Source organism: Vulpes vulpes, chromosome 10, assembly GCF_048418805.1.
Source record: "Vulpes vulpes isolate BD-2025 chromosome 10, VulVul3, whole genome shotgun sequence".
NCBI classification, from domain to species: domain Eukaryota; kingdom Metazoa; phylum Chordata; class Mammalia; order Carnivora; family Canidae; genus Vulpes; species Vulpes vulpes.
The window spans coordinates 75484716-75547580 of NC_132789.1; the positions used below are offsets into that span (position 1 = coordinate 75484716).

At 40.7% G+C, this 62865-nt stretch overlaps 1 pseudogene; it reads left to right on the forward strand.

The window, feature by feature from the left end:
• The first annotated feature begins 35337 nt into the window (after positions 1-35337).
• Positions 35338-57090, forward strand: LOC140594108 (small ribosomal subunit protein eS21-like; annotated as a pseudogene).
• The last annotated feature ends 5775 nt before the right edge of the window (positions 57091-62865 follow it).

Below are 62865 nucleotides of genomic sequence, written 5' to 3' on the forward strand. Positions count from 1 at the left end.
AAGGAACTAAATAGAAATGATTAACACTTTTCTGTTTAAAATATTTTAAATAGCTTTTAGTGGATGTGGCTCAACTGAGGGATCTGTTGTAGCCACCCTGCAGAAGCAGGAGGAACCCCCACTCAAAATTTGGTTTGGATGTCCAGACTGAAGATGCCATACATACCAAAAGACTGTGGAAAGGTTTATTATTTCCACAATTGAGGAAAGTTTTATTATTTACATAATTGAGGCTTTTCTGGGGAGAACAGGACAGGCAGGATTCCCAACCAGGTCCAAAACAGTTTGAGAACACAAGGAAGGGAGCTCGCTGGGTCACATGTCATGTGGGAATTCCCACTCACTGCCAAGGGCTGGCATGCTTTGAATCTCCCGCCAGCACCAAGGGAAAGGGCACCCCGGCTCTCTGGTCAACTTGCCCAGATGCAGGGCAGAGAAGGGGAAAATGAAGCTGTCAACACCTGAGCATCAGCAAATGGAGTCAGGCCTCTCCCCCCTACGGCTCCGGGGAACAAGGGTACAGACAGAGGAGGGTGAAGGGGGGCCAGAGGAGACATCTTCTCCCCCCGCCACGCCAGGGTCCTGGCCCCCCAGATGGGGGTAGTGACATGAGGCCTCCCTTATCTCTATGCCTCCATGGACTCTTCATAAGCTCTCTGCCCAAGACATCTAAAAGCAAGATAGCAGAGCCAGACTGAACCACAACTGGAGAAACCCAGGGAGAGAGAGAGAGAGAGAGAGAGAGAGAGAGAGAGAGTTCTACAGAGAATGTCTGGGGCTTGGGAAAGAGATGTCCCACCCATACACAGTGAGCTCATTCACACAATCTCCTTAGGCAAAGGACACAGGGAGTTAAGAAGCAGAAAAGAAAATCTCACCCTATTTCGACGAAGTCCTTGGCCACACACAAGATGTGACTTGACCTTCACAAAAGGTGTCCCCTTGCCCAGAACATCTCTGTCTCGTGGAGACCCCAGAGTCAGACATACCCAGTCAGCCCTCCTTTAAGTTCAGGGGCTCTAAGATTCCTGGAACATTGAGGATAGCACTGAAAAAAGAGCCTATTTTGTGGACCTGGATTCAAGGCTCCTCCTTTTGCCACTTTTGTGACCTTGAGAAATATGCTCATTCCTAAGCCAGCCCCAGATTCTGCTTCTGTGCAATGGGGATAAATAATATCTACTCGATTTCATCAATTCCAAAATGGAATTTTCCCTTGCATTTTAACATCTCTGAAAACTGGATACAATTAGGGGCTCTTACAAATTTTAACTGGCAGCTTCCTTTCTCAGTGGCCCATGAAATAATGGTGGTCTTATGGCCAAGAGTATCTTTTTTTTAAAAAACTTGGTTTTATGTTTTTTCCAACTTCATAGTTTTGGTTTTTTTTTTTAAGATTTTGCTTATTTATTCATGACATACACAGAGAGAGAGGCAGAGACACAGGCAGAGGGAGAAGCAGGCTCCCTGCAGGGAGCCTAATGCAGGGACTCGATCCTAGATCCCAGAATCACACCCTGAGCTGAAGGCAGAGGCTCAACCACTGAGCCCCCCGGGTGTCCCATATGGTCGATAGTATCTTAAATCAATGAAACAAGGTACTTCACAGGGCTTAGAAAATGCTAATATGAAAACTTAGCTCTACTTAAATGTTTTATAGACCTCTTTGAGCCTCAGTTTTCTTATCTGTAAAATGGGTATGATAATGGTATCAACCATATGGAGTTCTTATAAGCGTCAAGTATGTGAATACATCCTGCGTTTAAAACTATGCATTGGCTCAGGGTAGGAGACCTTAGTATTATTATAATTCCAAGACCTCTGATTCATTTGAAGACAAGATAGTTCTTGATTTATTCTCCAAATATTGTATGTTCTGTGGGTGCCAACAGGGTTTTAGAGTCAGACCCACTGGTTCTGAATCCTGGCCTTGCCACTTACTAAACTCTGGGCAATTTCCATAGTTTCATTTAGTCCTCTCTGTGGTATTCGTGAAATGAGAATTACAGACATATGGGTGGGCTTTCAATGGGTCAGTCCATGGAGAGAGCCCAGCACGGTGTCTGGAAGTCCTTCATAAATGCTCGTCATCATCTTGAAGTAAGCAACTCTGCTTTGAAGAAGCATCTGGTCTATCTATAGAGAGATGGCCCAGAAACAGAATTACCATACAACAAGTAAAGGGTGCCCCTGTTCACACACTGTCCTTGTATAAGTCCTGTCAATGCCCTCCAGTCCAAGACCACCCAGGAACACACCTGAGGTCAAATCAACTTGGGGTTGCCCCCTACTATGGGGACATCTCAGAGCATCTCATATCATGGGGAAAAGAGTCTCAGAGAGAGGGTATTAGGAAGGGCTTGTTCTAGGAGTGGGGACTGTGTTCTCTGATTTGGGGGGTGTTCAAGGAGGTGAATGGGGAGCTATCAGAGAGTAGGGAGATTTCATTATTATCTTAATTTTTATCTAGTGGACAAGAAGAAAGAAGTGAGGCTAGGCCAGTTATTGAAGAAGAAACAGTAGTCACTCCAGTTAGCCAGGAGAGGGGGTTGTTCGGTCATTTTTGCAGCTGCATGGCATCTGCTTCTACCTGTGTTCAGGCATAATCACAGACCCGTCTTATCTTTGTCTTATTCCATCACATCCGGGAAAGTCCTCATCTGATGTTGATGTTCTCCGAAACTACTTATGTGCACCCAGGGAATGGTGTGACACACGCAGTATCAAGGCAGCCAGCTACCAGCCAGGTCTCAGCTGGGGGGGTGACCAACTGTGCCATTTTGTCAGGGCCTGGGGCCGCAGGACTGTCAGCGCCAAGCCAGAGACATTCCCCAGCGAACTGGTCACCCTAGCTGTCGGAGCTGTTGGCCCTCACCCCCTTTTACTAAGTGTCTTGTGAGTGACTTAATTTGTACTTTGGGATTCACTCCTTTGCATATGAGGCTGTGCTTTGGAGGCAAAGTCCAGCTCGATGGTTTCCTGGCACTCGACGCCTCAGGGTCTCCGTGTGGTCTGACCTAAAATGAGGTGGGTGCGTGCTTCTTCGTGGGAAGGCTTAATGAGCTAATGACACCTTCACCTGCACCTTGCACTCCAGGGGCCCCCACTGATGTTACATCCAGGTTGTCCCAGTTCATGCAGCCGCTTGTATTACCAACTACATCCTGGTAACGTTATCTGTATAGCACTTAGCATGGTTCCAGGTGCCTATAAACCCTTGAAAATCATTCTAATGGTATTTGCACTGTTCCTTTTTCATCCCTTTAGTACCCCCACTTATTTCCTAGGTTTCTCGATTTCCTTTTCCTGCAGGAAACTTAGGCTGGTAAGTAATGAAAATAAAAACAAACTGCATTTCCGGAACACTTTATAGTTTACAAAATGCTTTTCATGAAAACAAACACATACCACAAAAAAAAAAAAGAGAGAGAGAGAGAGAGGCAAGTATTATCACTCTCTTGTTTACAGATTAACTGAAGCTCACAGAATCCATATGCCTGATTCAATATCACACAGGTAGTAAGGAAACAGAACCAACCTTCTGAGTCTCCACTCTGCCCTAAAACAACTTTCCCCAGGCTCAAAACTGGACACCAACGCATCCCCATCCCTCATATAACAGAGACCCCAGATGGGGCCTTTTGACCAGATGTGGCTACAGAGATGAGCAGCTGTCATCTGTCATTTCCTGTGCTGTCCCCCCAGAGTCCACAGCTTAATTTCACTTTAAATCCAGCATGGCTCCTGCTAGACCCATGAGAAAATCCCATTCGAGGTAGAACCACTGAAATCTGATTCAGAGCTCTCTGCTGAGCCTTGCCCTGACTATCATTTCGGCTTAGCCTTGGCAGCTGGGCTTAGCTGGGACTAGATAATTCTAACTACCTATTGCCCCAAGAAGGGATGCCAGACGGACTCACGGTTGTCGCACTTTGGAATCCCTAGGCCAAAGCCTAAGCAGAAACTGCAAATAGGGCTTGGTATTTTAACTCACACGAGTTCCAAAATATTTCCTCATCTGGAGTGATTCCATGGAAAAAGCATTTGCAGAATGCAGATGGAGGGTGTGGGGCTGGAGGAGACCCAGGAATGCAAGGTCAAGAGCCTTGATCTACCAGCTAAAGGTGTGTGAACACCAGATACCTTTTCAGGGAAACTGAAGCCAGTGAGATCTGTAGAGGGGCCCAGAGAAGCTAAGCTTTGGGGTCAGCTGATCCAGATTCAAAGACCAGTTCCCGCCCTCCCGGGGTGGGCTGCTGCATGCTCTGCACAGGGTCTCCCCAAAATCGTGCTCTTCTTTGTGACAAGAAAATAATAATGCCTGCCTGGCCCTTCTCTTTAGGGTGGTCCTGAGCTAATGGACATAAAAGCAGTTTAGAAACAAAATCGCTAGACAAGCATAGGCTGTTAATATTACAGTGCAGCTGTCCAAAGTTTGCAATGTCTTTTCCAGACAGAGGTTCGCAATGCATTCCAATTCTCTTTGGTCTTTGTTTTCCCTTCGGGTCCTTTTGATCTCCCTGCACGAGCCCAAAGAAGCCAAAGAACAGGTTGGCGTTTGTTTCAAAATTCACACAGTGATTCAAGCCAGTATGTGGTATTCCAACCCAAAAAGATAGTCCCAGAAAGCCTAAGTGACTCAAAGGAGGGGAAAACACTTCTCGCTCAAAATATGCTTTGAAAATATGGTTTTGGTTTCTCTGATCTATAAGGAAAATTTATATTTTGATTCAGAGGAGGAAAAAGAAAAAAAAAGCAGGAAAATAAGAGAACTTGAGAATTGGAAGGGAAAGTGACATCTCACACACTTACGGATGCTTGAAAAGAGATTATATTTATAAAGCTAATTGGTAATGTAAAGTAGGAGTTGTGAACACACAGCCATTGAGAAATGAAATCATCAAAGCAGAGTTCCAAGTATTTGCAAATCTTTGCTAAGCAAAGCTAAATTTGCTTATCCCAGCTCAAGTCAGAATTCTAGTAGATGCTTATCTTCTAGGGAAAGATTTCTAGAAAATACGACTTACCTATTCTTTACATCTTAATAATACTTCTCTTTCACCCACACAGGGGTTAATAGGTTTTCTAGGAACTGACTATATTGTTTACAAAAAGAAAAAAGAAAGAAAAAGAAAAAAGAAATCCACAAAGGATTGAAACTAGGCAAGTCCAGAAATAGGTTTCTCCCTGAGTATGCCATCCTTCCAATCTGGCCCTGCTTCTGTTCAGTTGCCCCCCTGTTATATGTTTCCAGGAGAATCCTTCTATTTCAAGTCTTTCCCATTTCAACACAATGATTGATAGATGAGGCTATCTGTGAACAGGTGACAGGCAGGACATGTGCAAATGTACCGACCACATAGCATGAAATCCTTCTACGACGCTAACCAGTCCACAGACAATGGAATTTGGATTTGGCGGTTGAATCTTGGCCTCATTCCAGAAGCTTCAGTTCGGGAAATACCAAAGGTCCTCACCACTGTGCAGCAGCTTCACTTTCCAGGCTGGGCGTCAGCATGAGGAGATGCAGTGTAGGCGTGCTTACATGGCCAGGTGTCCGAACCCGGAAACTTTTTGGCCACAAGGTGGCCTCACTGTTCAGATCCCCGTGGGTATGTTTAGGTCGCCCTTCTACTAAAATCAGGCAGGCACAGAGGCGGTTATTTTTAAAGATTGCCATCAAAATCGTTGGGAGGAAGTGGCAGCTTTTCTGTGGTGGTCTGGATTCCTCCTCTAGCCTACCAATAACAGCATAGGTGTAGAGTTTCTGGCAGAAAAAAATAGAATATTATGCATTTATTAACCCTGATGCTACAGCCAAAATGTTTTCTGTTCAGCATTATATGCTTTTGTTGAATTTCCCTGGTCTCTTGATGCATGGTGATGAATACACTACCTAAGTATATTCCCATATTTTTTTTAAAAAAATTGATATACTAAAGGCCAAACACATCAGAAATTGCTTCTGCAAAAGGTCATAACTACATTTAGGCTAACAGACAAGATGAGGTCCATCATCTCCACCTCATCGCTGAGTTTATCTTTTTTTTTTTTTTTTTTAATAATTCTTTTGTGAGGGCAGTCCCGGTGGCTCAGCAGTTTAGCGCCACCTTCGGCCCAGGGCCTGATCCTGGAGACCCAGGAACGAGTCCCACGTTGGGCTCCCTGCATGGAGCCTGCTTTTCCCTCTGCCTGTGTCCCTGCTTCTCTCTCTCTCCCTCTCTCTCCCTTTCTCTCTCCATGTGTTTCTCATGAATCAATAAATAAAATATTTTTAAAAAATAATAATTCTTTTGTGGAAGATGTTCCCTTACAAGTCTCCCCATGTAATGCACCAGGGTTTGGGTGAAATTTCACATCACGTGGCATGGGCTGAGGAAGATGCTTAATTGGACAAAGAAAAAAAAGTTCAAGGCCAGGTTTAGCAATGACAAGGGCCTACAGTTGCTCCCTCGGCCCACAAGAGGCATGCCAGGGTCTGCTGGACCCATGGCCTATTCCTTCTTCTCTACCAAGTATGAAAGGGCAGCCTTGTCAGCAACATGCCAAGCAATCTGGTTTGGGGGTGCCAGCTACTTACAGGCGTTGTCTGAGAATGTCAGCTGCCCAGCCCCCATGGATTCTGCTGCCTCAAGGATAGCTCAGTTCAGTCTCTCCCTGGGCAGGGGGAGGAAGCTCAAGGTCCACGAGAAGCTGAGCTTGGGCACTGTCCCCTCCAACTGAGAGAAGAGCAAGGCCCGGAAGCCTGGATAGCCTCTGGCCCAGAAAGCCCATGTATAGCAACCTGCCATAACAAAATTCTACAGCCTGAGAGGCTCTGACAAGAGAAACATGTTTCTCACAGCTCTGGGAGTCCATCAGGGTGTGGGCAAGTTCTGCTTCTCTGAGGCCTCTCTCCTTATCCTGCAAATGGTTGTCTTATCACTAGGTCCTCCACTGTGTGTCTTCCTCTTTTTATAAGGACACTGGTCCTATTTAATTAGGGCTCCATTAAATGACTTCATTTAACTTTGATTATCTCATTAAAGGCTTATTTCCAAATACAGTCACCTTAGGAAATAGGGCTTCAACCTATAACTCTCAGTGGAGGTTAGAATTTAGCCCATAATGCCAAGTAAACACCCAGGGTTATTTGGGACAATCCTGCTCCTTGTATAATACTGAATCAATTGATGAAGAAAAATGTGGTAGGACAAAATAGTTTTAATTTTCATATCTTTTGATTACTAATGAAATTATATGCCTTTTCACATACTTATTGGCCAGTTACATCATTCAATGATTTCTGCACTTTGCCCATTCTTCTTTGGGGAGGTTAGTAACTCTTTTAATTTATCAAATATTTTTTTAAGATTTTATTTATTTATTCATGAGAGACACACACAGAGAGAGAGAGAGAGAAGCAGAGACACAGGCAGAGGGAGAAGCAGGCTCCACGCAGGGAGCCCGATGCAGGACACGATCCCAGGACTCCAGGACCATGCCCTAGCCCAAAGGCAGGTGCCAAACCACTGAGCCACCCAGAAATCCCCTATCAAATATTTTTATATAGAATGTCTTTTACTCCATTATGATTATCAGGTGATTTTTTTAATTGGATATGTTGCTGATATATTTTGCATTAAATAAAGGATATATATATTCTATCCATATGGCCCCTGGGTAGCACAGTCAGTTGGGCCTCCAACTTGGTTTCAGCTCAGGTTGTGATCCTGGGGTCATGGGATCAAGCCTCAAGTTCCATGTCAGCAGGAAGTCTGCTTGAGATTCTCTCTCCTTCTGCCCTCCCACTTGTGCTCTTTCTCTAAAATAAATAAATCTTTAAAAAACTATATATATAGTTTTATATGTATATATATATATAATTTTTTTGAGCACCATCTTCCAACTTGTAAAAAGTTGCTGTGTGGGAATAGCATCGAGGAACTGGGAAATAGAGGAAACTGCTTTCTAGAAATTGCCCTTTAAAATGAACACGGAGAAAAAAATAAAATAAAATAAATAAAATAAAATAAATAAAATAAAATAAAATAAAATAAAATAAAATAAAATAAAATAAAATAAAAAAAATAAAAATAATAAAAAAAATTAAGAAAATAAAAAAAATTAAAAAAAATAATAAAATAAAATAAAAAATAAAAAAATAAAATAAAATAAAATAAAATAAAATAAAATAAAATAAAATAAAATAAAATGAACACAGAGGGCAGCCTGGGTGGCTCAGCAGTTTAGCGCCACCTTCAGCCCAGGGCCTGATCCTGGAGACCTGGGATCGAGTCCCGCGTCAGGCTCCCTGCATGGAGCTTGCTTTTCCCTCTGCTTGTGTCTCTGCCTCTCTCTCTCTCTCTCTCTCTCTCTGTGTGTCTCTCATGAATAAACAAATAAAATCTTTAAAAAATAAAATGAACACAGAGGAGCACCTGGATGGCTCAGTTGGTTAGGCTTTCTATTCAGGTCATGATCTCAGGGCTGTGGGATCAAACCCCATGGTGGGCTCCATGCTGGGTATGGAGCCTGCTTAAGATTCTCTCTCCCTCTCTAAAGCTAAAATAATAAAAAATAAATAAAACAAATAGAGTCCCTATTTCAATGTCTTGCATATATATATTTTGCTATGTATCTATATTCTCTCTATTTATATATACACACACACACATACACATATGGGGGCGGTATTTGTTGATTATCTCTCTAATATCTACACTCATCTCTTCCCTGTAGCCTCTTAATATTTGTCAGAGGATCCAAAGGGCTCCAGAAAAGCTACCCCCAGCTCCAGGTCAAGTATAGACCTTGACCAAGCCAATCAGCCTAAGCCCTGCCCCATGACTGGTACAGGGCAGGGATGTGACCCAAATCGGTCTAATCAAAATGAATCTCAGAGGTCTTGTCTAAATGCCCTTATAAATATATCCCCTATTTCTCGCTAAATAAGAACATTGAAATATACAAATTCAGGAGCTACTGTCAACCATCTTGGGGAATTGGTTTAGGATAAAACTCAGCCAAAGAAAGCAGACCAGTATAGAGATCAACTGAGTATATTTGGCATATTATTCAATTACCACATCAAGCCTCACCTGAAGAAGCCTGCTTTGAGACTTTTCAATTATATGAGCACAGGCATATATATATATATATATGCCATCATATATATATATATATATATACACCACTTGAACAAACTGGAATAGCCATTCTGGTTGTACATGGCTGGCCATCCTTTCCTATCAGTCAGGTATACTCTATAATTGGTCAATACCCATGCTGCACTGGTTGTTAAATAATTTTAATATCATCCTTATATGTGCCAATAATTCCACTTTATTATTAAACTGGTTTGAGTAGGATTTGACTTTTGTTTAATGTATTAGCTGTTGAGGTTTGGTGGTTTGTCTAGAATAGCAGCTAGTTTTGCCTTAACTAACAAAGGGAAAGGACTTTCCTTTGAATATCAGTTTGCTAAATTAGAATTCTGTACCATCTTTTTTATGTTCATCAAATCCCTAATGCATTGCCATTCAGTTTCTTTTGTTGTTGTTGAAGATTTTATTTATTTGAGAGTGAGAGAGTAATCATGGGGTATGGAAGGCTGAAGGGGGGCAGAGGGAGAGAGAGAAACAGGCTCCCTGCAGGGGCAGGAAACCAAACGGGGCTCAATCCCAGGACCCTGGGACCACAGCCAGAGCTGAAAGCAGACACTTCAACCAACTGAGCTACCCAGGTGCCCCCACATTCAGTTTCTTTGAAGAAGAGAATTGTGAGGCACCTGAGTGGCTCAGTCTGTCAATATATTCAATTTAGCTTTCACAGGAACAATTTTTTTTCCATACTCCTATTTCATCAGTATACATAAATATGTAATCAGATTACATAAACAACAGTTGACATACACTGGATTGGAAGCCTGTTATTATCAGAGCAAAACTGCAAGAACACACCAGAGCAAGCTGGTCATAAACATTTGTTCTCTGCGGACGTCAGTCAGTACACATTTTACAGAAGAAATGATGAATTGTTCTTAATTTGATGAATTGATTAAGTGGAGAGAGATCAACTAGATGCAACTGAGTTCAATTTCATTACTATTTCTCTCTTTAAAATTTTCCATACATTTGCATATAAAACTGCTCTGTGGTTTGATATTTTGGTTGTTTGTCTATCAGGTCCTCGTGGTAATGTTGTGCTAACTTTACAGAATGAATGTGATGATATCATATATTTCCATATAATTTACAGAGCATAAGAATTATGCATCCCTTGAAGAAATCCATGAATAAAATGGTCAGATCTTAGAATCTCTTTTGGAGGTAATTCTCTTATAATTTCTTCCAGGGTTGTTGGTCTAATCAGATTTTCCACTTAAGTCAGTTTAAGTAATGTGTTTTCTCAGAAAACCATCTACTTCATTAGGGAGACCTCCAAACATGTGGTACATTCTCCCTTTAACTTCTAATTACAGAAAATTGTAAACATATATAAAAGTAGAAAAACAAGTGTAATGAACCCCCACATACCCACAACCCAGCTTTGAGAGTAATCAACATTTTTGCCAATATTCTTTCACCTATTCCCCCAACCACTGTTTTTATTTTTTTTTTTTTCCAACCACTGTTTTTAAATGGAGCTCTGCATTTTAAAGAAAATCCCAGACTTGCCATCATCCCACCCACATAAACTTGTGTAAATTCTTCTTACAGAAAGGAACTTTTTAATGTAAAAGTTTAACCTCTCCTAGATTTACCATTCTATGTCATTCTCATTTTTATATTTTTTTCTCTTTTCTTCTCTATTTTCCCAAGGTTTTCTTAAAGACATTGGTTTTTCAGTAAACTGGCTCTTAGTTTAATGTATCAATTTTACAATGTTTCTGTTTTCTAATTCAAAAATTTCTATTAGTTTATTTAATACTTTATTCTTCCTATGTCTTTCCTTACATTGGCTTAATTTGTTTTCCTGAGATGGAGTGCTTGCTTTGTTGAATAATGAGGTCCCTTGAGAACATCCATTTGCTTCTGAACACAACTTTGGCCTCAGCCTTCATGGTGTTCTCATTTTTCACACTTTCCAAATAGTCTATACTTGTGGCTTTTAATGTCCACCTTAAATAATGAGTTATAAATAAATTGTTTCTTCTTTTTTTCCCCACTTCAGAGTGTCTGTGAGTTTTTATTTAAAATGTATATATTAATTCTGTAGCCTTTGTTTCCTCTTACCAACCTCCATGTTTAGGGCTTACTATCATAGCACTTATTATAATAATACTACATTATTGGAAAATTTCTAATTTTTAAATTATATGTATATTCATTTTAAAGAATTTTAACACAATCAGTTTTGTAAGTGTCTACAACTAGAAAATTAGTTAGACTTTAATAAATTTTGGGGCAGCCCAGGTGGCCCAGTGGTTTAGCGCCTGCCTTCGGCCCAGGGCATGATCCTGAAGACCTGGGATCAAGTCCCATGTCAGGCTCCCTGCATGGAGCCTGCTTCTCCCTCTGCCTGTGTCTCCACCTCTGTGTGTGTGTGTGTGTGTGTGTGTGTGTGTGAATTAAAAAAAGACTTTAATAAATTTTGGCACTCCTTACCAACTCTGCAATGACTTTCGTCTTGATACATGTCCTGGTCATCTCAACTACATCATTAAAAAATTTCTCATTAAAATACTATAGTAAGTATATATTTTGAGGTGCTCTCCTCTGCTCTTTTGCATGACAGATAAAATACAGAAGAAAATAAAGTCATAGCCATGTGAACTTGACTTATGCAGTGATCATTTCACAATATATACAAATATCAAATCATGTTGTACACCTGAATAATGTTGTGTTAGTTATATCTCCATAAGAAAACTTTAATTTTAAAAAAGTTACAGCCATGCTCAAACACAAATGAATGTATGTCCAGAATTAGAGCTGACATCCAAAGCAAGAAATGGCCTCAGGACCCCTGCAGATGCAATAAGAAGTGGCCAGGAATTCAGCTTCTGTGGAGTAACAGGCTGGTTGATATTGATAATATTAATAACTAGTACAGCACAGACAACAACCAGAGAGAATGGATGTGGCAGCCAATTAGAACAAACTGTGGCTGGCCACTCCAGAGCTTCCCACTGACTGCTCTACAAATAGGAATAAGAAAACCAGGAGGCTGAGTGCTCGTGTCTTAGGACTAGGGCCAAGGTCAAGCACCCTGGCTCAAGAAATGAGTCTGGAAACAACCACTATGATCCATGGCAGTGTCTATGATGCTGCAAGCTTAGGAAGGAAAGCAAGCCTCAGGCTCTCCACTTGGCAAGTTATCATTGGTTTTAGTGACTGTCTCTGTGATACCCTCAACATCTCTATGGGGTGAGGGCCTCAAAGAGCCAATATAAGACCTGGAGACTCCATGGACCAGGCAGAAACAAGCCTCAAAACCACAAGAGTGGTGGGGAATCAGAGAAAGAATACAGAAAGAAAACTAAAGAAACAAAAATCTTACATTCAAGAAGGGCCTGCAAACTAAAATCTAGACAGAACATAATAAGAAAACTAATGTTAAGAAATTTAACCAAAAATAAGTAAGAGAAATAAAAAGTGCAGCATAGAGAATATAGTCAATAAAGTATTATAATAACGTGTAATAATGCCCTCCAGCAATACCCACACAGAACAGGTAAGGTCAAAACATACCCTGCATTTTGAACCAGGGTACAGATAGTTGAAGACTGATAAAAAGTGTTTTGAGAATTACTTCTAAGTAAAAGTACTTGCTCTATTTCAGAACACATTGTATTTCTCAACCCATTCCCCATTAGCTATTCAGTAAATGGAAGCTCTCCCAGATTCGGCCAATATATTGAGAGTTTGCTCTAGTTTTTGAAAATGTAGTGCCTTTTTTTTTTTTTTTTTTTTGAGAAGATATACCAGCAGCTTCTTGCCAGGTACCATTTTCATTTTCAATATAAACCAACTCAAGTTTAATTAAAAAGATACTTATTCATCTAGCCTTTCACTCCAGAAGTTATCTCTAAGAAAAATCCCAAACTCCTCTTAGCAACTCACACGGGAGCCTAGATTACCCACTTATGTTCACTAAAAATGGCTATTGAATTAGCCATGCTTAACTAGGACCTCACCATCTTTATAAAAACAAACCCCATGTTAGCGTAATCTTGGCCTGAGGAGTTAGGACCTAGAATGTGGAGAATGATATCTGTATTTTTACTCTGTACAGGCATTGCACAGATAGATAGACCTGCATCCGTATTCATATGTAGAACTGGTGCTTGTTCAAGGAAGAGCGACCCATGTGTAGGATGACTTAAAACTATGTCATACAAGGAACAGTTGATGGAACTAGGGAGTTCATCCTAAAAGGATTTGGTGACAGGATGGGGGGTAGGCCTTCAGTGGGGAATAGAAATATAATGGTCTTCCACTATTTGAAAGTTGTTATGTAGAAGGGAAAATGGCCTTGTTCTAAAAGGCAAACATAAATAAAACAAGACCCAGAATCAGGCGAAAACTTCAAGAAAGGCAATCATGGCTATGGACTTCCTTATGGCACTTGGCCCCATTTAGAACAGACTCTCATTGGGGGTGTCTTCATGCAGAAAAATTTATGCACTGGAATTTTTATAGAGGACGTTCAAGAATCCACAGGTCTATGGAGACGTGACACATAAATGCACTGTTAAGATCCTGGGTTGGATTCTGGTCAGAAAAAAAAACCATTTATGAAAAAGCTGGCAAACTATAATAAAGTCTATAGAGTAGTTAATAGTATTGAATCAATGTTAACTTCCTGGTTTTGATTCTTATACTGTGGTTATGGGAGATGTTAATATTAGGGGAAGTTGGGGAAAGGGCACACGGGAACTCTCTGTACTCTTTTTGCAATGTCTCTGTAGTTGTGACATTATTTCAAAGTAAAAGCTTTTCAAAAATTAAACAGCTGGGTGCCTGGCTGACTTGGTTGCAGAGCTAACTTGCATTCTTGATTTCAGGGTCCTGAGTTCAAGCCCCATGGTGGGTGTGGAGATTACTTAAAATCTTAAAAAAAAAATTTAATGTTTAATCTTTAAAAAGGGGTACCTGAGTGGCTCAGTCAGTTGAGCATCTGACTCTTGGGTTTGGCTCAGGGTTATGGGATCAAGCCCCATGTTGGACTCCATGCTCAGCATGGAATCTGCTTAAGTTTCTCTTTCCCTCTGCCTCTATGCTGCCCCTCTCTAAAAGAAATAAATCTTTTTAAAAATTAGAGATTAAATTTTAAAAACTAAACTACAATATCAAAAATTTGGGGGAGGGGGGAGTCCATAGTACCAAAGTTCCAGAGCATAGTCCGTTGCCCATCTATCCCTTGGCCTCTGGCCTCCCAGGAATCTTATCAGTTGGACTAACCCAGTGGTGTACAAACAGACAACTGTATTATTTTGCTCTAATCACTCCCCCTCAACATGCTCTGTCAAATCACTCTCCTCCCCCACCCCGGACAACATCTCATGCATATTTCATACTCATAGAACTTTTAAGTTCTTAAAAGTATACTTAAGTAACTTAAAAGTTACTTTCAAGGATTAAAACGCATTAAATTTTTTTATTTAGGCATGCCTGGGTGGCTCAGCAGCTAAGTGTCTGCCTTCAGCTCAGGGCATGATCCTGGGATCCCGGGATCGAGTCCCCCATCCGGCTCTCTATGTGGAGCCTGCATCTCCTTCTGCCTGTGTCTGTGCCTCTCTCTGGGTGTCTCTCATGAAAAAATAAAATCTTTAAAAAGAAAAAAGTTCTATTTAGAATTTCCATCACATACCCAGTTCGAGGCCCCCACCACCACACCTACCCCTAGCCCTACCACTACTGCATGGTGACCACAGCCCTACAGTGTGAAAAGGAGGTACAGTCTGTCCTTCTCCATCTCCTTCATTCTCCTTCCCCTCAGCTGGCAACTTCTGTCTTCTCCAGGGTCAAGGCAGGGGGTAGGGGATTAGAGGTAAAGAAGCAAGTGTATCTTTTGTGGTAGGTGCCATTAAAGTATGGTAGATCTTGGCCTTGATGTAGGAGGAGCCCATATGCTGGCTCTCTCCAATGGGAGGCATGGGGGGTGGGGCTTTCAAAGGCTTGCTGTAGAAACCACCTGGTTGAAAAGCAAATGTACTCTCTCACTTCTCTCAGAAATTTTGCACACAATTCTCAGCTCCGGCCCAGAAATACACCATAGAGCAGCTTATTGCCAGCATCCCTGTACCCCCACAGGCAGCCCTCCTGGTTGAAGGCCAGTTATCTTCCATTGCAGCTCTTGTGAAACACATAGGCCCTTCATTACAAATCCTGGGAGTGCAAGCAGCTCTCACCATTGCCCTGCTCACTCAGAGTTCATTGGCTGGTCTGACCAGCCTCCCACATTCCATTGTCATCAGGCAGGAAGCATCAATTCCCATTAATTTATGTTCCTAATCTGTCCAGAAGACACATACCCATTTCTCCAAGAATTCTCTCACCCTACTCTATACCAATCATAGGGCATCACCAGAGCCTCCAGTTCTCTTGAGAGCCCCCCTTCAGAAGAGAAAGGGAAATGCCACAACACTGTCTACTACCTCAGAAGCCCTCTTTAATTCCCGTTCTCCTGCACCAGCTGGAAGTGTGTGAAGGAGATTGATAATCACTTTCTCCTGCATCAGCTGGAGGTGTGTGATGGTGGTTGATCCCAGCTTTGCTGTCTTTTCATAATTTCTGCATGGATATATCTAGTGTTAGCACCCCATCTGGAAACCTGGAGACACTTGTCACCTTTCATTCTCAGCTTTGGGGCTTCAGATCAAATTTCAAGGCACCATGAAAAGTTTCATTCTATATCCTATTACACTTACAACACACCATGATGCCTTTCATATAAACCCTCAGTCCCTTATCAGGACTATCTGCCGACTACACAATGGGAAACAGAAAAGCTGTGATTTTTGGCAGAGGCCTGTGTCTGGGCTGCTGAGATAAAACTTTTGGAAAGATCCAAACCACAGACTTTTGCAATAGTTACACAATCACTTCCGGCCCACCCTCATGCTAAATGCATTCCAGAAAACTAAACATTCCGTTGGAGGAATACAACTGAAGTAGAAACTATTGTAATTTGATATGTAGGACTATCCTTTGGGAGATTAAAAATATATCAAATGAGAAGGAAAGACATAATTAGGATAGGATAGCTTTATATTGTTAAATACCATTCTGTAGAGAAGGGGTTAAATCATTCCAAGATTACTTTATGGAAGCCATAAGGAAGCCAGTTCAGGGCCCAATAATATTCATTCATTTACTAATTCATTCACTTGTTCAATCACTGAGTTTCCACTATGCTTCAGGCTTGAGTTGGGGCTGGTGTTGTCACAATGCATAGACTTGGTCACGGCTCTTACGGAGCTAAAACAAAACAAAACAAAACCAAAATCTCCACATTGGAACAAGCTGCCAACAGAAGTCGTAGATTATCCCATGATTCTCACACATGCAAATCTTGGAAGACAGTGAAGAGGAATGATTCAAGATTGAAGAGTGGAAAGAGGCAGTGCAGCAGCTGAGCTTTCTAGTACTTTCCAAACCTAGGGTTCCATCTATTCTCAGGAAGGCACAGCACAGACATGATGCCTTGCTGGTAATCTGCATAAATAGAATGAGAGAGTGGGGTAACTGACTCGGTTGCAGAAATTAATTTCAGACAGATAATAGGACCAAAAGTATACAGAATTCAATGTAAAGATGTGTTCATCAAAATGCAGAGGAGAATCAGTAACAGGATTTCCATCAAGGAGATCTAGTCTGGCAGAGGAATTTAGGTAGCTAGAGAGGAAAGCAAATGTTTACAAGTGGTCTATACGCACTTGAACTGAAAGAACAAGGAACAAAGATGTAGGTCTGTTATTATCCAGCAAGGTTACAGGGGACTTCTCCTGCCTCTACATTGGGACTGAGGGAACAAGTGTGCTTAAATAAAGTGCTGGATACACCATAACATCCACTTCCAGCCTATGCATAAGAAAGAATGCCAACAAAGTTGTCAGTCTGATAGTATAGGAAAGTACACCATTGTCTTCTCAAACCACATGGGAGAAGCTTTTAAGAAATGGTAGAGCATGGAGGTAGATAGAGATTCCCTGCAAGGGAGGGACACAGTCTCACCTTCCTCTTAGCCTATGTTTACCAAGAGGCAGAAACCAGTAAGACTCAAGGAGAAAATCTGGAGGAGAGTATATGCATTTTCTACTGTTGCCACAACAAATTACTGCAAATTAGTGACTTAAAACAACACAAACTTATTATCTTACAGTGACTTAAAACAACACAAATTTATTATCTTACAGTCTGTAGGGCCCAAGTCTAGTGGGGGTCTTACTAAAACCAGGTTATCAGCAAACTCATTTTTTGGAGACTAGGGAATAAGCCATTTCCTGCTCACTTAGGCTATCGGCAAAATTCAGTCCCTTGTGGTTGTAGAACTCAGATCCCCGTTTTCTTGTTAGCTGTACCTGAGGACCATTCCCAACTCTTCGAGGTCACCACATTCCTCAGCTTGTGGCCCTCTTCCTCCATCTTCAAGCCAGCAATGGTGGAGAGCATCCCTCTAGTGCCACATGTCTCTAGCCCTTCCTCTATAGTCACATCTCTCTCCCTGACTATAGTCGGAATAGGTTCTCCACTTGCAAGGACTTGTATGGTTGGATGATGAGATTGGGCCTACCTGGATTACAAGGGATAATCCTGCTGTCTCAAGGTCCATAACCTCAATCACATTCGTAAAGTCCTTTTTGCCATGTAAAGTAACACATTCAACCAGAAGTCCAGTCACAACAAGTAGACAAGAAAAAGAAATAAAACATATCTAAATTGGTAAGGAGTAAAACTTTCACTGCAAATGACACAATACTATATATGGAAAACCCTAAGGACTCCACCAAAAAAACTACTAAAACTAATAAATGAATTCAGTAAGGTCAAAGGATACAAAATCAATATACAGAAATCTGTTGCATTTCTATACACTCATAACAAAAGAGCAGAAAGAGAAGTTAATAAAATAATCCCAACAAAAGAGCAGAAAGAGAAGTTAATAAAATAATCCCATTTACAATTGCACCAAAGATAATAAAATACCTAGTAATAAACTTAACCAAGGAGATGAAAGACCTGTACTCTGAAAACTATAAACACTGATGAAAGAGATTGAAGGCAACACAAACAAATGGAAAGATATCCTATGCTCATGGATTGGAAAAAATATACTGTTAAAATGTCCAGACTGGGCAGCTCAGGTGGCTCAGCGGTTTAACACCACCTTCTGCCCAGGGCTTGATCCTGGAGACCCGGGATCGAGTCCCGCATTGGGCTCCCTGCTTGGAGCCTGCTTTTCCCTCTGCCTGTGTCTCTGCCTGTGTCTCTGCCTCTGTCATGAATAAATAAATAAAATCTTTAAAAAATATATAAAATAAAATAAAATGTCCAGACTACCCAAAGCAATCTATAGATTTAATGCAATCCCTATCAAAATACCAATAGCATTTTTCTTTTTCTTATATTTTAGTTATTTGACAGAGAGAGAGAGAGAGAGAGCCAGAAAGCACAAGTAGGGGGAATAGCAGAGGGAGAGGGAGAAGCAGGCTCCCCACTGACCAGGGAGCCCAACTTGGGGCTTGATCCCAGGACTCTGGGATCATGATTTGAGGCGAAGGCTGCTGTTTCACCAAATGAGCCACCCAGGTACCCCACCAATAGCATTTTTCACAGAACTAGAACAAACAATCCAAAAATTTGTATGGAACCACAAAAGACCATAGCAATCTTTTTTTTTTTTAAGATTTTATTTATTTATTCATGAAAGACACAGAGAAAGAGGCACAGACAAAGGCAGAGGGAGAAGCAGGCTCCATGCAGGGAGCCTGATGTGGGACTTGATCCTGGGACTCCAGGATCATGCCCTGGGCCGAAGGCAGACGCCCAACTGCTGAGCCACCCAGGCATCCCTGCCAAAGCAATCTTGAAAAAGAAGAATAAAACTGGAGGTACACAATCCCAGATTTCAAGATATACTACAAAGAGCAGTAATCCAAACAGTATGATATTGACACACATAGATCAACAGAACAGGAGAGCCCAGAAATAAACCCACAATTATATGATCAATTAATCTTCAGCAAAGGAGGCAAGAATATGCAATGAGAAAACAGCAAATGTGTTGGGACAACTGGACGGCTCCATGCAAAACAATAAAACTGAACTACTTTCTTACACCATACACAAAAATAAACTCAATATGAATTAAGGACCTAAGTGTGAGACCTGAAGCCATAAAAATCCTAGAAGCGAGCACACAAGCAGGAATTTCTCTGACATCAGCCATAGTAACATTTTTCTAGGTATGTCTCCTGAGGCAAGGGAAGCAAAAGGCAAATAAACTATTGGGACTCCATCAAAATAAAATGCTTCTGCACAGCAAAGGAAACAATCAACAAAACCAAAAGACAACCTGAATGGGAGAAGGTATTTGCAAAAGAGATATCTGATAAAAGGTCACTATCCAAAATATATAAAGAACTTATGTAACTTGATACAAAAAAAACCCCAAATAATCCAATTAAAAATGGGCAGAAGACATGAACAGACATCTCTCCAAAGAAGGCATAAAGATAGCCAACAGACACATGAAAAGATGCTCGTCATCACAGAAATGCAAATCAACACCACAATGAGATATCACCTCACACCGTCAGAAAGGCTAAAATCAAAAACGCAAGAAGAACAGGTGTTGGCAAGTATGTGGAGAAAGGGAAACCCTTGTCTACTGTTGATGGGAATGCAAACTGATGCAACCACTGTGGAAAAACAGTTTAGAGTTTCCTCAAAAAACTAAAAAAAGAATTAAAAATAAAAAAGTAAAATAAAATAAAATAATTACCCTATAATCCAGGATTCACTCTACTGGGTATTTACCCAAAGAATGCAAAAAAAACTAACTAGAAAAGATACGTCCACTCCTATTTTTATTGTAGCATTATTTATAACTTAGAGGTAGCCCAAGTATTTATCAATAGATGAAAGGATAAAAAAGATGTGGTGTGTATACACACACACACACACACACACATATATATATACACAACAAAATATTACTCATCCGTAAAAAAGACTGAAATCTTGCCATTTGCAACATGAGTGGATCCTGAAAGTATAATGCTAAGGAAAATAGTAAGTCACAGAAAGATAAGTGCCATATGATTTCACTCATTATGGAATTTAAGAAACAAAACAAATGAAGGGGAAAAAAAGAAACAAAACAAAAAACAGACTCTTAACTAGAAGTCTTAAACCCTTAACTATAGGGAGGTAACCAACTAAACTGGTGGTTACCAAAGGGGAGGCAAATGGGGGGATGGGTGAAATAGGTAGTGGGGATTAAGGAATGCTGAGTAATGTATAGAATTGTTGAATGACTATATCATATACCTGAAACTAATATAACACTGTATGCTAACTATACTGGAATTAAAATTAGATATATATATATAATAAAATGTTCAAAAAATATTTAATAACTTTATATAGTGACAGATGGTAACAATTATTGTAGTGAGCATTTAGTAATGTATATGATTGTTGAATCACCATATTATATATCTGAAACTAATGTAATATTGTATGTCAACTGTACTTCAGTTAAAACAAAAAAATAAGGGTGTCTGGCTGGCTCAGTGGGTGAAGCATGCAACCCTTGACCTTGGGGTTGTGAGTTCAAGCACCCTGTTAGGTGTAGATTACTTAAAAAAAAAAAACAGTAAAAAAAAAATAATGCTATGTAAGAAAATAAAGTAAGTAATAGGTTGGGTAGCCCCGGTGGCTCAGCAGTTTAGCGCCACCTTCAGCCTGGGGTGTGATCCTGGAGACCCGGGATCGGGTCCCACTTGGGTTCCCTGCATGGAGCCTGCTTCTCCCTCTGCCTGTGTCTCTGCCTCTCTTTCTCTGTGTCTCATGAATAAATAAATATTTTTTTAAAAAAAGTAATGGGTTCACAGTTTCCAGGGATTAAGGCATGCACATCTGCAGGGGCAAAGAGGGGCATTGTTCTGCCTGTCTCAGAGGGTCTGACCGGTGTTCTCTGGAGTTTGGGGAGTACAGAGAATGGTGTCTGATTCTCATCTAGGAAAGCCCAAGGGAAAAGGCTGGCTGGAGTAATATATGATAGCGAAGAGGGACCACTGCACTTCCTGAGTCTAGAGAGGCACCATGCCACTGTGGGTCAAAGGGATGCTATTAAGAATAGCCAGGTCAGAGATTTCTTGAAAGGACCCCACCCAAGAATACTGCGGTCAAGTTCCAGGCTATCCCAGCAGAAAGAGGTTGCAGGGAATAAACTGTTGGAGTAGCGTTGAGGGTATGTCAAAAGAGGGCAGCAAGGGAGTGCCTTGCCCACATTAGGAAATGTTGCAGTGTCAGAGGTCTCCAACAAACAGTCCCCAGAGAACCCACAAAAGCCCTATTTGAAATAATGGGCAGTGTTTGGATGTTTGATATGCAGGGGTTTTTCACAGACTAGCATCAACTAGGTTTTTTAAAATACCCCTCTTTTCCCTGCTTAACCGTGGAGCCTCTGGCAAACAGGGGCAATAGATGGAGAGAGCAAGAAAAGAAAAACAGACCTTGCCTCCCCTCTTTTCCATTTTAAGTATCTTGGAGAACATGGACAAGAAGCTTTCAATCAGATATGTGACTGCTTTTTCATGTGGATGCAGACATGCCATCCAGACTGAGGAAGACCCAGAAACTTGGGGCAACATGAGCCAGGGCCACGGCCCCATGGGCAAGCACTGGAAGCTCCAGCAGGCTGGGGTAATGCTGGTAGCGTGCGTCATCACGGGATCAATCAACTTCAACAAAAATCACCCAGGTTACCCTAGAAACATTGGTATGAGGTGTTGCCCCTTATAAAGGAACCAGAGCTCCTACCCAAATGTCAGCCTTGATCAACTGTGGACCTTGGTCAGTGAGCAGACACAGGTAAATGATACCATTAAAAAAATAATAATAATTGGGGATCCCTGGGTGGCTCAGCGGTTTAGCACCTGCCTTTGGCCCAGGGCGTAATCCTGGAGTCCTGGGATTGAGTCCCACATTGGGCTCCCTGCATGGAGCCTGCTTCTCCCTCTGCCTGTGTCTCTGCCTCTCTCTCTCTCTCTCTCTCTCTCTCTCTCTCGCTCTGTGTGTGTGTGTGTGTGTGTGTGTGTGTGTGTGTGTCTCACATTGAATAAAAATCTTTTAAATATAATAATAAAATAAATGAAAACTGGAGCTGCTCCTATCATTGATGTGATGCAATGGAGCTACTACAAAGTTTGGGGGAAGGGAAAGCTCTCAAAATAGCCAGTCACCATGAAGGCCAAACTCTTCAATAGAAGAGCTAAGGAGAAGATTGAGGGGGTTGAGGTGCTGGGCATCATATCCTGGTAGCTTGAGGTTATGTGGGGCTAGGTTCATCAAACGCTAATAAGTGCTTTTGTTAAAAAAAAAAATCAGATATATGACTAAAGTCTTGAATGAGATTGAGCTGGAATTGTGAATAACTCAAACTGTTCTTAGCTCCAGGGTCCAGAAAAACAAAAGCCTTTGACACCATCCAGGAGCTTGGAATGGAGTTTAACTGAAGGTTTTATTTGAAGGCAATGGTGAGGAAGAATCAAGTGCCTTTCTCCCTGCACAGCCAGTACATTCAGAGAATCGTTAGAGTTTCTGAAACTAAGCACTGGCACATAAAGGTGCTCTTTTCATTTTAAACAAAGATAAGCAAAATGGAGAAGGATGAGGTTGAGAACACCAGCTAGGAATCTGTCGCCAAATTTCTATGGTGACTCTACTTTTTTTTTTTTTATTGGAGTTCAATTTGCTAACATATAGCATATCACTTAGTGCTCATCCTGTCAAGTGCCCCCTCAGTGCCCGTCACCCAATCACTCCAACCCCCCACCCACCTCCCCTTCCATTACCCCTTATTCGTTTCCCAGAGTTAGAATTCTCTCATGTTCTGTCACCCTCACTGATATTTTCACTCATTTTCTCTCCTTTCCCCTTTATTCTTTCACTATTTTTTATATTCCCCAAATGGATGAGACCATATAATGTTTGTCCTTCTCCGATTGACTTATTTCACTCAGCATAATACCCTCCAGTTCCATCCACGTTGAAGCAAATGGTGGATATGTGTCGTTTCTAATGGCTGAGTAATATTCCTTTGTATACATAGACCACATCTTCTTTATCCATTCATCTTTCGATGGACACCGAGGCTCCTTCCACAGTTTGGCTACTGTGGACATTGGTGTTATAAACATTGGGGTGCAGGTGTCCTGGCATTTCACTACATCAGTATCTTTGGGGTAAATCCCCAGCAGTGCAATTGCTGGGTTGTAGGGCAGGTCTATTTTTAACTCTTTGAGGAACCTCCACACAGTTTTCCAGAGTGGCTGTACCAGTTCACATTCCCACCAACAGTGCCAGAGGGTTTCCCTTTCTCCACATCCTCTCCAACATTTGTGGTTTCCTGCCTTGTTAATTTTCCCCATTCTCACTGGGGTGAGGTGGTATCTCATTGTGGTTTTGATTTGTATTTCCCTGATGGCAAGTGATGCGGAGCATTTTCTCATGTGCTTGTTGGCCATGTTTATGTCTTCCTCTGTAAAATTTCTGTTCATGTCATTTGCCCATTTCAGGATTGGATTGTTTCTTTGCTGTTGAGTTTAAGTTCTTTATAGATCTTGGATACTAGCCCTTTATCTGATACGTCATTTGCAAATATCTTCTCCCATTCTGTAGGTTGTCTTTTAGTTTTGTTGACTGTTTCTTTTCCTGTGCAGAAGTTTCTTATCTTGATGAAGTCCCAATAATTCATATTTGCTTTTGTTTCCCTTGCCTTCATAGATGTATCTTGCAAGAAGTTGCTGTGGCCAAGTTCAAAAAGGGTGTTGCCTGTGTTCTCTAGGATTTTGATGGATTCTTGTCTCACATTTAGATCTTTCATCCATTTTGAGTTTATCTTTGTGTATGGTGTAAGAGAATGGTCTAGTTTCATACTTCTGCATGTGGCTGGGTGACTCTACTTCTTGAACAGAAGTTGGGACCTGTGATCTGACAAGGAAGGTGAACACAGATCGACAAAACAGAATATTTGAATTAAGAATATTCTCGGGATCCCTGGGTGGCGCAGCAGTTTGGCACCTGCCTTTGGCCCAGGGCGCGATCCTGGAGACCCGGGATCGAATCCCACATCCGGCTCCCAGTGCATGGAGCCTGCTTCTCCCTCTGCCTGTGTCTCAGCCTCTCTCTCTCTCTCTCTCTCTCTCTCTGTGTGACTATCATAAAATAAAAATTTAAAAAAAAAACAAATTAAAAAAAAAAAGAATATTCTCAAAAATCTTTAGCTGTTGTAAATACTCCAGGCATGTGGCAATGAGGCGGTATGATCTTTTTTTAACCCCTCCTTCTTTGTTAGAACATGTTGTAAGACAAGATCTCCCCAATCCTTCTGCAACTCGTCAATTCAGGGACCAGCAGGAAATTATATACCAACAGTTTCACTATTATGAAATTTCATTCTTTCCTGGAACTGTTTTAGTTAGACTTTTAATTAAAACTAATTCATCTCAAACAACCAAAATAAAACAAAAAACATTATTCTGAATGTGAGTCAGTGTGTTGGCTAACTCCTTGAAGCTAAATTTCCCCGTAGAGTGCCACACTCTCTACTTCATTCTTACTACACAGTTGGATCTCATGGCTACCAGCCAAACTGAAGGTATTAATACCTCTCAGGAAGGACAGTACAATTCCTCTGTGGGAAAATGTTTCTCTCTTTGTGTCACATACACACACACACACACACCATTCAACAATACAACTATCATATAACCTTAGCTCTATCTGATTTCCTTACTCAACTTGACTCCCATTAAGTTTTCAGCATGCCAGAGAACTAGGGCCTCAGGGGATTTGACAGTGAGCTCAGCTCAAATCTCTGGAGTAATAACTTTCTTAAGTTTTGAAGCAATAACAGAAGCTAGAAATAAATTATCAATAGAAATGTCTGTCATTAAAAAAATTCAAAACTTGTGCTAAACAAAAACTATACTGGAAAGAAACACAGTGGACTAAATGATATTTATAGTAACTAAACAAGGAAAGGGTTATTACCTACATCAAAATGAGCTCATGAAAGTAAGAACATTATTCAGCCTCCCTGGACACAAATGAACATATGAAATAAACATTTTGCATTCAGAAGTAGAAATTATAATTAGTGGACACAAATATGAGGAAATGCTTGATAACTCTAATAGTCAAAGAAATACTTAATAAAATAGTAACAACACATTTTATAACAAGTTGATTTCAAATTAGAATACTCAGGAATAGGATCCCTGGGTGGCGCAGCGGTTTGGCGCCTGCCTTTGGCCCAGGGCGCGATCCTGGAGACCCGGGATCGAATCCCACATCGGGCTCCCGGTGCATGGAGCCTGCTTCTCCCTCTGCCTGTATCTCTGCCTCTCTCTCTCTCTCTCTCTGTGACTATCATAAATAAAAAAAAAAAAAATTAAAAAAAAAAAAAGAATACTCAGGAATGGTGAGGTCATGCACTGACACCTGCATAGAATAAATGGGTACGATAACGCTTTTTGAAAGAAGAGTTAACATAGTAAAGAGCTATTAAAATGTTATATCCATTGATTCAGAAATCCTATTTCCACAGATTTATTCTGAGAAAATAATCCAAAAGTATTTTCTAAACTTTTTCTAAACTCTATAGATTTTCTAAATCTATATGATTTCTATGGTAATATTATAATATCAAATATTACAATATCAAAACACAATAAAGTAAAACAACCTTGGGCTGTGTGCCTTAAAGTTTGGAAATGATGAATAAACAATATTCTGCCTAATAAATGGAACAAAACAATCATAAAAATGAAAAATGAGAAAAGATTGATTTCTCAGGTAGCAGGAATATAAGAACATTGGGGTTTTTTTTCTTTTTTATTGATGTTGCTATAACAATGTTTGTATAGTTAAATTCTTCCTTAATCAATGAGCTAGTATTCATGATAAAGAATCTTCCAAAAAAAAAAAAAAGAATCTTCCTCATTTCTTTTCTTTCCTTTTGTCATTTTCTGTAGCACTGACAATTCAAACAATCATAAGTAATCCTTAGTTGACACTGTAAATACCCCATGCAAAAACATGCAATCTATTCATTTGCCCTCAGATTGCCACATTCCAGACCAGCCCATTTGGAGCCTCCTCTGCCCAATGATGCTCTTCATTTTTTATCTGCCAGCTTATTTCATCATGCTTTTGGAAACTATCAACCTGAAGTAGCCTGTCTATATTATACTTCTAAATACAACAAGAGACATCTGTGAACAGCAGAGATAGTTTTCTTGAAATATCAACACTTTGACAATTCATCACTTTTTAGAGTGATGTTGACATTCTAAACTAAGCCCAAAGAATATGATACACAATGAGAAGTTAATGGGTCCTATAATATATAAAGCTGCTTTAAAAGGCATTCTTTTCAAATCAAAAGTACTAAACCATAGTTTGTTTTGTGAATCGTGGCCTAATATTAGTTTAGAACTTCTCAAGGAAATTATGCCATCTAATCAGGAGAGGTGACACTCTTGAGAGATTCAGCAGAGTTAACCAAAAATATCTTTCCAAGTGTCCTTATATACTTAATACCAAAAAGAAGGAGTAGAGCTGAGGGTTTTTTTTTTTAATGAGAACACTAAATGTTTCGAATTAGACTTTAAAGTGGCCTAAGTAATTCAGAATTACAGTTCTCTTACTTGTATATATACATTTTTTAATTCCTGCAAGATATTACATTTTTAAAATATGTTTAGATCCCAAAATGTTACTGGTTTCACATTATTTCATACAATATCATGAAAGTTACCACTAATTTTATCGTATTACTGATTCTTTCTCATTAAGGAAATGGCCTCTTGGTTATTAAGAGCCCAGGTCCATTTCACAAGCACCATGTCTTCATGAGGGAATTTCAACTAAAACAGTGGTTCTCAATCTTTGCTATATTTTAGAATCATTTGGGGCTCTTTAAAGAAATCAAGGTTTCACCAAGGACTTATTAATACTGAGGGAGGGGCTGGGAACTAGCATCAAACATTATCAAAGCTTCCTATGAAATTCTAATGATCATCCAGGGGTGTGAATCACTGCAATAAAGTCGCATTTCTATCCTTTCTCCTTGTACCTCACTTACTTATCCCCAAGTGAGAAATTTACCTGCCTTGTGAATGTTTAAAGTATAACATACCTTGCTTCATGCCCCTCTATTGGGTAGAATTAATGTTTTAAAAAGCATTACACTGGGCAGCCCGGGTGGCTCAGCGGTTTAGCGCTGCCTTTGGCCCAGGGCGTGATCCTGGGGACCCAGCATCGAGTCCCGCATCAGGCTTCCTGCATGGAGCCTGCTTCTCTCTCTCTCTCTCTCTCTCTCTCTCTCTGTATCTCTTATAAATAAAGAAAGTCTGGGGATCCCTGGGTGGCTCAGCGGTTTAGCGCCTGCCTTTGGCCCAGGGCGCGATCCTAGAGTCGTGGGATCAAGTCCTGCATAGGGCTCCCAGCATGGAGCCTGCTTCTCCCTCTGCCTGTGACACACTCTGCCTCTCTCTCTCTCTCTCTCTCTCTCTCTCTCTATCATAAATAAATAATTCTTTAAAAAATAAAAAATAAAAAAAGTCTTTAAAAAATAAAAAGCATTACACCATTTTTTATAAGTGAAACATATTACTTATTATGTGATCCAACAAATCACACTCCTGAAAATGTCCTCAAGATAATACAAATATAAGTCCACATAAATACTCGTAGGAGAATGTTTATAGCAGCATTATTCATGGTAGCCAACAACTGGAAACCCTAATGTCCAGCAACTGGTGAACACATAAACAAAATGTGATCCATGCTATGTAATACAACTCAGCAGTAAGAAAAAAAAGTACTAATACATGAAATAACATGTATGCTGTATACGGCACAATTCCATTTATATAACATTCTAGAAGCAAAACTATAGGGACAGAAATCTGATCAAGATTTCCCAGGTCTGCAGGTGGGGGGGGGGGGGCAGGGAGAATGAGAGGAGATTGACCACAAAGGCATAGGAGAGAACCTCTTGGGATAAAGACAATAGTCTATATCTTGATTTTGATGGTGGTTATATAATTCTATATATTTATCCAAACTCATCCAACTATACATTGAAAATGGTTAATTTTATCGTATTTATATTAATTTTCAATTAAAAAAAAAAAACAGTACCTAATTTACAGGTTTTTTTACTTTTCCTGCTGCATGATTGGGGCTCACAGAGCATGAGGCAGCAATTGTGGGTATGTGAGTCTGCTCTAAACACTCAAATTCTCCCTCAACTGAGTTAACACTAAGTCTAGAACTTGGGGGGAGGAAGCCCAATGGTGGATCCAACTGTATTTTCCAATCCACTTTACAATAACAAGGCTGATATGCCCATCTCCTGAATGACCTCTGAATCTACTTCTCAAATAGTTCTGAGAAGAGTAAGGGAGGAGGTGGAATTAATCATCACTCTCATACCACCCTGATATATGGCCATATTGATCAGGAATTCTTGTAAGATCAATACCACACTAGATGGAGACAACTGAAATAACACATGGTAGGGGAGAGCACCTGGGTAGCTCAGTGAGTGAAGTGTCTGTCTTTGGCTTCAGGTCATGATCTTGGGGTCCTGTGATCGAGCCCTGCATTGGGCTCCCTGCTCAGCAGAGAATCTGCTTCTCCCTCTCCTTGTGCCCTTCACCCCCTCCTTGCTTGTGTGCTCTCTCTCAAATAAAATCTTTTTTAAAAAGTTACACATGGAAGAGAAGAAGATAGGAGGACTTTGACTTCAGTACTTTCATGACTGTTGTGGGCTACAACATACAACATTTTGGCTGACGTTTACAGACACAAAGCAATTTATACTGTAAGTTAGTAAGAAGTTTCTTCTGGCAAACTTAGTTCCAATTGGGTTGACTGAATCATGCATTAGTTTGCAGAAAAAAGTATTTGCATACCATGTAAGACTTACAAAACTTCATTGTACAAGATTATTATGCATTGATGGAATAATTTTGCTCCTGATAACCTATTTCATAGAAAGGACAGTAGAACTAGGGTTTTTTTTTTTAAGATTTTACTTATTTATTCATCAGAGACACAGAGAGAGGCAGAGACACAGGCAGAGGGAGAAGCAGGCTCCACACAGGGAGTCCGATGTGGGACTAGATCCCAGGACCCCAGGATTATGCCCTGGGCTGAAGGGAGGCTCTCAACCACTGAGCCACCCAGGTGTCCCAAAGAATTATTTTTTTTTAAGATTTTATTTATTTATTCATGAGAGACACAGAAATAGGCAGAGACAAGAGAAGCAGGCTCCATGCACGGAGCCCGATATGGGACTCGATCCTGGGACTCCAGGATCACACCCTGAGCCGAAAGCAGACACTCAACTGCTAAGCCACCCAGGCGTCCCTAAGACTAGGGTTTAAATTTACAAAAGACAGTAAGTGCACATAGATCACAAAAGCCTCCTAATTGTAGCAACTGGTCAGTAATAGGTGGCAATGGTTCAGCAGACCCAGGTTCTATTCCTTCCCATCTTATTTTGATTTGTAACAGTTCTAGGACCAAAGAAAGAACTAAGTATAAATCTCTTGAAATCATTTGGTTTGTCCACTGTAATTTGTTAATTTACCTATGTCCACTATGGATTTTTTATTTTAGAGACTCAAATTTTGGCTTCAAATACAAATGAGTGAAAAGTGTCTTAGTAGATGAAAAGAAATGGAAAGCAATGCATGAACTTTGCTGGCTCTCAAAATCAACCTAAAAAAAATCTATAAAAGACATTTTGGTGAAATTTGAACATGGACTGAATATTAGATGATATTAGGAAATTCTTTGGTACAATACTGCTATTGTGGTTCTATAAGAGACTATCCTTATTTTTATGTGATAAATGATGAAAAATAATGGACAAAGTTTCCTTATTTCCGTAATTTTCTTTCGGGCAGTACAAAAAAATAATATATTTTTCATACATATATACATTCATAAACACAAAAATACATATATATTTTGCATATAAATAATACAGATCAAATGCACTTAAATAATATTGTTGAATGTAGGTATATGAGTGTCCATCATACGTCTTTCAACTTTTTTTTCTTCATATCTAAAATTTCTCATAATAAAAATTTAGAGAAGAAGCTAAGTATCCATTCTATCACAGATATGTCATCTTCTTGGCATAAGGAAGACAAACAACTCAATGAAATTGTAAACCAAAGGTTAAAAATAATTTAAACACAACAACATTGATATATTTTACATTTTGAACCATACACTTAAAAAATGATTAAGACAGTTTTTAATGTGTATCTTACCACAACTGTTTTTCATTTTTCCAATTAAATTTTAAAATGAAAAAAAATGTTAAAGGCCTCTGCCTGGCATATTGCCTTTGGGAATCAATTTTCCCCAGGAAATAAGAAAAGAAATGCATTGATTCTAAAGGACATGCTTCAGTTTTTCTAGCAGAGGGAGAACAGAAGACAGAAAAATGAAAAAAATAAAAGAACAGTAGTTGACCAGGTTAGACTCTAGAGGAAGAAAAGAGAATGGAAAGGAAAAGACCTTATGAGAAAGGAAAAGACCCTAGAGAAAAAGTTAAACTGCTATGAAAGGAGAATAAGAAATCTTCAAAGCCAAGCTAGAACACCAAAAAGATAAAAGGATATATGTTCCAATCTAACTGCCCATAAAAATGATGCTATAAAACGAGAAGATGAGTTGATAGCAGGAGAGAGAAGCTACCCTGAGTACAAAAAAAAACTAATGGAGAAAGAAGAGCCAAGGTATGGAAGAGAAGCTTGAGTGAGTTGTGTCCCCCCACCAAATTCACATGTTGAGGCCCTAACCCCCAGTACTACCTCAGAATGTGACTTTATCTGAAAATAGGATCCTTGCAGATACAATCTGTTAAAGTAAAATCATGTTGTACCAGATTAAGATTTAGTATGACTGCTGTCACATTAGGACACAAGACGTAAACATAGAGAGAAGATGATGTAAAGAGATACAAAGAGAAGACCGCCATCAACAAGCCGGAGACAAGGCTGGAAGGGTTCCTTCCTGCCAACACTCCGGTTTCCGACTTCTGGCCTCCAGAATTGTGAGAGAATACATGTCTGTTGTGTAAGCTACACCAGGTCATTATAGAATATGTGGGCAGATTGGAGAGGGAGGACTGAGACTGCCAGGGCAGAATTCTTAAAATCTACTGAGTAGGTTTCAAGATGACATGGTATTTTAAGAAGAGACACGAGAATTGCTTATATCCTGAGGAAACAAGCCTAGGGGGTTTATAGTTAGCACTTAGAGATGCCAGGCAGCCTGGGTGGCCCAGTGGTTTAGTGCTGCCTTCAGCCCAGGGCATGATCCTGGAGATCCAGGATCCAGTCCCACCTCCGGCTCCTTGCATGGAGCCTGCCTGTGTCTCTGTCTCTCTCTCATAAATAAACAAAATTTTTTTAAAAAAAGACTTAAAGATGCAGGAAAAAAATGAAACATGCTAAGGGGAAGCCAGGCAAGATGATCATCTATTGAGTCTAGACCTGGACAGGTGCTAATCTCATGGAAGAGTATCGCCCAGATGAAACTGTACACTTTAAAAAGTTGAAACCAGACAAGATGCATGTCAACAATGAATGCTTCGAGCATAACTCCTTGAGCTCATCACTCTGATTATGAAGAAAAGCCACAGTAAAAAATCTAAAAGGAATATGTTAGGAAGAGATGATTGGTCCAGGAAAAAGAAAAATAAAGTAAAAAGATAGGCAAAGAAGGAAGTGGTTTTGTTCCTCTGAAGTATCAGAAGTTAGTCGAGCCCAGAAAAAAGTAAAAAAAAAAAAAAAAAATCAGGAAAAACAAGGTCCAAGCTAGAACTCACTATAGAAGTATTGATTTTCCCTGGGACCCGAAGAATACATCAGCCACATTAACAAGAGTTTCAAGTCAGGGATTGGCTAAGAGGCAAAACTCGTTTCCCTAGGCTAGCAGTCAGCAAACTTCCTACAAATGGCTGACTAATAAATATTCTAGTCTTCGTAGACCATCCAGTCTCAATTGCCACTATTCAACTGTGAAAGAAGCCACAGGCAATACAGAACTAAATCAGCGTGGTTGTACTCCTATAAAACTTTGTACATGGACATCAAAATTGATTTCACGTAATTTTCATGTGTCACAAAAATATTATTCCTTTGATTTTTTCAACTACTTAAAATGTAAAACAGACTATATTAATTAATGTGATAAATTGTGTTTAAATATAAATATAAATTTATATTTTACTGTATAAAAAACAGACAGTAGGTTGGGTTCTGTTTACAGACCCTGGTGTGCAGACCCTTAGCCGAGGCAACTCCAAAGCAAGAGCCCAAGAAAACAGCCACTGTAGTCAAGGACTAGAAATGCTTCTCACTGAAGAAAGTGGAGGCAATGCCTTATAGAGCTCACATTTAGTTCTACCCTAAATGTAGTGGAAACACAGACCTCAAAAGGCAGATAGGACTAAGAAGATTTTGAATATGTTGAACAGGGAACTGCTTGGGCACATCACTTTCATAAATTTCTAAATTTTTACAAAAGCTATTCTCGGAGACAGGATGCATTATGCATAGATAAATTTTCCCCAAGATGCAGCAAACACAGGGCCTCGTGCCATAGTTAATCCATAATTAATCTCTTGAGAAAGATTCTCCTGAGTTTCTATTTATTGGCCTTGGTCTCCAAGCAACTGGCACAGACTGACTAATATCCTGGTGAGGCTAAGACCAGGATGACTTTCTCTTTGCACATGTGTGTTCCACGGTCTCTCTCCCTCCTTCCAATCCTACTGAGTGTCCGGTGAGGGACACACTGAGTTCAGGGTTCTGGGAAAATCATCTGGCTTATAATAACTACTCAAGAGACAAGGGATTTGACTAGGTTTTAAATTTTTTTTTTCTTGGGATCCCTGGGTGGCGCAGCGGTTTGGCGCCTTCCGTTGGCCCTGGGCGCGATCCTGGAGACCCGGGATCGAATCCCACGTCAGGCTCCCGGTGCATGGAGCCTGCTTCTCCTCCCTCTGCCTGTGTCTCTGCCTCTCTCTCTCTCTGTGACTATCATAAATAAAATAAAAATAAAATTCTTTAAAAAAAAATAATAAAAATAAAAAAATAAATTTTTTTTCTTGATAACTGTATTTATATGTGAACTAGTCACATTTCACACACCTTAACAGATGGGGCTTTTAGAAAGATTCTAGATTGAATTAACTCAATTTCAGTATTCCTTAGAGAGTGTATCAGTCAGTATAAACTAGATTATTAGGTAGTAACAAACAATTCCAAAACATAGTTTTGTAAAAATGACAGTTTATTTTTCAGTCCACACTACATGTCTATTATAGTCAGCAGGGGGATTCTGCTTAGCATAATAAACCAGGGACCTCGTCTGTTACATGTTCCATCTCAACCCAATACTTCCACAAGTGCCAGGGCAGAAGTAGAGAGCAAAGTGCACACGGGCTCATAAATTTTCCACCAGGAGGTAACATATCATTTCAACTCACATTTCACTGGTCAGTGTGAGTCATATGACAAGGCCTAATTTCAAAGGCTGTTGCAAAGTAAAATGCAATTGTGTGCCATGAAAGAGCAAGTATGTAGTTTACGGTGCTGATAACTCTCACAGCAAACAATAGCCATTCTAGTGGGAAAATGCCAATGGTGAGGAAATTGATTCTATCCAGTCTGAGAGAGACTCCTCTGAAACTGAGCAGAATGACAAGTTGATAAGAGCTCTTATTGCTTTATACTTAAATTTATTTAAAGGAAAGAAACTTTAGTAATTGGACTTTTGATTTGAGGACATTTTTGTCTTGCTGATTTTCTATTATTTGAAAGATTTAATGTTGTCATCCTTGCTCACCGCCTGACTTCTGATATTCTCTAACATAGCTAAGCATAAATTGAAATAAGAAATAGAATGGGGACTCATTTTCAAACAAGAATGCAAAGCAGCCATGCTCATCATTTAACTCATGCTCCTCTTCTGTCCCATTTCAGAGCCTTCCCAAAACAAAAAATAATCCACAGAGAAGTTGTGGTTGGTTGGTATTAGAAGTATGGTCTCAGGAGGGAAGAGGCAGGACCATCTGGAGAAATTGACCATCTCTTCTATCAAAGGAAACTTGCCACACTGGCCATAGAAACCCTAAGAATTGGGGATCCCTGGGTGGCTCAGCAGTTTAGCACCTGCCTTTAGCCCAGGGTGCAATCCTGGAGTCCCAGGAATGAGTCCTGCATCGGGCTCCCGGCATGGAGCCTGCTTCTCCCTCTGCCAGTGTCTTCTGCCTCTCTCTCTCTCTCTCTCTCTCTCTCTCTATCATGAATGAATAAATAAATAAACCTTTTTTTAAAAAAAAAGAAAGAAACCCTAAGAATTAATAAAAGATGAAAAAACTGAGGACTGGGGCACATGGGTGGCTCAGTGGTTGGGCATCCAACTCCTGATTTTGGCTCAGGTCATGATCTCAGGGTCCTAGGATAGAGCCCCACATCAGGCTCTGTGCTCAGTGGGTAGTCTCCTTAATGTGTTCTCTCACCCTCTCCCTCTCCCTCTGCCCCTCCCCCCACAATCTCTCCTCTCTAAAATATATAAATAAAATATTTTTAAAAACAACAATAAAACTTAGGACTATCAGAGAAAGGTATTAGTCCTGTGGGTGAGTTGTCCTAAAGTTGAGTCTTGGAAAAATAATCTTGGAAAACCTGATTGTTGCCACAGATCCAGGCTCTAAACCCCAGTTGAGCATCATTAATTATAAAGCTGATTTTTTTTTAAATCTCCATCTAACTACTGCATTTATTTCTCAAATGGTTTTTTTCTCCAAAGTTGGAAGAGTAAAAGATATGGTTAAAACTAGAACAGAACTGGGTGTTATATGCAACTAATGAGTCACTAAATTCTAACCTGAAATTAATAATACACAATATGTTAACTAACTTGAATTTAAATACCACCCCCCAAAAAAAGAAAAGAAGGAAACCCCAGAACAGAGACACTTAGAAAATCTTAAAACAGAACACTTCTTCCAACCATATCTTACTTTTCTTTCTGTGCTTCTACTCATGGCAGTGGCAGCAGGCATGCCTTCAACATGCAGAATGAGGCCAGGGAGGCTGTGGGCCTGTCTCTGCTGCAGAAACACTCTGCTAGCAACCATGGGTACCAAGAACCACACATCCATGCAGATGAATGTGGCCAAGGTTAAGAAGATGACAGGCAGATTTAATAGCCAGTTTAAAGTCTATACTATCTGTGGGGCCATTAGAAGACTGGGTAAGTTGGATGACAGCATCCTCTGACTGGCCAACAGCATTGTTTCCTACACAGGATCACGGATGTGTAATATTTGTCATAAATAAATAGCAAACCCCCTCACCCCCCAAAAAAGACAAAAACCAAATATAATCTTAGAACTTGAAAATGTGGGCACCTGGGTGGCTCAGTGGTTGAGTGTCTGCTTTTGGTTCAGGTCATGATCCCAGGGTCCTGGAATCAAGTCCCACATCGGGCTCTCTGCAGGGAGCCTGCTTCTCCCTCTGCCTGTGTCTCTGCCTCTCTCTGTGTGTCTCTCATGAATAAATAAATATTAAAAAAAAAAACTTGAAAATGTAACACAGATAAAACTGGAATTATTTCAGTGAAAGTAGACAAAAGGAAGTCATGAAGCCCATCTACTAAGGTACCCATCACTTTCTGTGGGGACTCTGAGTGTTCCATGGAGCACGGCTTGAAAAATCACTGCCTTAAGAAAAGAAAGAAAATCATTGCTTTCAAGAATTAGAATCAGAGTGGCCTGGGTGGCTCAGTCAGTTAAGTGTCTGCTTTCAGCTGAGGTTATCATCCCAGGGTCCTGGGATCAGGCCCTGTGTCTGGCTCTCAGCTCAGTGAGGAGTCTGCTTCTCCCTCTTCCTCTGCCCCTTCTCCTGCTTGTGCTCTCAATCTCTCTCATAAATAAATCTTAAAAAAAAAAAAATTAGAATCACCAGCAATTTGATGCATAGAATGAACTGGCCATTTTTAATGATGGTGAAACCACCAGAGAAGCCTAATCCCTACTTACACCATATAAAAACCACTCCTGACCTCTCCCAGAGTATCCACAAAAATGAGCACTCTCCTATTCCTCACTGACTACACTGGGTACACTCCTGAAGTTTAGTAGCATATAAGAATCATCAGGGATTCCTGTTTTCAAAATAGATTCCTGTACTGAGACATCACAGAGGTATCATTCACTGTTTGTAGGGAAGCTCTTAAGAAACGACCTTCAGGGATCCCTAGGTGGTGCAGCGGTTTGGTGCCTGCCTTCGGCCCAGGGCGTGATCCTGGAGACCCGGGATCGAATCCCACGTCGGGCTCCCGGTGCATGGAGCCTGCTTCTCCCTCTGCCTGTATCTCTGCCTCTCTCTCTGTCTCTCTCTGTGTGACTATCATAAATAAATAAAAATTTTAAAAAATAAAATAAACTACCTTCAGCAACATCCAAGTAAATCTGGGTCAGCTGTCCTGAGGACTACACTTTAAGAAACACAGACTCAAAGATAGAAAACATGAAAAAAATGATATGGAAGACATATTAAAAACACCCATTGGCCTACCTCATGAAGGGCCTTGAATACCGAGTGAAGGCATTTGAACTTTATTCAATTAACTGCAGGGAGCTATTAAAGTTATTTGAGCAGCAAAGGGATAAGAGATGAACTTTAAGAAAGTCTAGAAGCAGGACATGAAATCAGAAGAATAGGGAAAAATACGTTAGGAGGTTATTGTAAGGGTCAAAGAAAGATATACGGAGTTTCTGGATTTGAACAGTTATGGTGAGAAAGAAGACAAGAGAACAGATAATAGCCCAAGTTGTGGACTAAATGTTTGTGTCCCCCAAAATTCATACATTAAAGCCTAAGGCCCAAAGGAATGGTATTGGGAGATGGGACCTTTGGGAAGGTAATAAGTATTAGATGAGATTACAAGGGTGAGGCCCTAAAAAAAAAAAAAAAAAAAAAAAAAAAAAAAAAAAAAAAAAAAAACAAGGGTGAGGCCCTCACGATGGGGAGCCACCAGAGAGCTTGCACTCTCTCTACCTTATAAGGACAGTGAGAAGGTGGCCATCCACAAAGCAAGGGAGACAGCCTTCATCAGGACCTGACCTTCTATGCTGGCATCTTGATCTTTGACTCTCCAGCCTCCAGAACCATAAGAAGTAGGTTTCTGTGGTTTAAGCCATCCAGTCTGCAGTATTTGGGTATAGAAACCTGAGCTGGCTGACACTCTATAAAGAATCAGTAGGGTTTGGCAGGTACAAGGTTGGAAATCAAGAGAAAAATAGATTCAAATATGAGACCCATGTTTCCAAACTAACTGGAAAGCAAGAATGGTTGTTCCTTTAACAAAAGGGAAGAGTCAGAGCTTCCTTTTAGGGAAGAGAAGGACCCACACTGATCATTGCGCTTACCCTGAGGCAGGGCTTGCAAGAGGAGGTAAAGGAGCAGTCCTCAGGGACCACATTATCCCTCTAGCCATAACTGGTTAGACTGATGTCAGCGTCTGACCCAGGGGCCGCCCACTTATAGGCTGATCAGGGACCTATGAGCAGCCCTGAGCATAGCCATTCAAATTACTTGTCTCAGGAGTCTGGGGGGAAAACACCCACATACACACAAGAAAATGAGGCCGTTACATGTAGGTGACCCTGAAAGGATGCCAAGAAGAGTCATAACCTTGAGAAGAACCATAAAGCACAAGTAAAATGAAGAGACACTGTAGCTGTGAGACAGAGGGGAGAACCTAAGCCAGCAGTTACCACAGATGGAAGCGAGACACACAGAAAGTGAGGCCCTTTAAGAGTGAATCACTCAGCTACAGCCGAGGTCCTTCACTGGGTGTTTTGGGATTCCTTCCTGGCCCAGCACATGGGGAGTATTCAAGAAACAGGTGCGTTGAAAATTTAAAAAACAAATGCCACTCATGTCTTGTCCCATCCTCCAGTCCCTGCTGCTCCTGAAGCCTCGATGTTTGCTTCCTCGGGTTCCCATATGCGTTCTCCTCACAACAGATTCCTCACTGCTTGGCAACCTGAGTGAGAATCTGTTCCCACCCAAGCAAGAATGGGACAGAAGCAAAACATACCGTATTTGAGATATTTCCAGAAAACTGAGGGGTAGGGGATGAAACTGTGGGATACTGAACCCAATGAAGCTTGGGAGAAGGGGGCGAAGCACGTGTGAAGCGTCTGAAAGCATTACGTGAAGGCTACCTAGCTTGACAAAGCAGATCACACAGATCAAAAAGAGAGACGAGGGTTAAGTCCTGAGGAAATCCCTCACTTAGAGGAGAAAAGTCAGAGGAGGCAAAGGACACAGAACTCATACTTTCGAAGGTCTCAGCCTATTTTGCATCAGGTTCATAAACGATCATTTGCACCGACCATTGGAACACGGCCGCTTTTATCCTGCACAAAAGCCATGTTTACTGAGAGGCCTCTTTCCCTTGGCTTCATATTTCATGTAGAGGCATGGTAGCAAGAGCTAACAGTCCTGGCTTGCCCCCCCTTCCCCCCAGTAGGTGAGGAATGACTTACCTAATTGGTGAACAGGTGACAGGACCAGCTACAGAGCCGGCTCGGTGAGGCGCTCTGAGTATATGACACTTCAGGAAACCCGGTAGGCCCTCAGACTTAGCCCCGTTCTCCAGTCTCCACTCTTCAATAATCAACCTAAAGAGATCTCTGTCGTTTGGACTCACGTGCCAATCTCTCAATTGGTTCTGAAGGCGGGGCAGGGCCAGAAAAGGTGTTTTATGTTAATTCTCTATTGCAGGCTGGTTACTGAGAAAGTAGACTCTGAGACAACCATTTCATGCCGGGAGTTGGTTGGGGAGTGCTCTTGAGAATCAACAGCTGTGGAATAAGGGAAAGAAGCAGGCTCACAGGAGAAGTCAGGCCGCCATGCCTCACTGGGCTGCCAGATTTAGCAAATAAACACATAGTTAACTTTGAATTTCAGATAAACAGCAAAAAGAATTTTAGCAGCAATGTGCCCCATGCAATATTTAGGACATACTGATTCCAAAAAATTGCTGTTTGTCCAAAATTGAAAGTTAACTGGCCAACTACATTTATTTTATCTGGCAACCCTCAGCTACCCAGCATGGAGTTCAATGGGAAGCTGGGAAAGCCCTTTCAACCTGTTCTCCATTGGGCAAGGAAACTGGGATTTTACAGCCTCACGCAGGCCAGTCATTGGATACAGCTGCTCCTGGGAATGGAGCAGAAGCTTGAACAACGTGGTTCTTTTCAGCCACGGGCAATTCCTGGAAAGGACTGGCAGCTGAAGAGTGTCAGCCAACTATAATCCAGGCAGCTGTGGGGGTAAATCCTTCAGTCCTGAGAGAGGACCTGGGTCGTACAATACAGCTACCATGACCTACATCTCTCTCCTCCAAAAATCCTCTAACAATGATACATTATTTATTTAGTCTCTTCTGTTTTTTCAGCAATGTGCTAGGGCCCTAGAGGCACTTCTACTTTTTATTGAAAACTGTCAGTAGATGAAAAGAGAGAAGCCAATCTATTTGGTGAATGAGTTCTCAATTTTTTATATTGAGATTCTCATACTTTTCCTTGGCCTTTTGAGATAGGTAGGCCCTGTCACAGTTTTTCTTTCAAAAATAGTTTTTCGAAGATACATATTCTATACCCATCCCAAAGAGAAAATTTACAATACGCTAGGAAAGAAAGCTACTTCCTTAAATTAAAAAGGGTTTTCCACCAAAAACTTAAAACAATCCTTTTTTTTTTAATTTTTATTTATTTATGATAGTCACAGAGAGATAGAGAGAGGCAGAGACACAGGCAGAGGGAGAAGCAGGCTCCATGCACCGGGGGCCCGACGTGGGATTCGATCCCGGGTCTCCAGGATCGCGCCCTGGGCCAAAGGCAGGCGCCAAACCGCTGCGCCACCCAGGGATCCCTCCTTTTTTTTTTCAAATTCAACTCTGTTTTTTTTCATTTAATTCTTTATTATGGAAATTTCTAACATATACACACAGAAAGAATAATGAGCTCTGTGTACCTATCACTCATCTTCAACAATTATCAACATTTTGCCAATTTTCAAATATCATTCTGAAAAGTAAGGTATCTGTAAACTATCCTGAAGAGTAAAATACCACATCTCCATAAAAGTCAGGAGCAAGATATAACGATGCCTACTTTTATATAGTCAATAATTTTGCCCTAGAGTTACTGGTCAATACAAAAAGATCAGAAAAAAGAAATAAACACGAAATATTTATAAATACATTGGCAAGGTAGATATATGCCCAGAAAATCCAAGGCAATCAATAATATCTCCACGGACTAATTATAATTTTCAGAAAGGTAGAAACAAAATTAACATGAAAATCTACAGCTTTTCCATAATCAGCAAGACTAATGTAATATAGAAGAGTGCTATAATTCAATTCCAATGAAACCCTGAATTACATTAAAAAACTTAAAAGTATGAAATTTATTGAAGATAACTATATAATTTTAATGAAAGCCATAAAAGATATTCCTAGATAAAACGGTTCAATATTATACAGATATTAATGCTCCCCAAATTAAATAATACATGTGATGCAATTTTAATCAAAATCCCATGGCAGCCTGGGTGGCTCAGCAATTTAGTGCCACCTTCAGCCCAGAGCATGATCCTGGAGTCCCAGGATTGAGTCCCATGTCGGGCTCCCTGCATGGAGCCTGCTTCTCCCTCTGCCTATGTCTCTGCCTCTCTCTCTCTCTCTCTCTCTCTGAATTTCATGAATAAATAGATAAAATCTTAAAAATAAATAAATAAATAAATAAATAAATAAATAAATAAACACAAAAACAAACAAACAAACAAACCCAGATACATCATGGGGTATGGAAGAAGAAATATAAAGAAAGTCACTTAACCCTAGAGAACAAACCGATGGTTCCCGGAGGGGAGAAGGTGGGGCATGGGTGAGACAGGTGAAGGGGATTACAGAGCACACATATGGTGAGCACTGAGTAATGTATAGAGTTGTTGAATCACTATATTATACACCTGAAACTAACGCAATATGGTATGTTAACTATACTGGAAATAAAATAAATAGAAAGTCAAAAGCAAGTGAATTATGACAGGCAATATTGCAATTGATATAACAAAATTTGATACCTCATTATTTTTTGATACCTCATTATTTTATGATGTATAACATCTATATCTCATTTTATCTGAATTATCTAAACATGGATTAATATTTTTATATACACATACATTTATATAAAGAACCTATCAATCAATTAGAAACAACCCAATAGATAGCTGAGGTCTATCTGCACAGGGCTTTTCCTGCAGAAAAGGTGCCATATCGTTGAAAATGTCTCATAGAGTAACTATGTGGTTTTGCTTTACTCACAGAATTATTCATTGGATCTGTGGTCCTAAAAGTGACCCTAAAGCAATTCACTTGAAGAAATCAGGTCTCAAAGATTCTAGGTGGGGAAATGTTTGAAGTATGTCATCAGTAGTTCCATATTTAAGTGAAGATAAAAAAAGCCCAACTAATATATATATATATATATAAAATATATTATATAATATATTATATTATACAATAATAATTATATAATATTTAATTATATAATATATAATATATAATATATAATATGATTATATTAATAATTATTATATATTAATATATAATTGTATGTTATTTATAATATATAAAATATATTATGTTATATAATATATAAATGTAATATATAATCATTATATTAAATTCATATATAATATGTATATATATATATATATATACACTGAACACAGGACAGTGAATTAAGCACAGATTCTTTTTAAAAGACCTACCCGGAAGATAAACCCTGACTCAAGCTTTATTTTATTTTTTTTTTTTATTATTTATGATGGTCACACACAGAGAGAGAGAGAGGCGCAGAGACATAGGCAGAGGGAGAAGCAGGCTCCATGCACCGGGAGCCTGATGTGGGATTCGATCCCGGGCCTCCAGGATCAGCGCCCTGGGCCAAAGGCAGGCACCAAGCCGCTATGCCACCCAGGGATCCCTGACTCAAGCTTTTGAGAAACTATTCTGAACCTGATGGGCCATTGGAAGGAATCACAATATGTAAAAATTCCTTAAATAAAAATGTACTGACTTTAAATAATTTTGTCTAATGTTACACATCATTTTAAAAAATCCTTTACACTGTAGGAAAAGGAAAAACAATAGAAATCTACCACCCAATTAAAAACAACCCAACTGAAAAACAAGTAAAGAATCAAAACAATTTGCAGACAAGATACAGATGTTCAGAAGCACATATGGAATATTGTTCATATGAATAAGTTCAGTTAATAAAATAATGAGACATCAACTCTCAACCACCATCCTGAGTCAAAAAATCTTAAGGGCTTGCAATTTTACCCTCCTTTCAGGCTAACAAGTTAGCTTACCAGAGTGTTATACAGATTCTGACAAAACAATATAAACCCCCCCTTAAAACAAAAAGGTGCTCTGATCAGCTAATACATGTATAAGATCTTCTGGGTGCTTATGTTCCTATTTGAAGCAGTTAGTTAACATTCTGACATATGCAGCAGTCTCTTAGAGGTTTGGTTAGTGTGAGTCAATTGTCAAGTATATGAGCAACTCTGAATATTCATTATTAGTACAGTAGGATCCTTGAACTTGCAAGTCTGGGTACAGAGTCAGGACCCATAGTGATTATACCAAGCTACAGTCAGCCTGCTGGACCCAAACACATCTAGCTTCCTGACCCCTTTGTGCATTTTTACCAAACCCAAACATTTTCAGCTGTTTCTCACTTGAGATAATTTTCAACCACTATTTTCATCATCATAGTCATTTCCAGTTTTTTTAGTACCTGTTAAAAAGCATCATCCAAACTTGAACACACTACTGTAGGTGCCATCTAAACAACAGAGAATATATCGTACACACTGAGTCCTCTTTTTGCATGCATGTACCCTGAACGTGAACTGGCTTTTTCTCCCGCTGCTGTACTTATAGAATCTCCTCGAGCTTCTACTTAACTCCAATTCCCAGGTCTTTTTCACATGCAGAAGGAAGCAGGTGAGAGCTTGCACTGTGGAACCATACTTCCTAAATTTTAATTCTGGCTCCGCCACATGCTGAGTGTAATGTTAGAAAAGTTGTTTGATATGTCTCCAAACCTTAACTTTCCTATCTGTACAACAGGAGTGATAATAAGAATATCTACCTCAAAGTGTTGTTGTGAGGATGAGGGAAGTCACCTCTGAAGAAATTCTTGGTACGATCCAGGCTATTTATTTCCCCCACATCCCACCGTGTATTGGATAGACAACATTTTATTTAATTCCCGCAGGAATGCTATGATGTAGATATTACTGCATCCACTTGACAGATGCAAAATCTGAGGTTCCTAGAGTTTAGGTATTAAGTCAAATAGTTGCTAAGTAGCAGAGCCAGGGTTGTAATAAGACCTGCCTGACTCCAAAGACCAAATGCTATGTCTTGCACAATTTAGGGGCATTCTTCCCCTTCCTGTATTTCTCCATTTATTAAGCTTTCCTACCATATAATAAGGAGGTTAAGAGAGCAGATTCCCAAGGCAAACTACCTTGTGTGATGATCTTGAACAAGTTCATCTTTATGTGATCTCAGACAAGTTACTTAACTTCTCCATGCTTCAGTTTTCCCATCTGTAAAATAAGAAATTTAATAGCAATACCTGCCTCAGAGATTTTGGGACTGATTGAATGAGATACCATTGAACACAGTGTCTACCCATTGGTGAGCACATAGCAGATGTCAGCTGTGTCATTTCCACTGCAATCCACTTTGCTAATTCCAGCCAAGTCTGCTTAGGAAACCATCCTAAGTGTATTTCCAGGGTTTTGCATCAAATTTACAAAACACCTCTGACCTTTCTGAAATACATATGTTCCTGTATCTAAGATATGTCACATTCCATCTAGAGTTCTCTTCCTTGCTTTGCGAATTCCAGGAGGATAGAGTTGAAAAGAGGGAGAAACAAAAGCCATCAAAACTGGTTAAAACACAGAAGACCCAGAAATAACAGAAACTTGACTGGCTATGACTCATCAAGGGTGACTTGCATCAGTTCCTACTGCTAAACCACAATTCACTTCCAATATTGCTCAGCCCTGCAACTCACTTTTGAGGGCACTGATTACAAAATGTTCTTTTAGAGATCAACCCAGATGCCAGGAGCTCCCCACCTTCACACTTAATGGAATTGGTTTGGATAACTAAGCTTTCAGTATTTCAAGGCTGAAGGAAAAGGAATTCATAATCCCTACATAAGCTTTGGTATTTATTATTGTCCCCATTTTACTGCTGAGGAAGGTGGGTCTTCTTGAGGCCATTTTTTGTATTTTGGTAAAATACAAAACTTTGGGTAAACAAAGTCACAGAGTTGATTAAGGGCGAAGATGAGAGTTGACCCGTATCTCCACAATGCCCCCTCCAGATGGAAGTGGCCTATGGGCAGCAATAGCAGTGCCTCCCAAACTGGTCCTCCATCCACATGCTGGCCACCCCAGCTTTGCAATATCTTCCTGCGTCCTAAATTTTACTTTTTTTTTTTTTTAAATCAATGCATGTTTTGCTACCTAAATAAATTTAGAGAATACTAGTCTGAACAGTACCAGCTGTGAAATCACAGGCTTTACACACCATGTATATATTGTGTAATGCATTTCTTAAAATGTATTCATTTCCTAAGTTTACCATAACAAATTATGATGAAGTGGGTGAGTTAAAACAACAAAAATGTATTCTTTCATAGTTCAGGAGACCAGAAGATCAAAATAAGTGTGTCCCTAGGGTCTGTTACTTCTGGAGTTTCTTTTTTTTTTTTTTTTTTTTTTTAAGATGTTATTCATTTATTCACAAAAGACACAGAGAAACAGAGGCAGAGACACAGGCAGAGGGAGAAGCAGGCTCCATGCAGAAACCTGACGTGGGACTCAATCCCAGGACTCCAGGATCACACCCTGGGCCGAAGGCAGGCTCTAAACTGCTGAGCCATCCAGGGATCCCCACTTCTGTAGTTTTTGAGGGAGAAATTATCCCATACCCCTCTCTTGGCTTCTTGATGTTCCTTGGCTTGTAGACACATCACTCCAATCTCTATCTCCATATTCACATGAACTTTTTCTCCATATGTCTGTGTCCAATCTCCTCTTTTCTCTTCCTTTTATTTTTAAGATATTATTTATTTATTTGACAGAGAGAGAGAGCACAAGCAGGCAGAGGAACAGGGAGAAGGAGGCTCTGAGCAGAGAGCCTGACCCAGGACTCCCAGGACCCCAGAATCATAACTGAGCAGAAGGCAGATGCCCAAGGGACTAAGCCCGCGGGGTATTCCTCCTTCTTCTTTCTCTTATAGAGACACCAGTGATTAGATTCAAGGCCCACCCTAACCCGAGGATTATTTCATCTAAAGAGCCTTAATTAGCTACATCTGCAAAGACCATATTTCCAAATAAGGTCACACTCTGAGGTTCTGGGTGACACCAATTTTGACAAAGACACCAATTTTGAGAAAAGACATTATTCGACCCACTACAATGAGTAAATGATAATTATATTGTTTTTTGAAGGTTTATCCATGTACCACCTAAAATCATCCTGCACCCTGCTAGTGGTTTGCCAACCTCCCTATGGAGACCTGGAGGCCCTCGGGGACCTCTCCTACTTTTTAAAAGCAGGAGATTTTATAGTCAAGATGGTTGCATTTCCTTTACTGCATTCGAACCAATGTATATTTTGGTAAATCAAGAAGTTCCTCTAGATAGAGCCGATTTTCTGGTTTGGGGAACTCACGAAATGTAATTAATAATAGGTTGTTTCAAATGCTATTTCAAGAAGGTAGATGTAGCTTATTGCATGATTCATTGTTTTCTGAAATTAGTAGCTGTGCACATACAGGTCTTTGTGGGATTGAATTTGGAGATTTATTTATTAAGTCTTCTCTCCATAGAGAAAACCAAAGAATCTTAAGGTGGATTTGCAATTTAAAAGAGGCCATTAGGTAACACTGGATATTTGTGAAACTCCATTTTGGGCAGGAAGACCAGGCTACCTCAGAACACTGTCAGCAGGAACCCAGAGTAAGCCCAAATTTTCAGTCCACAGAAGGATAGAAAGGAGAATTTATTCTCAGCAGCCTTTATGGACCTAGACTTCCATGGGAATAACAGGTTGAATAAACTTGGGTTTTTCCATTTAAGATAATGTTCAGATGAGCTTACTCTTCTAAATGCACAGATATCAGCTCTTTCTAAAAAGTAGGCAGCAGATAATGAAAATTAAAGACCTCAGGAAAGCCTCTTTTATTGACCACTTCTTATTTTTAATTTAGATCCTCTTTTGCTCCAAAATATTAAGAATGACCATTTATCAAAAGCATAGGAAACTCTCTTTAATGAAAAAGTATCAGATGGTGAAGATCAATTATTATATGAGCTCCATGCAAAATATTATAAAAGATGCATAAGAGCAGATGCTATGCCTGGAAACATCTAAATAAGCACATTTCCATAAAACATATGGTGTAGGAGCTTTCATATACATACCTTAGTGTTTATACCAAGTTAAATAATTCAAGATGGTATAACCAGCTGAGAGAAATGTGATTAAAACACTTCAAATAAATTGGGTTATTGCCATGACAAATAACCTAAACAGAAGAAACAACAACAACAAAACCCACTTAGACAAGAGGAGGTTAGAGAAGGTCCCAAAACTGAAAGTTTCAGTATTTACTGCCAAAACCTCTAAGTTACAAGATGTTACTAACCCACACCTTGTATTTCCACCAACAAATATATCTTAAAGAAGCAACCTAAATTTTCACATTCAAATGGTTGCTGGCCTTCAAAAAGTATTGGCCACTATATAACTATCACCCAACACTATTGCCAACAAAGGGAGTTTTGTGAGACTTATTTGTAGAATTTCCTTAGAGATTGACCATTCACCTCACAAGAAAACATCTTCCTTTACTTTTTAATCATTCCCAGTTTTAATCATTGCCCAGTTGGCAATGATGTGAATTGCCAAATGAATAGGAAGGCTTTGGAGGGTCAAGGACAAGCAGCTCCAAAGGAAAATATCGCTTTGCCAGAAACATATGTTTTTTAAAGATTTATTTATTTTAGGGCAGCCCGGGTGGCTCAGCGGTTTAGCACTGCCTTCAGCCCAGGGCCTGATCCTGGAGTCCTGGGATTGAGTCCCACATCAGGCTCCCTGCATTGAGCCTGCTTCTCCCTCTGCCTATGTCTCTGCCTCTGTGTGTGTGTGTCTCTCATGAATAAATAAATAAAATCCTCTAAAAAAATAAAAAATAGGGCAGCCTGGGTGGCTCAACGGTTTAGTGCCGCCTTCAGCCCAGGGTGTGATCCCGGGGGCCCGGGATCGAGTCCCACATCGTGCTCCCTGCATGGAGCCTGCTTCTCCCTCTGCCTCTCTCTCTCTCCTCTCTCTTTCTCTCTCTCTGTGTGTCTTTCCTGAATAAAATAAATAAAAAATCTTTAAAAAAAATAAATAAATAAAAATAATTTAAAAATAAAAAAACACTAAAAAAAAGATTTATTTATTTTAGAAAGAGAGTGAATGTGGTGGGGGAGGGGCAAAAGGAGGGGGAGAGAGGGAAACTCCAGCTGACCTTGCATTGACTGCAGAGTCCTATGTGGGCTCCATCTCAAGACCCAGACACAACCTGAGCCAAAACCAAGAGTTGGATGCTTAACCAACTACACCACCCAGGTGCCCTAAGTGCACATTTTTTTTAAGTTTATTTTTTTTTTTTCAGTAATTTCTACACCCAATGTGGTGCTCAAAGTCACAACCCCAAGATCAAGAGTCGCACACTCTTCCAACTGAGCTAGCCTTGTGCCCCCAGAAATGTACATTTTTAACAGGAGACAGGCAGCACTCTGATAAGCTTTTGCAGGGAAGAAAGTGAGGATGGGGTGGGGAAGGGGAGAAGGGCCCATTAGAGGAAAAAATTAAGAATGAGAAATTTTGGCGTTATTTACCCTACTCCCTGAAAGCAGGGCCTCAAAGCAGGTATCAATGTACTAACGGCTGAGTGAAAACGCTGCAGGAAAGGAACTTGTTTAACTTGGCTTAACATATCCTTTCTCAAACTGACTTGACTGCAGATCCCCATCTCCATGTATCAATGTTCAACATCCCAGTTCTGCAGGATGTGTTATGGGGAATAGAATAGCCTAAGATAGCTCTGGGGCAGCCTCCCATGACTCTCACCTCCTGGTCCTGATATCTTTGTGTGGTCCCCTTCCACATTTAATAGAGCCAACTTGGGGTGCCTGAGTGGCTCAGTAGTTGAGGGTCTGCCTTTGGCTCAGGTCATGATCCTGGGGTCCTTGGATCGAGTCCTGCATCAGGCTCCCGGAGAGAGAGAGAGGCAGAGACACGGGCAGAGGGAGAAGCAGAGAAGCAGGCTCCATGCACAGAGCCCATGCGCAGATTTGATCCCAGGACTCATGCCCTGGGCCAAAGGCAGACACTAAACCACTGAGCCATTCAGGGATCCCTAAAATCTTTTTTTTTTTTTTTTTTTTGAAGAAAGAAAGAAAGCTTTGCTGAGAGAAAGAATCTGACAACAAAGTGAAGTGGGGCTGAGAGATTGAGAAACAAAATACCTAGTAACATTCTGGTCCCTGGTCTAGTGATCACTGATACCACCTGCCCTTCACCCTTCTCACTGTGAGCTTTCCAGTAAATTCCCCTTTGGGGCAACTAAGTCGGTCAAGTATCTGACTCTTGCTTCTACTCAGGTCACCATCTCAGTTGTGAGATTGAGCCTCACTTCAAGCTCCATGCCTAGTGAGGAGTCTGCTTGGAATTCTTCCCCCCCCTTCTGTTCCTCCCTTGCTCTCCCTCTCTCAAACAAATAAATAAAATCTTTTTTTAATAAATTCCCTCTTTGCCCAAGTTGGTTTTCCAAACCTTGCCTCCCAAAGACTCTTGACTGGTACGCTCCCACATAACTTCATGCTTCCCCTTACACAGCCTTACACTGGTAACTTACACCCCTTACACTGGTAACACTGGGCCACAATTGCCCTTGCTCATCTACCTCCCTATCCACAGGGATCTTCCAAGTGCATGGCATTCTGCCCTTCCCTGGAAACCACACTCAACAGATAGGGCAGGACTCCGACAACCCTTCCTGTACCTCACAATCTTGGGACCTGAACCATAGTTGATTTGCTCAGGGCGAACCAAACAGATTCTCCTTTCAGGAACCAGGAAGTGATACCCACAGAGACTGGACACAGAAACCCCTTCTACTAACAAGAGCACTCTCAGAGAAGGAGGTTACCCTCTAGGTGGTGAGGGGGTCCCAAGCGATCTTAGTCCCTGTGAATTCTCTAAGAACCTCTAGCATTCTTCCAACAAGCCTACAAGGACATTTCATTTCCTAAAGCCAAAAGAAACTTGACCAATACATGCCCTCACCTGCTGTAGTCTCCATGTGAACAGGGACAATTTGTGTACCATTGTAGCTCCAGAGCCAGCAAAGCCCCTAGCACACGGTCAGAATTCACTAAATATTTTGTGAATGACGGAAGCTCATAGCACTCGATGGGAGATGCTCTTTGTCCCATCTAGCTGGGGAAATCTTGATTGTTTTTACTCTCTTGTTTTCAAGGCCCTGAACTCCTGTGTCCTGCCCTTGGTTCTCCCTGCACTGTCAGCTATAGGGGCCAACGAGTCCTTTGTAAGCAGCACATCACATCCCTGACCAGGGATGCACTTTAGATAGTAGAGGTCCTAGGCCTCCCATCATCCAGGAAGCTTTACCTTTGATGGCATGCCCAGGGTCACAAGTCCTATTATCCTGTTTTTACTGTACATCTTATCTATACTGGGCTAGAACCATGCTGACCAAATACTGGTTTCATCCTGACAATGTCATGTTTCCAGCAGGCTCTGACTCCTAGATCTTATTATTCATCTGGTCTTTGCTCTCGATACTCTAGAAAGGGCTTTTTAGCATGACCCATTGCTTCAGGTGGGAAGCAATGAGTTTCAGGGAAATTTCTGTCTTTCATAGAACCATCCTTCGAAGTACAGACCTTGTATATGAATAGAATAAGGGTTGGTGGGGAGTGGGACAGGGCATGGGAATTATAAACCAAGTTTAGGACCTTCCAACTGAAAGAAGAGGAGCCAAGAAACTGTGGTTAGCAGAGGATAAAGAAGCAAAGTAAGGTGGGCAATTGTTGAATTGATGACCTAAAATTCATTTCCCCATTCTCCTGTTCCTAAAAGTACCCAGAGCTGCTCCTCTATGCTTAGCTACAGGTAGAACTGATAACCCTTTAGTTCCAGGCCCAAAAAATCTGAGCCAATCATCTTTTACCTCAGAGATCTATCCTCAGTGGCATTACTCTGATCACAGCAACTGATGGGTGCATTACTGGTTTGAGCAAAATGAAGCCCAGCGTTTTCTTTGATATTTGGAGGAGGAAATGTATTTTTCTCTGACATGGCTGGCTCAGTCAGTTAAGCATGCAATTCTTGATCTCTGGGTGGTGAGTTTAAGCCCCACTTTGGGCATAGAGCTTACAAGAAAGGGAGGAAGGAAGGAAGGAAGGAAGGAAGGAAGGAAGGAAGGAAGGAAGGAAGGAAGGAAGAAAGGGAGGGAGGGAGGGAAGGAGGGAGGGAGGGAGGGAGGGAGGGAGGGAGGGAGGGAGAAGATGGTAGGAGGCAAAAAGAGAATGACTAGGTCACCTGTCTGGCCCAGTCAGCAGAGCATGCAACTTTCAATCTCAGGGTCCTAGAAATTGAGGCCCACACTGGGGGTAGAGTTTACTTAAAATTTTTTTGTAATGAACTAAGTAAGTCCTGGGTGTCTTTGAGCTCCTAGATCAAACTAACCTGGAAGGCCATTCTACATCCAGACTTTGCAGTGACATAAGCCAATAAACTCTCTAAGAGGTTAGAGTTTGAGTTTAGTTTCCTGATACTTAACCTCTAAAAAGTGTGAACAAATACACAAGGGCTAACTAGCAAGCATCACATGCTAGAGTCTGGGCAGAACCATATGGATGGTCTTCTACCGTAAGAAGGATATTTCCACAGTCTCTCGGCCCTGCCCCTTAGTAGGAATAAACCCACTGGTTTTAAAAGGGGCACTAGATGGGATGAGCGCTGGGTGTTATGCTATATGTTGGCAAATTGAACTCCAATAAAAAGAAATTTTTTAAAAAAGGGTAGACTGGGGATCTCTGGGTGGCTCAGCGGTTTGGCTCCTGCCTTTGGCCCAGGGCGCGATCCTGGAGTCCCGGGATCGAGTCCCGCGTCAGACTCCCGGCATGGAGCCTGCTTCTCCCTCCTCCTGTGTCTCTGCCTCTCTCTCTCTCTCTCTCTGTCTATCATAAATAAATAAATAAATAAATAAATAAATAAATCTTTAAAAAAAGGGGGGGTAGACTTAGAGCCCCAGAGTTGACAGAAATTCATAGAATAGTTGAAATGCATGTAGTAATTCTAAAGCCTAGCAGGAAAAAAAAAGCCTTTTTTAAATAAAAATATTTAAAATTACCAAAACCAGTATGCTTTATTTAAAGGGTTGTTTATTCATAAGCAAACAAAAACTTACTAGCTGAACTTACTTCCAAGTTTAAATGCTGGGAACTGACAGAGCTTACTACCTTCTACTGAACCATAGAGAATTTAGGAGTTTCTTTGGTTTGTCCAGTTTTTGAGGAAGAAAAAAAAGATCTTCAACATCTGTAGGAAAATAAAGTCATTTGTTTTCCTGAAATTCCTGCAAGTTAGAAGCAAGCAAGGTAGGACTTATGTGTCCTTCTAGTGAACTCCCCCCACAGCCCTGCATTTGATCCCTCTCCAGGCATGTTCCACGTCCCCTACATGACAGCCTTTGATAAAACTGAGCACTTGTGGAGAGTGAGCACTTGTGAGCACTAGTGAGCACTTGAGGAGAGTGATTCTGAGTAGGCTGGGAGCCAGAGGCTGGGCAGGGCTATTGGAAATCAGGCAGGCCTTCTACCCTTCTGGGCCCTTTTACCCATCCCCTTCACCAGTAGGTGTTTCCATGTTTCCCTGCTCTGCTGGGACCTTGATCCACATAGTATTGTGATTTTCCCCTTATTTCCAACTTCTTTTCTCCTAACTCTTCCAATTAATCTATAAACAGGCTCAAATTGCATCCTCATCATAAAGAAAGAAAAGAGAAGGAGAAAAATAGGAAACACAACCCTCTTGTACCAGGTTAATTAGTGCCCCCCTCACCTGCCAAATTCATGTCTACTTGGAACCTCAGAATATGACCTTATTTGGAAACAGGGTCTTTGCACATGTAATTAGTTAAATTACATCTAGTAAAATTAAGACTAGATTATCCTGGATTAGGGTGAGACCTAATCGAATGACTGGTGTCCTTATAAGAGAAAACAGAGACCCAGAGGAGACACACAGAGAGAGCACCATGTGAGACACAGGCAAAAATTGGAGGAATGTATCTACAAACCAAGGAATTGCAAAGATTGCCAGAAACTCCTGGAAGCTAAAATGAGGCAGGGAAGGATCCTCCCCTAGAGCCTTCAAGGCAGAGCATGGCCCTACCAGCATCTTGACTTCAGACCACTATCCTCCAGAACCATGTAAATAAATTTCTGTTGTGTTAAGGCACCCAGTTTGTGGCAATTTGTTATGGTAGCTCTGGGAAACCAATACACTTCCCAATTTTGTTATTTTTCATCTTGTTCACCTGAACTTTCTAATTTTTCTACAGGACAACAAAAGCTTAAAAATTCCAAACCCTTTCTTGATTCTTCATCCCCTTGCTTCTTCCTTTCTCCCAAAGGCTGTCTATACTTAAACTGTCTCTATCTGCTCTCCTCTCAAACACTCCTCAGTCCACCCATGCTCTGGCTTCTGCCCCTACCCTCCCAAGGAAACTGCCCCAGCAGTCTCCACACTGCCAAATCCCCCAATTTTTAGCCTTTTTTTTTTTTTAGCCTTTCTTATTGACTTTCTCTGCCACATCTGTCAAATGCTCTTGCCTTCTTAAAAAGCTCTCCCTCTGGGAATTCCTGGGTGGCTCAGCAGTTTAGCACCTGCCTTTGGCCCAGGGTGGTCCCAGCATGGAGCCTGCTTCTCCCTCTGCCTGTGTCTCTGTGTCTCTGCCTCTCTCTCTCTCTGTGTGTGTGTCTCTCATGAATAAATAAGATCTTTTAAAAAAAAAAAAAAAGCTCTCCCTCTAACAATGTACATCACGGAGTATTTACACCCATTAAAATCTATTGGTTAGATGTATATATGTCGTAGCAGACATGAGTGGATTTTACAACATGATGCTTGGTGAGAAAGCTAAGCTATGGAAAGATATCTCTAACACATCATTTATACAAACTAAAAATATACACACGAAGCATTGATATACATTTTTTCAAATATATAAGAATAGTTTCCCACATAGTCATGAGGACTAAAGGAATAAATACAGAGTATGGTCTTACATAGACTAAGGAGCTTTTCATAGTATGCCATGAACTAGAGAGTACAGTTGGCTCAATCCTCTACCCCTGCCCTACCCTGGAAAACCTCTCTCTCTTTTTATCTATCTATCTTCCCTGGGCTTTCATGGTGCCATACTCACTATTTTTTCTCCTCCCCCCCCTCCAGCTCTTTTTCTTTCCATAAATAATGTAGCTCCTCAGGATACTTCAGGGTTCCTCCTGTTCTTGCTTCTGCTCTCTGAGAGATATTACCCACCACTGGGCCTTCAAACATCATCAAAGGATGGTGACTCCCATAACTCTATTTCTAAATCCAGGTCCAATTTACTTATGTACCAGGAATACATGTTCATGGATTTATCAGAGCTAGGATGAGCTTCATGATCAAAATGTAGTGGCTTAGATTAAAATCCAGAGTCAGCTTTACTCAGATTAAGAGAGTGGTGTGGGGATTCCTGGGTGGCGCAGTGGTTTGGCGCCTGCCTTTGCCCCAGGGCGCGATCCTGGACACCCAGGATCGAATCCCACGTCGGGCTCCCGGTGCACGGAGCCTGCTTCTCCCTCTGCCTATGTCTCTGCCCCTCTCTCTCTCTCTCTCTCTCTCTCTCTCTCTCTCACTCTGTGACTATCATAAATAAATAAAAATTAAAAAAAAAAAGAGAGTGGTGTGATGCAAGACAGAAAAAGTAAGTCTCTCTTTTCATTTTTCACCTGCCCTTTTACTGATTCCTCACTATCAGGCAAGCAGGTAGACACTGGACTTACTTAACCTAAACAGTAGCTTCTATAACACATAAATCCTTAGATCTCAGAATCGTATAATAAAGTTTATTCCTCATTCACATTACAGATCAATGCAAGTGTAAATGGTGGGGCAATCATCCTCCATCAATGATCTAGGGACTGGGGCTGCTTCTTGTGACTTCACATCTTTAACAGGTCAACCCTGGGGCATGTCTCTATCCAGAAGAAGAAATTAATACTGAAGATGGTCCCTGGGAGATTTTTTTTTATGGAACAGGCCTGCAAGTGCTCACCTCTGCCCAATTCTGTCAGGCAAAATTCAACATACGACCACATTTAACTGCATGAGACTGGAAAATTTGGTCCAGGCCTGTGTCCAGAAAGAAGAGGAAATAATCCAGGCAGACATAGCAATCTCTTCCACAGTGCTTTTCCTGCATTATCTCACTTAATCTTTCCACAACCACTTTATTATCTCTATTTTACCAATGAGAAAAATCAAGTCATAGAAAAAAGCAAACAACGAGCCTCAAACACTCAATAATACCCTGAAGCATTTTCTCCTGGCCAGGCTTACAGGTCTGGCAGCCAATCAGAGCTGCAAGATCAGATTGCCAAAATAAATTCACTTACATCAGCAACTTGTCATTAAAATCCTTGAAGATGGCATGGACTTCATTTAGGAAATAGTGAACAGTCCAAGAGTCACTATCACCGATCTCTTTTTTTCTCTTTTCAGAAGTGAGCATTAGAACACAGTGATACACAAATGATTGGTACAGAATTCTCTTCTTGTGTAATGGTGGCTCTGTGCTGTGTGTTAATGGTCTTGGTTCAGAGCCATATTCCTTATTGATGAAAGATAAATGAAATGACTCACCTAGCCAGCTGAGAGCTGGCATCTAAGCAGTTCTAAATTTTTTGAAATAATGTACTTGATTTATAACCTCTTTTAAATTCTAGTAACGCTTAACCTAATGAAGGTCTTTACCTCCCTCTTAAAGTCTGACCATTATGTTGACATCAGTTCCATTATTCACAACTCTTCATACAAGACTTCCCACCAATAACCTACTGTGAGAATAGGCCAGAATGATCTTGTAGGGAAAAAAAATTTACATTTTTTTATTCTGTCCTCATGATGAGACACTGGAGTTACTGGGCATCGGGAGAAGTTGGCATTTATCTGCCAAAAGAAAATAATTTCCATTTTCCAAACTTGACACAAGCCATGTGTACCCTTCTCTCAGAGTCATGTTTTATGAACCTCTTTCAACAAAACTAAAAAAAAAAAAAAATGAGGTTAAAACTATACCATTGCTACAACACAGTGGAAAGGGGACAGTCCTTGCCCTGCTGGAAAACAGAGGGGCTCTCTTGCAGTTAATAAAGGCACAAGGAATCTCAATGAAATTTCCCCATGGGGCCTACAGTATAAACACTGACACTATAAACACTGACACTATAAACAACTGTCTCATTCAACTTTATGTTTTCATAATGCTGCTCATGTAGGATGTGCAGTATTGGGGTGCCTGGGTGACTCAGTTGGTTAAGCATCCATGACTCTTATTTCGGTTCAGGTCATGATCTCAGGGTCGTGGGATCAAGTCCCAAGCTGCTTGTCCATCTCCCTCTCTCTCTGCTCTCCCCTTGTGCTCATACATACACACTCTCTCTCTCTCTCAAATAAATAAACAATTGAAGTGCATGAGTATTTAAAAATATTTGAATTACTTAATGTTAGACCATTATCAAAAATTTAGAACTCTGTATAGATTCAGTAGACTTATTCAAAATACTATTCCTTTGGTACTGAGACAATAAAAACTTGGATTGTTTTCACATTTTCAGAAATTTGATATGAGAAAAATATTAACAAACTGCAAGGAAATCATTTTAATATAATTTCTTGCAATTGATTTTTATGAGAATAAAAATGTTTCTACCCTCTTCATTATTGAAACTTAAACAACTGATGAACATAAACCTTTGGAAATCAAAATGCTATTTATGTTTTGTTTTGGCAGGTGGGTCTTAAGTTCCTAGAAAAAAATATACTGAATCATAGATCGATTTAAGTAAAACACATCACCTGGTTTTTCCTCTCTGAAAAGTTTCACTCCTAGATGATTTCTATGGCTTACATCCTACTATTGTACTGATTTCTACAGTCTGGAAGCTTCCTTGAATTCTCCCTTTATGTAAACTTTTCGAATATTACAACTTGGTTTAAAACACAAAATCAAAACCACAAAGACATACACATATACACATTCTCCTTTCTAAAGCTCTCCTAATAATCTCATTAATTTCCAAGGAGACTGGCACCTCTAAGGGAATCTTCGTTTTCTGTCTGTGTCCGGTTGTCCAGCAATAGCAAGCATGCTCTCATGGATAACGCTGGATGGGAATGTCAGCCTAGCAATGAGAATACACTCGGGCTGAACAACTGCTATGAGACCACCAAGAAAAACAGCATTCCCACCTCCCCTCCCTCAGACACCAAGTCAGCCTGAACCAGATTTGTCATCTCGACTAGGATCCAAATTTCTAGCCCAGAGCAAACCAATTGCTCCAGGCCAGGCACCTAGGACTCTTCTAGCCTGGAATGAATGACTCAGAAGTTCACAAGTTAAAATCCACCAACCTAAGCTAATCTAAACCAGGGGCTGCTTCTGAATTAAACCAGCATTTACTCATCCTCCAATGACTCAACCAGCCTCTGATAAAATTAATCAAAGACTCAAATGGATTATACTTCCACTCTTTTGCCTACACTCCCTACAATGAAGGTACTCACTATAGGGCTGTAGTGGTGCGTACATACCATCACATTTTTCCAAACATAGAGAAGGTAACCCTAAAGTTAGCAAGAGTGAACCATAAGGTAAACTGTGGACTTTGGATGATAGTGATGTGTCTGTGTAGGCTCATCAGTCGTAACAGATGTACCCTCTGCCACTGGAGGTTGATAGTCGGGGAGAACATACATGTGAGGAAGGATGGGGGACAGGGAAAAGCAAATTTATGTATTCTCTGTACTTTCCACTCAATTTTGCTATGAACCCAAAATTGCTTTAAAAAATAAAGTCTATTAAAAAATCATAATAAGGACCCTGGGTGGTTCAGCGGTTGAGCATCTGCTCAGGGCATGATCCCAGGGTGCTGGGATCGAGTTCTGCCTTGGAGTCCCTGTGAGGAACCTGCTTCTCCCTCTGCCTGTGTCTCTGCCTCTCTCTCTGTGTCTCTCATGAATAAATAAATAAAATTTTAAAATAATAATAATAAATAAACTCCCTAAGCATCCCATTGGCAATATATACTAATATTTAATTGAGTGCTATTATATTACAGTAATTAAAATTATATGCTGGAATTATTTTTTTAAGATGTATTTTTATTTATTTATTTTTTGAGAGAGAGAGAGCACGGTGTGGGGAGGCAGCAAAGGTAAAGGAAGAGATAGAATCTCAAGCAGACTGCCTGCTGAGCACGGAGTCTGGCAATATGGGGCTTGATCTCACAACCCTTGCCCTTGAGATCACAACCCAGGCCAAAACTGAGAGTCAGATGCCTAGCAAACTGAGCCACCAAGGCACCCCTATTTGATATTTTTTAAACCTTGATTTTCTACATGAGAACTGCATGGATCAAAAATAATAATAATTTTATAAATCATACTTTATAGTATAAAATTTAGAAACACAGATAAAACGAAAATGAGCAGAGCACCTGGGAGGCTCAATCAGTTAAGTGGCTGCCATGATCCTGGGTCCTAGTCCTGCTCCACCTCAATCAGGCTGCCTGCTCAGCCAGGGGGTCTGTCTCTCCCCCTCCCCCTGCCCCTTCTTCTTGCTTGTGTTCTTTCTGTTTCTCTCACCCTCAAATAAATAAACAAAAACTTTAAAACAAACAGAAAATGAGAAAAAAAATGCAATTTTCTCACCATCCAGATGTCCATCACTCTCTTTCCTGTATATATGTAACAGGATCATTTCTAAAATATTAATTGCTTTGCTTTCTGTTTGTTACTCCCCACCCTCAGCTGGGTAGGTGGGGACCCAATGCTTTAGACATTTTTAGCAGAGGTACTAAAGAGAACACGCCATGTGTATGTTCTTTTTCTTTTAATACCAAGTTGCAGTGTAAGACAGAAACCACTGGAAAGAATATGCAAATAGTTGAAAACAGTTTTTACTGGTCTCTTTCCTACTCTACCTCCCAATTCCCTGACGAGTTAAGACCCTCTGAGCTGAAAAATGTGAGGAGAGTCAAAAAAGGAAGTCAGGCCCAGCACAGAGTATAGCAGATACATAGGCCCTGCAACAGATTCCACTAGCTGTGACTCAGTCCATCCTCCACTTACTTTCTTATTTATGCAACCTCAAATTGGTTCAGGTGCCATATTCCCAGCCTTTATCTTGCAGTAAAGTATGGCCATGTGACACACTACTAGGCAATAGCATGTGAGCAAAAATCTGCCAGAAGTTTCTAGAACATATTTTGTTTTCTTTATATAGACACCATCTCTTCCTTCTTCCTTCCTAAATGCAGGACTGATCCCCAGTATGCAACAGCCAATTGTCCGGCTACTGCCCCCAACTGGGATCAATATTTGCTCAAAAAATGCTTAATAAGCCTCAGTTTATCATTTAACACTCCCCAAGGCTTAGCATCAATTCCAGGGGGACAATAGGAATAACAGAGAGGAAACAATATTATGTCAGGACTTTAAGAATGAATGACTGAGAAACCACTGAAGCCAGTTGTATTCATTGGAATCAGCTAAGTACCGTTTTCTATTTCAAGAAGAATAGGCAGGGCATGGAAATCTAGGTGTATAAATTGGCAATAGTAGTCATAAATTGAATTTTAAAATAGAATTTCATCACATTTCTAGCATACCTAATTTTTTGTGATCTTGATACATCCTATCCTCTACATGCACATACCTGTGCATGATCCACATATCTATGCATACATGCAGAGATACAGCTGTGCTTATTTTTTGTAAATGGAATCATACTGTATATGCTGTTCTCTAATCTGCTTTTCTCAGTTGATGACACATCCGAAACATCTTTACATGAACCAAACTTTCAATTCCAGGCTGAAATGTGCTTAACCCACTCCACCCTTCCAGACCAGGAAACTACATTTTCCTGAGAGTCTTCGACAACATCTCCCATCCCACATGCTCTTCTGCAGTAGGACCTGGCCCTTTGCCATGGTGAAGTGGAGACTCATTCCCACCCCCACCCCTGAAATCTGGGCTAGCCTTGGTGACTCACTTACATCAAAAAGAATGCAGCAAAAGTGACCGCTTTGTGACTTCTGACACTAGGCCAGGACAGGTCATGTGGCTTCCCCTGGTGCCCTTGCATTGTTGACTGTCTGAATGCTCTCTCTTGGAAACAGCTCACTATGCTGTAACAAGCCGACACCCCACCAGGAGGCCAAATGTAGGTGTTCCAGATAATGGCCCCAGCCAAGCCCACCCTTCATGTTGTCCCAGCCCAGGCACCAGCCATGTAAGTAAAACATCTCTAGATGATTCAAGCTCCTCACCTTCTACATGGTCCTTTCCTATTCAAGTCTTCCCATCTGAGGCACCAGATATTGTGGAGAAGAAGCACACAATCTCTGCAGCCCCCCAGTTGAATTCTCTACCCACAAAATCTGGAAGCATAATGAAATTGTCATTTTAAACCACTAAATTGTACATGGTTAGTTCTGCAGCAATTGAGAACCAGATCACAATCCAACAGCACCTAGGGTGCTACAGACAGAATGTGTCCCTGCCAACACTCATATATTAAATCCTACCACCCAATGTGATGGTATTAAGAGTTGGGGACTTTGGGAGGTGATTAGGTCCTGAGAGTCTTACCCTTATAAAAGAGGCCCAGGGGCTCCCTTATCCCTCTCACCAAGGGAAGATACAGGGAGAAGACAACCATCTATGAACCAGAAAGAGGGCTCCCGCCAGACACGGAATCTGACATAATCTTCACCTTCGACTTCCCAGCCTCCACAACCCTGAGAAATAGATTTCTACTGTTCATAAGTCCCCAGTGTACGGTATCCCGGGAGAGCAGCCTGGACAGACTAAGACTAAAGGGAAGACTAAAATAATGTGGCCAGCCTAAAAACTAACTAAAAAAGCAAATTCTCTATAAATAGCTAATGCAGTACAATGGAAGTCAAACCCTGATGTAAATCTACTTTGAATTATCTTTACCAACTCTCCCCTTTTTCAGCGTGTAACTTCATCTTGGTAACCAATGTGTATGTGTCAGACACTTTATGAAACACAAAACATACTAAAAACTTCATTTAATACACTTCATTTAATCCACAAGAAGTCTGTAAGAAAAGCATTTTATCCTCATGCTACAAATAATAAATCTGAGGCTCAAAACACTAGATTAGCTGATAGATGGCAGAGTAGATATTTCAATAAGTTGGCACCCTCTATCTCAAAACACCGTGCTCCACCCACTACACTACAAGAGTTAGCCACAGCACTGGCCAGAAAGCTTATATACCATAACAAACCATCTTTTCACCATTGCCCTAAAACCAGAGGGAAGGTTTCAGTGAAATATGGTCATGGACAGGATCCCACTGCCTTATTCCTAGTTTTTTTTTTTTAATTTATTTATTTATGATAGTCACAGAGAGAGAGAGAGAGAGAGAGGCAGAGACACAGGCAGAGGGAGAAGCAGGCTCCATGCACCGGGAGCCCGATGTGGGACTCGATCCCGGGTCTCCAGGACCGCGCCCTGGGCCAAAGGCAGGCGCCGAACTGCTGCACCACCCAGGGGTCCCTCCTAGTTCTTTTTTATGACAGTATACTCTGGCAATGTAGCCACTAATCTTCTATTTCACGGGGATGTTTATATAGTTACATAGTTTACATGGTTAATATCCTTTTTCTCAACCAAAATCTTTATCAAACCAGTTGGTCAGCATATACACATATAAAAGACCCCCTCCACCAAGAAACACCAAAAACAACTTTATTAATAATACCAATATGCTCTGCGTGGTGCTTTTTCTATTTTCGATTTTTATAAGAGCATATGTTGACTTATTACTGCCATTCTGTGATATAATGGTGGACAAATAAAGTGGGGAGAATATATAGGAGTACGATGAGTATGACAGGGGCATTTATAATGTATCAGGATATGGGCACTAACCCTTGTTGTTTTTATTTTTCAACTTTTTGTTTTGTTTTGTTTTTTACCCAGAAAAGGGGAATCAGAATTTTATACAAAAATAACTACTGGGACATAAACCATCCAAATGGTTTCTATAGGGTTCAAATGTTATATCCTCAGCTTTGATGGTCCTCACATCAACTATAATAATATAATGACATCAATGATAATGATAGGAACTTATAATCAGAGAGTGTTCACCACATGCAAGGCACTAGGTTAAATGCCTTACGCTTTACCATGTTTACTAGAAACAGCACCCCTACAGTATCTCCACTTTCATTATCTGTAACTTAACAGACAAGGAAACACGCTTGAATAGCTGACCCGGAGTAACTCAGGGGAAGCTATGGGGAGCTGGTCTTGAGCTAAGGCCCATGTGACTCCAAAATCCATGCTCTTGGCCCCTTTTGTCCTCTTTCCATTTGGCATGTGTCCTCTTTGTGGTGGCCCAGCATCTATTATATGTTCTTTCTGTTTGGAGAATCTCTCACACTATGGGTCCCACTGTCAAAGACAGAAATCAGAGACTTGCTTTCTCAGCCTCTCTTGCAGCTGGGGTGCTGACACATGACACAGGCCCTACTAATCAGATACACCCATGCAAAACTCAACTTGCAGAACAAGAGGAGGCAAGAGGCAGTGTACAGGATCCATACAGCTGGGAGAGATGCAGGTGGAGTAGCCAACCTCTGGAGGCAGTGGTGACAGATGTCCCAGTGGGAGTCTTCACAGTGGACAACAGTAGAGCACACTCTTAATGGACCTTGGGTGTGGCCACAATGTCTTTTGTTTCTGGTTGGGAGGCTGCCAAGCCTGACTCTGATCCTCTCAGGGTTTCTCTGACCTGTTAGTTAGACCTCAATAAGTTATATTTCTGCTAAAACTAGCTTCTGTGCTCTGTTACACGGGACTAAGAACCCAACTGGCACAATCCCTTCAGAACTCAACAAACATAGCAAAAGGAATGACTTACACCTGTTTGTTTTGTTTTTCATAAGCTACATTCAGTTTTATTATTAATCATTTCTTTTTAAATGCACACAATCTTTGGGGCACCCGGCT